Consider the following 72089-nt stretch of genomic DNA (forward strand, 5'->3'; position numbering starts at 1 on the left):
TTTGAAAAACACTACAAAGATGAGGTACCTCACTCATCTTAATGATATAAATGAGAAGCCCAAAGATGGAAGTTTCTAGAAAACATGGAATAAAAACTGTGTTCCTTTCAGTTTCCTATGACGTAAAACATGGGGCACCTGTTACAGAAGATCCTAATTGGAAGTTGTTAGATGACAGATGGTTGCCTGACTTCATAGATAAATTATAGATATATATAGGATGATACACAAAGTAAATAAAAGGCTAGCATAAAAACAGATAGCATCAGCTTCTGTTCCTTTGCATTTGGAAAATATTGTAGATGCTTGAGGGGTTGCAGTTATTTGAGAAAATGGCAATATTTTATGTTCAAGAAATATATCAATTTTTAAATAGCATGCATTTTTCCTTTTTGTGGTACTAGGGAATTGAACCTATGACCTTGTGCATGCTAACCCAGTGCTTATCCTTGAACTACATCCCCAGATAGTTCAGTTTTGTTTTTCATCTTCAGTAGAATTTCATAAGAGTCCCCCAATACTCTTGAACTAACTCTTAGCCCAGGGAGGCCTTGAACTGGTGATCCTAATACCGAAGCTTCTAGAGTAGTTGAGATTATAGGAAGTGCCACCAAAACCAACTAAAACAGAATAACTCTTTATATTCAGCTCCCTAGCACAACTATATCCACTTAACTACTAACAAAAAGAAACTAAAAATAACACTGCCATTTCAACTATACGCAAAAATAACTCCACATTCTATACCTCCCATTTCAAGTCACTCCCAAGCAGTAAAATAAATCCTAGTCAATGGTTTACTTTCCACATAAAGTTTATAATATTTTAACTTAAGCCACAAGCACCAGTTGTTGCTCCTCAAATCGCATAAAATCACAAAGTATTTCACTGGCCATGACACCACCAATTGGTGATGAGAAATCTGCTTGTGTGTTTGACATTTCTGTGTAAAACAACAGCTGCTTCACTCACTTGGAAGCTGCCTTTTCCCCCCACCGGGGATTCTTATCCCCAGTGGAGGTGGGTGGGCATTCTACTGGCAATGTTGCATACAAACAGTGATGCTTAGATACCCCATAGCTGACAGCTAAAATGAACTCATTCACTGAAGAACATGTTTTCTAGCAGAAGACGGCCAGACCTGCTTTCCCTCGGGGAATAAATGATGGCAGATACCATGGTCACATTCTCAGCCTTGTGAATCTAACACCTATAGTCACATGGAGCCAGCCTTGTATATGTTGGAAACCATAGTGTAATCCTGTGCATGCATCATAACTTCCAGAAAGAAGATACTGTATAAAAATGAGATAACAGAAACATACTATGTGAATGTGTGGCCTTCTGCCATAGTCATTAACATTTTCACTACCACCCACACCCCAGCCCTACATTATCATCTTTATAAGCTGATAAAACTTCAAATGTGTTTGTTTCTTTTTCCTCTGCCCCCCCTTCCAATTTCTCCACACACCTTAACCAGTATGTCAACGAACCTACCTGTGATAGTTAATAATACAATTTTCAACTTATCAGGCTCTAGAATCATATAGGAGCCAAGCCTCCAGGCACACCCATGACAGATTATCCAGGCTATGTTATATTCTGAGCTTGTCTTCATAGATCATCATGATTAAGTTACAGTGAAAAGACAAACTTAGTTGTGGGCAGCACCATTCTGTATGCTGGGGTCCAGAATGTAGAGTAAAGGAGAAAAAGAGCTGATAGAAGCATTCATCTCCCTCTACTTCCTGACTGGGAATGCAACATGACCTTCCGTTCCTGCCACGATGACTTCCCTCTGTGACTGACCACACCCTGGTACTATTAATCACAATAAACCCCTTCTTTACATTTCTTTTGTCAGGGATTCTGTGTCAACAGAAAGAAACTGATACCCTATGGATCCATCATATTCTTAAGATACAGACAGGAGACATTTCATTTGTATGCATATCATCAGAAACAGGGCTCTTGGCAGTTATCATTCCATAGTAATCATTTTGGGTCAGGTTATTGACTGTGATTTCACCACTACCAGAATGCTGTTGTCTTCCTTACCAATTGTATGACTGTGCATACAATTTCAGTACCAGGGGACTCACTCTACATGGTCTCAAAATGTTCTACAGGGTAATACTCAAGCAGAAGATAGAAGAATTCACTTTGTGGAATGAAGTATAGACCTATTCTGTGTGGTGTGTCTTCTGGGTTTTAACATTCCCTCCTGGGGATGGAGGGAGATTCACAAGATCCAGAAAGCATGTGAAAACTGAAATACTCTAGTGATGCCCTGCCTCAGGTTTTAAAAGCAGAAAAAAACAAACAAAAATGAGGGATTAGAGACTCTTTGGTGGAACTGCCTGAAAGTTGAGTTCCAGAGATGTCATTTTCATGAGTCCTCACTCATAGTTGGGTGAGCTTTTTGGTATGACCTAACTGACTAGGTAACCTACAATTTTGTGAATTTTCTATCTATCATCTGTGACCTTGTAAGTAATCCCAACAAACTCATTGGTTTACCAAAGCTGGGTAGAATCTTTTGTTTTGGCGTGTTGTTACTGCCCTATTTGTGATGAATATGTATCTGCTCAGGTGTCCCAATAAGAGGGCCTCCTAGAGACATATTAAAGATGAAGAGATGTGGTAACATGCAGAAGGACTTGTTTAAAGTTGTCTAGTTACATTAAGAGTAACTGAGTAAAAAGCACTGTGACTTCAAAGAGTTCCACTCCTCTCACAGCCACTTGCTATCTATGTGACATCATTTAATCGCTCTGATTATCATCATCTACAGAATAACTTGTAATATGTATATGTGTGCACATACAAGCATGTATAATGCAAATTGGAGTGAATGCATGCCTCAGAAGGATGGATAACTTTAATTATATATGGATATTCTTGTCATGATATGGCATGAATGTTTTCATTCCATTGCCTAAGTTTTTTTTTTTTATTGAATTTAAAAAAGGATCTACTCTTGAGCTTTAATACCATGCATTTTAGACTGAAGAAAAAATGTGTTTTTACAGCTTATTTTCCCTCTAGAAGTCAAGAATTCCCTCACCCTTCTTGGGTGTTCAGCAGTCCAGATTTACTAAATTGTGAATATTATTGTTCAAAAGTTTCTCTGCAAGCTTTATTTTACATTAATTCATCAACAATTGTTCATTTATTGAACATTCGGTAGAAACCTATGTGTAGCAGGTCCTCAGTTATATGCTTCAAATGGAAATACTATTTACTGTGGACTTTATCATCTGGTAAGATACACAATAACAAACACATTTCTAGGCATACTTACAGGACAGTTGCAGTGTGGAGTAATTATTTGTACAGTATTGTGGGTACGTAAAAGAGGATTAATTCGCTTTACCTAAGAAGATTGAGGAGACCAGGAAGAAGGTCTGCTCTTGTGGAAGGAGCTGCAATGCTCTCCCATTGCCCAGGGCACCCAAAGGCAAGGCATTGTTCTCCCACTGAGCTGCTGCTGTGGGTGATGCAGACACATAGTGGACATACCCACCTCTGCTAATAAATACACACCTATGCATACCTCCGAAAAGTAAGCCCATTCTCGGGTACAACTCAACTTTATTTAATGTTCAAACCATTTGATCCAAAAGGAACTGGGACTAAAAGGAGATCTGGGCTTCTTTCTTGACAGCTTCCAGGAAGTGCAACTTCAGAGCAATCAAGAAATATGGGCCCTCTCCTTCTATAGAGATTTGCTTTAATGATTCATCTGTGGCTGTGCTATAACTCATTCATAAAATCCCAAAGCATTCAAGGCTCCATCTTCATTATTGCCAGATGTCTTATAGGTGCCTTAGTCAACACTTCAAAGTGACTCCAAGTTTTCAAGAACGAGTGTACCTCAAGGACACCCAGAAATATGTTTACTGCTTCAAGGAGTCAGATTGTTGGAAGCTAGTAAACAAAACTCAAAGGACCTTTAACAATAAAATTGTGCTTCTCATTCTGCCACCTCCATTCTGTAGAATTTTAAATGACTCAAAGTACTTAATTTTAAAAAGATAGAATTAATCAATTTCTTCCAAATAACACAGCAACTGTAGAACATGAAATTCTCACCCCCTCCCCATTATATAGATGATGATAATGACAGACACACATATAATAGATAGATAAATAGATTATCATAGATAGATAGAGAAACAATGGATAGGTAGACAGCTAATAGATATAGAGAGGGAAGAGATAGCTGATGGAAGGATGAAAATGGGTGATAAATGATTAAATATATCATAGAAATAGAAGATAGATAGATAGATAGGTAGATAGATAGATAGATAGATAGATAGATAGATAGATAGATAGATGATACAGATAATTGATACAAAATGGACATATAGACAGGTAATGGATGTCTAGATAGAAGTGAATGATAGATAGATGATAATGAAGATAGATAGTTGGATAGGATATATTATTACTGTATGGAATGAAGGAAAGAAAGAAAATAACCTCCAGGAAATTGGTTTAGGTTAATTTCTATCAGTGAATAAAAGACAGAAGAATCTGATTTGATTGTCAATGGAGAAAATGAAATATATTTATTTCTTTATGAAATTAAAGTGTCACAAAGGGCCTGAGTTGAGTTCATGAATCCTGTGTGAGTGTGAGGCCAATAGGGTTCAAAAGAATTGCTTATGCCATTCCACTGGTCATAGGACAGCAGTTGGATAAGACAACAAGCTACCATGGATCTCAGTTACACAAAAATCCTGACAGATTCCTGCCATGGACTTTTTAATGCAAGTTGCTCCAAATGCCCCTGAATAAAATTCCTCTCTTTTACATCACATAAACTCTCCACTTAAGACTACTACAAATATTTTTGTCAAAAGATAAATAGCAGCTAAGAAAGCAGGAGTTAAAGCAGAGAAACAAATGCTTTTAGGCCACAAGTTCCCCACAGCTTGAGCTGCTACCACATGTACTCAATACTGACTATGGACCAGAGAGAATCCTGGCTCAGTGTCCTGACTCCACCTTGGTCCTAAAAGACACAGCACAATTAAACATTCCCAAACACAGATGTCTTCTCTTTTCAAGTCATTCTTCGGTTCCATGTCTTCAACTGTGGTGTGTTATACCTTCAAACCCCTGGATTCACACACAGTTTATTTTTCCTCAGCTGTAATCAGTTTTTGAATTCTGTTGTGTTTTTTTTTTTTTTTTACCCAAGTATGGTTCTCATGGTGTAGTAAATGACATTAGGCTTTTGTAAATTCTTGCAGAATATAACAGATCATTGGTTTTATAACACAGTCGCTGCTTTTGCATTCTGATGAGATTATTAGTAGCCTAGAATACAGCATCCTTGCATACTGTTAGTTAAAAAAAATAAAAGTTTACTAAATGGTCTCTTGTCAACTGTATCTGAAAATCATTATAGTTTCTCTCTTTCCTCGACATGAGGGGCTCTTCAGCAAGCTGGTGGGTTATGTCAACATGAGGCTACAAAATTATTATCCTGGCTCTGTTTCACTGGGCTTATGCCAGGCATTAATAGTCCCGTTGTAAAGCTCAGGGGTTACATGTTTGTACATCAGGTATAGAACAACTCTGTTCAATGAGAAGATGCTCAGACCCAGGTGCCTGGTGGCAGCTTTCTGTAGGAATAAATTCAGAGTGGGGAAAATGCCCCCAGGCTCTTCTGATGTCTCTCAATAACACGGATTAGCCTCTTTGGGAGCATTTTTGCAGTCTCCCATAGAAATTTAAAATCCACTGTTTTAATAAAATTAAGTGTTTTTTCCTCTTGGGCCCACAGTATGTAATGTAAATTAGTCTCCTGTGATATGTAAGGGGAAAATGGTCCTCCATGCACTTTGGCACTCTGGTGAGCCCGGGCATGGAACGGAAGTGGCCTACATAGACCAGGAAGTAGAACCTGCCCTCTTCTGCTCATCATAGATGACATTTGAAAATTGCCTACTGCACATGCATCTTCCTTTATTCTTTTCCATGCTCATCCCCCATGCACACCTGCTATCTGCATTAAGATCATGACATTCTAAGCTCCAAATTGATACAATGCCAAATAAAAAGCTATCCAGTGAGCCATAATGGGCCTGCAGAAGTCGCGGCATTCAACAGAGTCAATAATATAAGCTTTTAAATGCGTAAATGCATATGAAAATGAGAGATCTGATCTGCTTCAACAGTTCTGGCCTATCTCACACGTTAAATGGTGTTTTTAAAACCTGCTTGTCTCCAGTTTGCATTTTACCTGGAAACAGGAGTGATAGGAACAATGGAGTCTATAAAATGTCCAATGTCTTTTTTAACACAATTCCTTAAATGACAGTATCAAGAGCAAATCCAGATCGTTCTCTTATTTTGATTTTTTAACATTGTATTATTTTTTAATTAAAACACTATTGCATAATCTCCCCTTTTTCTCTCTCCAATCCCTCTCATGCCACTCCTTCGATACTTCTCAAAATTGTGGCATCTTTTTCTGTGATTGTTATTGTTACACACACACACACACACACACACACACACACACACACACACACACACACACACCTAAATATATAAATACAACCTCTGTCTATTTAGTGTTATTTTATGCATATGATTTCAGGGCTGACCACTTAATATTGGGTAACTAACTCCAAATACAGGGTTCATCCTTGGGGAGACCTATTTCTCCCATTCTTAGCACTCCCTAGTTGCCTGTAGTTCTTTGCCTACAGGTGAGGCCTGTGAGATTTCCTCCTTCCAAGTCAGCTTTTATTTTCATGTCCCATGTTTCCTGGGACACATTTCTTCTACTGATGACCCTAAAAATTGAGTAATACCTAAAATTAACATTATTCTCTTTGCAATTTTAAATGGACTCCTCAGGTACCTTTGCAACATGTTGTTCTTGTTAACATTTCCTCAACTTTGTTTAGGAATCAAACTTAAACACTACAATGTGGATTCTCCCTTATAACACATACTCTGAAATAACTGTACATAGTTTTGCTGAACTAGATTTTGTTAGAAGACTAAAACAACTTTCTAAAATTCCAAGGGTCATTGATCAGTACTGGATCTGACTTCTGTTTTCAAATGCAGAAACTATTGCGAAGACCAGACTCGGGAGAACAGTGTAAAGACCTGAGATGATGGTCCCCTAGCAGAGGGAGAGGGGAAGAGAGAGAGAGAGAGGTAACAAAGGAGGGAAGAGGGAAGGGGGTTGGGAAAAGAAATGAAGAAAGGGAAGGAGGAGGAATAAAGGAAAAAAAGGAAGGCTGATTATGTCATAATATATTTTATTATTTGCTGCATAGTAATTATTCACATAATAAATAACTTCTAGTGTCAGCAACCTCAAGAACACTATATTAGGCTGAGGAGATGATTTTGTCTGCAAAGCACATGCCATGCAAACATAAGGGCCTAAGAGCATCCCCAGAATCCATGTAGAACAACCACAGCCACGTGTGGCACTATGCACCTGTAATCCCTGTACTGGTGAGGCAGAGTGGCATGGGGGAGACCGGTGTCACTGGCCAGTCAGTGTACTCTGGCTCTGCAGGCATGCACACACACACACACACACACACACACACACACACACATATGCAGGCCCATGCACAAAGAGGAGCATGCACACTGTATATTTTTCCATCTCTCTAGTGGAAGGTAAGTCCTGTCCCCTTTGATTAAATCACCTTGTCTGTGGACAGAGAATGATGGAGTTGAGTGGTAAATCTAAATGGAGTAGAGTTTAAATCTTACTTTTCACATTTAATCTCTATGAACTCTGTGTCTGCTGTGAAAATAGAGCAGTCATTGAAGCTACTTCATATCTGTGCCATGGGTTTTGTGTCAGGGTGTGTAGTAGGACAATCTGATGCCTATTGTGTACCAAGTACTTACAAAGTGTATGCAGCATGGGCATTATTATGAGTCTCCTGGCTCATACACTTTACTATGTGACTCATGTAGGTTGGGTTCTAACCAGATCAGAGAGCAAGGATTTTTATTTCTTTGAAGGACATACTTCCTTCCCTCAACCTAAGCCTGTAAAGACAACATCCATGCTACCTCATTTCACTGTCTATACAGATCTGAAGAATGGGTCCATTTAGGCCAGTGTTTCTCAACCTGTGAGTTGTGACTCCTTTGGGGGTTGCACATCAGATATCCTGCATATCAGATATTTACATTACCATTAGTAACAGTAGCAAAATTACATGAAGCATCAGTGAAGTGATTTTATGGTTGGGGGTCACCATAACATGAGGAACTGTGTTAAAGGGTAGCAGCATTAGGCCTGCTTCCTGCCCTCCTCCTGCTTCTAAACTTAAGTTGCAAGTGATGGGATTGTATGCTTTGAACAGCAGAGTTCCATGTGTATGTATATGGAAGCAGGAGTTTGTCCCCTTACTGAGTGGGATGTAACCCAGTCACACCATGGCACTGCTTTGAAGATCCGTTGACCGTTCTACCCTGGAGCTGTGCTTCTCTTCTTTCTTCTGTGTCAATGAGTACATTGTGCTCCTTTTCTGGGTGCCAGTCAGTACACACTTGACTGATCTCCAGCAATTGCTAGGGTTATGAAAACCAAGCCTCTGATTTCAGATCTGCAGGTCTTGTGCATTGATTCTAGACTGGGACCTTGCATCTGACCTGACTTTCTGTAGGGCTGGTGTAAACCTTCCTGTCCCTTCTCCTGCCACCATTTAGAATCCATTCCATTTCACACACACACACACACACACACACACACACACACACACACACCATATACCCACTCCACTCCTTTCATTATAACTCAGTGGAGGGGTTGGAGAGGTGGCTCAGCAATTAAGAGCACTGACGGTACTTCCAGAGGACTCACATTCAATTTCCTTCAACCACATGGCAGCCCATAACTATCTGTAACCCAAGTTCTGGGACATCTGATGCTCTTACTTGGCCTCTATGGGCACCAGGCACTCATAGGGCACACACATGTATGCAGACAAAACACTTATACATGTAAAATAATATTTTTTAAAAAAAATCTCATTGTGTACATTCATTGAACAATTATATTCTTGGTAATTTCTGTGCCAGGCTTTATGCTAAGTGTCAGGAATGCAAATTAAACACATCCTTGGTTTTGAATACACTGATTATCTTAAACAATAAAGGATAGACTGTCAACAAGCAAATAACAGAATAAATAGCCAAAATATTTTTAGTATTTGATTGATGGTTAGAGGGAAACAAGCCAAGTCCCATACCAGAATGTAAGCGGAGAGTTTGATTTGCTGGTGTACCCCTAAAAAAGGCCTCTCCGAAAAAGAAAAAGGAAAAGGCAAGAGAGAGAGAGAGAGAGAGAGAGAGAGAGAGAGAGAGAGAGACAGAGACAGAGACAGAGACAGAGACAGGCAGAGACAGAGAGAGAAATGAAGAAAAGAAGAAAGGAAGGAAGGAAGGAAGGAAGGAAGGAAGGAAGGAAGGACAGAAGGCAGATTAAGAGAAGAAAGCTGGGCATGGTGTTATACATCTGCAATCCCAGCACTGTAGACACAAACATCTTGAGCTCTAAATCAGCTCAAGTTAGGAAAGAACCAAGAAAATGTTCAGAGTCCAGAGCTCCCTCCAGCAGAAGTGTTCTGAGGCCTCCCCTGTGTGTGTCAAGTAGCAGAGGGACACTGAAGAGTGGGATTTATAGGGACTTATGGGCTTGGGGAACCACATTTGAGTTGTATTCTTAATACAATAGAAAACCAACACAAGAGTTAAGAAGGAGTCTGCTCCAATTGACTCTTCATTTCCACAAGTTCTGAATCCGCAGATGCAGCCAATTGCAAATAGAATTTTGTTTAAATTGTAGATGTTATGTGTATAGATATTTTGCCTGCATGTATGGATGTACACAACAGACATTCTTCTTACCTGTGGAGACCAGAAGAGGGCATTGGAGCCCTCGAACTGGAGTTATAGATGGTTGTGAGCTGCCATATGGATGTTGGGACCTGAACCTGGATCTTCTGGAAGAGCATCCAGTGCCCCCAACTGCTGAGCCCTCTCTCCAGACTCCAGAAAATATTTTAATTGTGTCTGTATCAAACATATGTAATGATTTCCTTCTCATTATTTTGTAATAAAAATAGCATGTTGTGTATTTACAGTGTGGAAACATTATGAATAATGTAGAGTTGAGTGGCTAGGGGTGTTGATAACTGAGGGGTAAAGCATATGTTTGGCAATGTGAGGCCCTGCTTCCAATCCCAGATGCATAAATACACAAATACATGTTTATTTATAGGTTGAATGCAAACATTTTATGGAATTCAAAAGAAGGGACTTGAATATTTTCAAACTTTATCGTCAAGTCCTGGCACCAATTCCTTGTAGATACCAAGGGGTGGGTGTATACAATATAGAGGCAGCAGGGAGGGCACTGTGATGTCCCAGGAACTTTCCAGAACTGGGGTGTGGAGTGCAGCAGGAGGAGAAAGAGGTGGTACTAATTGAAGTGACTGAAGAAATACACAGTAGAAATGAACTTCCCGACTTCTGGAAGGAAGATGGAAGAGTTGGAGGACTCCCTGCTTATTCCAGGCTCCTTGAGTGAGTAACTGACTATGAAAAATACAACTCACTTAGGGCAGAACATGTCTCAAAGATCCTGATAATGAGGTTGTGAAATCGGAAGTCCCTATGTGTCATGTAAGTGGGATTGTCAAAACATGTGGCAGGAGAGTTCTGTGCATTCTACCTGTCTTCTCTGTGAAAAGTCAGAGCTGGTCATACTGGGATCTTCATTAAAGCTATTTGCCATCTTATCTTAGATGCAATTTGATATTCTGTGCAACATGAAAAATAAAAGTCCCAGACAGATATTAGGGTTCAAGTTTCAAGTTGATCAATTCAAGGGTGGCCTTGAACCCCGAGAGATCCATTTGCTTGTCTCCTGAGTCCTGGGATTAAAGGTGTGTACCACCAATGCCTAGCTTCTACAGCTAACTAGTGTGGCTGGCTTTGCTTTCTTCAGGCAATCCTTATTAAATCATAAACAATATATAACCACAATTCTGTGCATTTGATTTCTTTTTTATATTAGTAGAATATGAGTGTGGGGCAGTGAGCCCCAGAGATCCTCCTGTCTCTGTATACTCAGAGCTGGGATTACAAGTGTGTAACACCACACCCATTTTTACATGGGTTCTGGGGATCACATTTATGCCCTCATGCTTTCATAGCAAACACTCTACTGACTAAATTACTTCACAGTCCTGATGCAATTTTTTTTACGAGATTGCCCCTCATGATTAATGTCAACATGCAAATTTCACTTTATCAAATGGTTATCACAGAGCTCAAAATAAGGAAAGAAGGTTGGGTACGATGACTTTTGAAAAGGTTGTTAGTACCAAATCTTTGGATCAGCCAGGGGAATCATGATCTAGATGCTACAAATAACACACATCCCCACAGAAACATGGGTCCTGGAAAGATGCATCAGCAAACACCTACACTGTGCTGGTGGGCACACTACAATTGTCTCACCAGCTTCCATAAATATCAAAGTGAAGAAGATACCACTGCTAAAATCCAGATCAAACACTGCCTCAAAGGGGGAAACAGCATCGGAGGGAAGGAAGGATTGGAAAGAAAATTCCACAATCACAATCCCCTTTCTGAAGAGAAAAGAATGTGGCAACATGCAAATGTTATCAAAGAAAACTGTATAAAACATTGCAGTATCCTTCCTGTCAAATGAATATAAGATGCTAATTGGTGGTGTATGTAGTCCCAGAGATGCTTGACATGCAAAGAGTGAGTGAAGTACGACAAAGCATTTGTGTGGGCCATCTGGAAGGGCATACCACACTGCTGCATGTGATGAGAAAGAGCAATTAAAAAGACACTCCAGAAACCAAGTTGGAAATAGGCATGGCTCTGCATGCTAAAATCTTTCACACTGGTGGGGAAGCTTAGGAGGAACCCCTCCATGCACCTACACACTCTGCTGACCATATACAATAGAAGCTGCCCTCATCAGCATGGACAAGTGACTGTCAACCCTGCCAGAGCCTGGACATCTCCTCAGCTTTACCAAGCATGCACCCGCCGTCCATGCTTCCTTAGTGGCAGGTGTCTTGTGTCATTCAAAATTGAGTGTGTACAGTCTTTAGATTTCTAAGGGAAAGGTCCTTCCTTCCTGCATGTCTGCACACACACACACACACACACACACACACACACACACACACACACACACACATTCTATAATCACCAAGATAATTTGCAAAGTACAAATGTTGGTTTCAACTCTGTATCTGCATGAGAAAAAATGCAAATATTCACCAACAGTAACACATATAACATTTTTGTTCGTCTCAGTTTGTAAATTAATTAAACTTGGAGATAATGTATTCATGAAATAAAGGTTTTCCTAAGTTTTGTACGAATGAGTATCTCAGACAGTACAAAGAACCAGTGAATGTTTAAAACATCTCATAGTAGGGCAAGTAAGGTAGCTCGGCAATAAAGGTGCTTGCCTCCAAGCCAAACCGTGAGTTCAGTTCCCAGGTCCCACACAGTAGAAAGAAAAACAGCTTCTGCAAGTTGTCCTCCGACTCCATCTGTACACTGTCATACACATCTCCATACATACATAAATATAATTTGAAATTTAAATATTTGGTAATAAAGGACTGGCCTAATGCTTGAAATTGGCAATAAGACCTGATATTCTGATTTTGCCTGTATGCGGTTACACATACGTGCATGTGCTTGTGTATGTGTATGCTTTATATGCGTGTGTTCACGGTATTGCGTATGAATTTGTGTGTGCTTGTACATGAATATGTGTTCCTGTGTATATACATGTGTTTGTGTGCATTGTGTGTGTGTGTGTGTGTGTGTGTGTGTGTGTGTGTGTTTATGCTTAGTTATCATCAAGTGTCTTTATTGCTCTCTACCTTATTTTTTTGGGACAGATTCTCTCACTGGAGCTCCCTGGTGCAGTTAGACTGATTGCCTTCTGAGCCCAGGGGATCCTCCTGCCTCCATAGCTCCAGACTGTGTGCTGCATATTCAGCTTTTACATTGGTGCTGGAGATCTGAACTCAGGTCCTCCTGCTTGCCCATCAAGCCCTTTAACCACTAAGCCTTCTCCCCCGAAAGGTGTTCTAATCATTAATTGATGATTTTGTTCACAGTGAAGAAGTCATGTGTGTCCCCAGACAATTTTTCTTTGTCCAGTGTGGCTCAGAAAAGCCAAAAAGGCTGAACATATCTGCTACAAACAGCTTGAATCAATGAAAGAGACCTGAATAAAAAGTGCAATTCAGGATTCCAGAGACTTCCAAATTCTGGCTCTTGGGCCACTCGGCTCCGTGGTCTGCCCCTCAAGGCTCATGTTTTCTTCTGATCTCTTATCATTTGTATCATTGTTCTGAAGGAAAAGTTCAAGATTGATTTAGCCCACAGCTGGTTAAAAGACAAACGAACCCAAAGCACAAACACAGACACCTGGGAAATTGCATCTCAGCGATCAATCTACCTCTTCTTAAATACATTTTGTTTGTTTGCCTATCTGAGTATAAGCCCCAAGGCAAGAGCTGTGTCTTTCTAATGTCTGCTACAGCACCAACATATTGTAAAATCTGAGGCAGTGATAAACAATAATAATAATACCATCCAAAGGGAATGCAGATTGGAATGGCATGTGTTTAACCCTAATGGTTTACACACTTGGAGTTGGGAAAGACAGAGCACTAGAATAAATTTACATCAGCTAACTCTGCTTCAAAAATCTGAATCTTTCTCTTCTTTGCTAGGGTTATATATTTTAAGGACATGGTGATGAAAGCGGTATTTGAAACAAATCAAAAACAAGCAAACAAAGCCCTTCACACTATATCCAATGGTGGGGGGGGGGGCTTTCACTGAACATTTGCTGAACACCAACAGTATTTACTAAAGAAATAAAAAGTTAAAAATCTTGTTTTCTACTGTTTTGCGTGTTGGAACATGCAAGTAGGTCAGGAAAGAGTTAAGGGGGAACTTAGAGTGGTGTTTTTGTTTTTTGTTTTTTTGATACATTTGTGAAAACTTTTGCTGTGTAGATCAAAATGAAATGTACTCGTTTGAAATGGATGGTCTATTCTGAAGAATGTACCCATTTGGCTTAGGTCTTTGGAGGGAAAAATGCAAAGTTGATTATCTACACTTGAAGAGTATATACTGGCTAGGTCTCTGAGCACTATCTTTACCCACCAGGCACAAGCACTGTGGGGACATCCCTGTTACCTCACAGGTTCTCAAGGTAGCAGGCAATCTGAATAAATCCTTCAGTTTCTGGAAGAAGTTCCTCTAATGAATGTGCAGGAGGGGCTCTAGTTTAAAACACTTAATTTTCTACCTCCATGTTTATCTGAATTGCTGGTTAGACTATTACACTAGAAAGTCTTCCCAGTCAGGACTTAGAGGGTAGAGATGGGGGGTGCAGGTTTTGATGAGACCAATAATGAAAGGATCTGTCAGCTTCAGTGCATGGAATACTTGGGAGGACTATACTAAAACAAGGATGTACTTAGATGGAATTTAGAATGAGTTAGAGCTGTGGTTCTCAACCTTCCTAATACTACCACCCTTTAATACAGCTCATCTTGTAGTGAGCCCCAATCATGAAATCATTTTCATTGCTACTTCATATAGTAATTTTGCTACTGTTATGAATCATAACATAAATATCTGTGTTTTCTAATGGTCTTAGGCAATGCCTGTAAAAGGGTCATTTGACCCCCACAGGGGTAGTGACCCTCAGGTTGAGAACCACTGAGCTAGAGGGACAATTTGCCTTCTTGTGCAGATAATCAGTTCAAAACTTGAAATGTGACTTTGAGGAAGTTTAAGTGTAGGTCACCATTCTGAAACTAGGCTCAAGTAAGTTTTCTACAATGGATTTTATTCTGCCAGTCTTGCTCTTCTAACTAAACTCTCGACTACATTGTCTTCTGGTAATTTCTCATGGGTCAGAAAAATTTTAATAATTTAAAATAGATTCTTAGGAAACCAAAATGTAGTGTATATCATGAGGACCTTTTATCAATCCCAAATTATATACTGAATTAACCACCCCATTCTTATGTTGCGGTTACAGACTTCCATGCCATGTAATCTAAAACTATGGAAATAAATTTTTGTTACTTAAGCTATGTAAGCTGTTGTTATGGAAACCCCAGAGCAGATTGCAGCACTTCAGTGATGACCAAGTAGGAAAATTGCTCTCCTCAAAGGAAACAGCATGACTATGCCACTGGAGGAGGCAGAACAGCTCCAGTGAGAGCGAAGCAGTCATAAGGAATGGTTTTTCCCTAGCATCAAGGCAGGATGGAAAGGCAGAAGGGAACCTCTTTGTACTAGCATCTTTAGACCCTTCTCCCATAAACTGAGACCAGATCTTGATTTGCTGTAAAATCATCAAAAGTAGTTGAAATAGTTCTAGAATATTCTAATACACAAGAACTCTCTTTCCCTCAGCCCTGTGATAATCATTTTTTTTTAAACCACTGAGGCTGAAAACCTGACAAAGCAACTTGAGGAAGGAATGGTTTATTTTGGCTCATGTTTTTGATAAGGAAGGAGTGGCAACAAGCAGCTCTTGTGGGAATTTGTGGCAACTGACTGCTCACATGTCCACACTTCAAAAAGCAGAGAAGGGACAATAAATGGGGCCAGACTATAAACTGCAAGTCCCACCCCTACCAATACACTTCTTCCAGCTAGACCCCACCTCTGAAAGTTAAGTACCATGGTCTAGGAACCAAATATCTAATGAGCTTGTAAAGATAAAAACCAGCATAACACCTAATCACACCAAGGCTGATACTTACTAAAAAATCTAAGAATCTCAGTGGTGATTACTACAGCTATGGGCTGATTACAAATGACCAACCACAAAGCCATATGTGGTGGTTTGATTGATAATAGCTTCCATTGGCTCCTTTATTTGAATACCCGATTCCCTAGTTGGTAGAACTGTTTGGGAAGAATTAGAAAGCGTGGCTGTGTTGGAGGAGTTGTGTCACTGAGGGAAGGAGTTGAAGTTTCAAAAGACTCTTGCAATTCCTAGTTCTTCCTCCCTCACCCTCTCTCTCTCTCATTGATCAGGATCTGAGATCTCAGCTATTCCTTTGATTCGACACCATAGATTCTAATCCTCTGAAACTGTAATCCAAATTAAATGCTTTCTTTTGTAAATTACCTTGTGTTTTATCACAGCAATAGAAAAGTAACTAAGACATTACAAGTAAGCAAAAAATGATTTTCTTCATTATTGATGCTATCCACAACACAAAATAAACCAAAACCAACTGAGCAACACCAGAAATAGGAGATTCAAAAGTGAGGGGAAACTGCCTTACATAAACAGAAAAAAAGTTAATGTTTTACCTGTTTGGGGAGATAAGAGTATAAACCATGGCTAATCCATGGAGAAAACAAAGCTTCAAACTACTATTTTCTTGTTTGATTAGAACCCTCATTTTTGAAAAGAGATACCATAATAGAGGGAGTCATTATAGCTTTAAAGAGAAATCTGGCACTAGGGAAATGTCCAGAGATCTACAAGGTTGAACCCAACTAACAATCTAAACAATAGTCGAGAGGCTACCTTAAATGATCTTCTCTGATAATGACATTGATGACTACCTTATATGCTATCCTAGACTCTTCATCCAGTAGCTGATGGAAGCAGAAGCAGACACCCACAGCTAAACACTGAGCTGAACTCTGGAATCCAGTTGCAGAGAAGGAGGAGTGATGAGCAAAGGGGTCAAGACCAGGCTGGAGAAACCCACAGAAACAGCTGACCTGAACAAGGAGGAGCTTGTGGACCCCAGATTGATAGATGAGAAACCAGCATAGAACTGTTCCAGAACCCCTGAATGTGGATGTCAGTTTGGAGGTCTGGTCAATCTATGGGGCCTTTGATAGTAGATCAGTATTTATTCCTAGTACATGAATGGACTTCAGGAGCCCATTCCACATAGAGGGATATTCTCTCAGCCTAGACACATGGGGGAGGGTCTTGGCCCTGCTCCAAATGATATAACAGACTTTGAAGATTCCCCCATGGAAGGCCTCACCCTCCTTGGGGAGCAGAAAGGGGATGGCATAGGGGATTAGTGGGGGGCAGGGGAGGAGGGGAGGGAGAGGGAACTTGGATTGACATGTAAAACAAGCTTGTTTCTAATTTAAATTTTAAAAAAGGAGCCTTCATTTCTGTTCTTATTTGGCAGATACCTCAAAAATTCTGTGTGTCTTATTTCTCCTCTAGTTCCTGGACATTCAACCAGGATAATCTTAGGTATGTTCCATGTAAATATGACTAAGAGTTTGCCAAAAGGCTATGAGTAGAAGTGACATGAGCTACTATCCAATCTCACCTGGGAAGCTAATTTATTTTCCTTGTCCATTGACTACAATCAGAAAGATTCAAGTACCTAAATGAAGGTGAATCCCATAGGAAAGGCTTCAGTCATGGGCTTGCTGCATAGAAATGCAGCCTATCAACTCTCCAGACAGACTGGAATGATGTAGGTATGAAATAACTCTTCATTTATCAAGACATTTATATTCTGGAGTTATTAGTTTAAAAAGTAAAACCACTCTAACAATACTCATTAAAGTTAGAAACAGTACAGTTTTGATCTTGTATTGTCAATAGTTTTCAACAGCTTTATCTGGTGGAATAAGAGGTAAACACTTCATTCTCACCCTGTTCTTTCAGAAGCTGAGTCAAATCCCAGACAAGGCTAAAAGATAACTAAACAGTTTGTTTGATGGACTGCAAAGCAGGAGTTGGAGATCTTTCACCGTTGATGATGTCTTTCTCCAAAGACATGTATAGCTTACTAGCTTGCATGTATTCCATAAGTCATTCTTTCCTCGATGGGCCTTACTAGAGAGACTCTTTGGATAATTTCAGTTTTTGTAATAAGGGAGTTAGTGCACTTATAGTGAGAACTAACCAGTTATTTCTGATAATAATACAATCACACAGGTGTAAGTCTGTTAAGTTTATGAATGGTGGAAATAAAACTTACAAGTACCCTACATATGGCAACAGTCACAGAAAATGTCTAGTATGCTGATAATTCACTCAAGGTCAGTACTACAAAGAGTGTGGTTGATAAATTTCTTAACCATAACCTCATAATTCACAATCTACAAGAAGTGTGAGAGAAATAACTGAGTATTCTCTAACAATCGAGGTTTGGGTTTCACTATGTATGGAAGCTTCTTCAGGCCAAATTTTAATCACCTATGGTGAAGACTGTTTCAGCCAAACTTCATCATTTTCATCTTTTCCCAACCCCCCTCATATTCCTAACACATAATCCCTTCTTCTTGGGCAGAATACAACACCATGATCATTTCACTGATGATTAGCACAAAGGCTATGGTATTATAATGGTTACACAGATATTTATTAAACTGCTACAAGAATAAGTAATGAGACAGCAAAAATAAAGAAATGCAATGAGTCTATAGGTCATCAGAAACATCTGTGTCTAAACTATTTAGATGTTGGAACAATATTTTTCTTTAGATATGAGTTAGGTGGATGCTAGCATAATCCCCACAGGGTACAGAGCAGCCCTCCAACTGACACTCATCTCTTGCTGTTTTATAGCTGGTATACTATAATAATTAGTTTTGTCAAGTGAACACAATCTACAATTAACTAGAAAGAAAATTTCAATGAGGGATTATCTACATTGGTCTGTGTGCTTGTTTGTGGGAGATTGACTTATTGAGATCCAGCCCAATATAGGCGGCACATTTCCTAGGCAGAGGGTCCTAAATGGTATAAGAGGGTCCTAAATAGAGAAGTGGAGCTAAGCAAATGAGCACAAATGTGAGCATGTGTACATTCGTTTCTGTCTGCACTTGACTATGAATGTGATATGATTAGGTGTTTGACATTCCTGCCTTGACTTCTCAATGATAATTGACTGTAACCTAGAACTAATATAAACTTTCTCCCTTTAGTTGCTTTTTTCAGAGCATTTTATCACAGCAACAGAAAACAAACAAGAATATATACTTTCTTACTATCATAATACATGCCATTTCATCTGTGTGCTTACCTTGTTATCTCCAAGACTACAACTCACAAGTCTCCCCAAACAATTCCCTACTCCCTGCAATAGTGTGGCTTCCAGAACTTTGCACCTCTCTTATGCCACTGATGACTGTGACTACCCTTTTCTATTTCCTGTTCCCACTCCCCAGCCTGTCCTCTTATGATGTCCTCTATTTCTCCAGTGCAAATACCTTCTGTGAAGTTTAATCTCAGCCATCAGTGATAAACAACTACTCCCTCTTCTATGCCCCTAAAGTGACTTACACATATCATATAGTAATCTAGCCTGTGTGGCATTATACTGTAATCACCAGCACTTATTATAGTTTCTGATAATTCATAAGTGATCAAAAACGAAACTGCAATAAGTTTACCCTTTTGGACAAAGAATCACCTATCAACAATTTAATATAACCATAAGTATAAAGCCACATATTTAAAAATGCTGTAATAGTACAGCCTTGTTGGAGCCCTCTCAAACTTTCATCTCTATCTCACTAATAAACACCCCCATCTCTCATTCTGACTTCATTTTATAAACATGCAGGTTTTTTTTTAATCTGGGAAACAACAGCAAAGCAAACAGATGAGCACTCTAACATGAAATATGTAAAGCTCTGTGTTCCTGTTTAAAGAATTGCACTGATGGCCCTTAATCCGGTTACAAATTGCAGGAATTTACGGTGTTCATTGATGTCTGTGTTTGATTAAGACATGACTATATATTTAAGAGCTGGCAAGATTATTAAGGCAGGCTGTGATGACTTCAGTAATTACGCATCTTAACCCATATTAGTGTAAACAACTGTATAAAATCCATGTCAGTGTTAGAAACACAACTGATATGGTTCAATTAAAGTAATACAAGGTAGTTTCTTTTTAAGATGACTGAGGGAAAATTTTGGTCAGAAGGACTTGGAAGAATGGATTTCCCCACATAATAGTGTAACCTAACAGGTAAGTTTAAAGAAATTGTCTTTGAGACATTATAAAGGAAGGTGATGAAAGAAGCAGGAGATTCAGGGGCTAGAGTCCACCTCTAACCCTCTGCCCCGGTTTCTATACTATGTCCATAATGAAGATGATTAATTTCTTATTGGATCAGAGTTCACCATCACTCACAAAGGGAATGCAGCATCAGAAAGTAATTGATCTGGTTGCTCAAGCTACAACTAACCCTATCACCCTTCAAAAAACTTAAAAAGAGTAAGCAGTGCCTATGTGAGCAATGCCATCTATAAGGTAAGAAAGTAAAGACTGAAATAAATAACCTATTTTCAAATCTGTGCTCTGGTTGTTAGACAAAATATTTTTTCTTTCTTTCTTTTTATTTTTATAATTGTAATTAGACTAATTTTAAATTAGAAGCAAGCTTGTTTTACATACCAATCCCAGTTCCCTCTCCCTCCCCTCTTCCCCTTTCCCCCACTGACCCCCATACCATCCCTTTTCTGCTTCCCAGGGAGGGTGAGGCCTTCCCATGGGGATCTTCAAAGTCTGTTGTATCATTTGGAGCAGGGCCTAGACCCTCCCCCATGTGTCTAGGCTGAGAGAGTATCCCTCTACGTGGAGTGGGCTCCCAAAGTCCATTCATGTACTAGGGAAAAATACCAGAGGCCCCATAGATTGGCCAGACCTCCAAACTGACACCCACATGCAGGCAGTCTGGAACAGTCCTATTCTGGTTTCTCAGCCATCAGTCTGGAGTCCATGAGCAAGGCCTTGTTCAGGTCAGCTATTTCTGTGAGTTTCTCCAGCCTGGTCTTGACCCCTTTGCTCATCATTCCTCCCTCTCTGCACCTGGATTCCAGAGTTCAGCTCAGTGTTTAGCTGTGGGTGTCTGCTTCTGCTTCCATCAGCTACTGGATGAAGGCTCTAGGATGGAATATAAGTTAGTCATCAATCTCATTATAGGAGGAGAGCAAGAAAAGATATACCATTATAGGTTTAAAGAGAATTCTGGCACTAGGCAACTGTCCAGAGATCTACAAGTTTGACCCCAACTAACAATCTAAGTAATAGTCTAGAGGCTACCTATCATTTTCTCCTCTGTATAATGGGCATAATACCTCCTTCATAGACACTGTATGTATTAAGAATGAAGTTTCATATGCATACAATTTTATAGGGAAAATTAATTGTATTTCAACCATATAATACACACACACAGTGTTGCATAACCAAAACTGTGGTATGGTATCCAAACTGTCATGAGCATTATGAAAAAGAGACAAATATGATTGTCCCAAAATGCAGTCATCAGCTGTCTCCATAACCTTGCCTGGGGAAGCACCCTGACAGCTCACTAACAGGCTTTCAGTGCCTTCTAGGGTCAGAAGGAGAACTGAACAAGTAAATGGCAGCTCTACCAAGGCCAAGGCTGTTCTCAGACAGTGGGATGCTCTGGGTAAGTCCCTGCATTCATTGATGAGCCTAGAGGCAGAGACAATGTAACCCCACTATCTGTTGACTCAGAAGTATGTTGTGTGATCATTTGATCTAAACTAAGGGCTCCCAAGACCCAGAATTAGTTTTTTTTTTTTAAAGCGCTGTTTATAGCAGCTGTTGTTGGCTTTATTCTGCGAACTGCAGCCATAGTACTGCACTTGTTAATTGCAGGCTAGTGTAACCCTGCATTCCAGGGACAATGTTCCCTTTGTTCTACCCACTCCACTTCACCTGAATAATGGTACAACAATTATTAAAGCAGAGAAATGTCTGCATTTCTCTGGGGACGTTCAATAGTTTTCTAAACATAACACATGGACGAAGAAGAAAAGTGACAATCTATGTCATTATAAGTAAAGGACTCCCTAGAGGACATGCACCATTTTTAGCTTTATATAGCAGATCTCATATCAAACACAAACCACAGATCAAAACCTTAAATTGGGCCAGAAAGATGGCTCAGAGTGTAGAATCCCAGGAAGGCTTATAAGGACCAGACCCTAATCACCCTGAAAATTTTTCATGAGACAAGTATCCCGCTTCTACTAGGTTCGCATAATCTCCAAGCATTTTGGAATTGGAGAATCTGGACTGACAAGAATGATTACTGGATAGTTCTTGATGTGCAAGTACAAAGACCTGAGTTCAAATCCGAAATGGACTTTTGCTCAAATTTTGCTCCATAGAAAATGAGTTGTCTATGAGTCACTTTCATGGTGATAGAATACTGGAGAAAAGAACATTAAGTAAGTGCTTGTTTTGGCTCACTTTCACTTCATGATGAAGCCTGACTTCCTCAGGTTTGTAGCAGGACAAAGTATCTCAGCATGGTAGACATGGTGGAACAAAGCTGAAGGACACAAGGAGGAAGAGTCTGGGGATATGGAATGCCCTCAAAAGCTCATCTCCATTGCCATTTCCTCCAGTCAGGCCCACACCCTGAGAGTCATTTAACAATGAACACAGCCATGTGTTAATCCATTGATGGGAGCAGTACAGCCTTAAAGAATGAACACATCCATATGTTAATCCATTGATGGGGACTGTACAGCCCTGATGATGTAATCACTTCTCAGAAGCTTTTAAAAATGAGTCTTCAGTGAATGTGTTTTGGATACAAAGTTATGAACAGGTTTCTAAAGGCCCTCTTCTTCTAGGCACTTAGAATTCCATCTCAGTGCCCAAACTCATCCACTTCCAGCAGACTCCTGTCGTATATTTATATTCTAACTTCTCATGTCCCTGCTGCCTGCATGCTTCCCTTTCAGAACACATGGTAACATAACCAAGAAAGAATTTGGAGAGGTCCTGGCAGTCACGTCTCTGTCCCCACTGCTGTGTTGCTACATGGTGCCAAGAACTTCTGGAAAAGGCTCTTCCTGAGTCAATATCACATTCACACTATTGCAGGGGTCACACAACAGTAGGGGAAAGTTTCTTTCATAGGACTATATCTGAGTAATCTACGTAAGGACAAGCTAAATTCTTGAAACCTAGTTACTTTTCCCAAAAGAATAGTATTTCTCTAGCCTGTATCTTACTGGTCAATCCTTTCAATGTATAGCTTTCTTAATTATGGTTTAAAGCTTTATTAATTAATACACAGAAAAGTAACTACTAGCTTTGCAGAATCTCCAAGCTTTTTGGACTAGGGAGATGGATCTCAGGGTAAAGTGTTTGCTATGCAAGAACAAGGACCTGAGTTCAAATCCCCAGAATCTAGGTTAAATTTGGGGATGGCAGTACACACTTGTAATGTCAGTCCTGGAAGGTAGATAGAGGAATGTCCCAGGGGCTCACTGGTCTTTGAGAATTACCAATTAATGTGTTTCAAGTTCAATGAAAGACTTTTCCTCAAAAAAAACAAACTACCAATCAATAGAGAAAGATGTCTAATGTCAATTTCTGGCTTCCAAATGCATGTATACACACACATACACACACACACACACACACACACACACACACACACACACACACACACACACACGCATATGTACAACATAATGCAGAATCTCAACAAGAAACCATTTCTTTTTCAGGCAACTCCTAAGCACACTGGACTGAAGGAAGTTCTACTAGTTAAGGATAACCTGCTGCCAAGCTAGGGTCTTAGTCTCACTCTAAAAATGCCTGTCCAGGATACAAGATTAACTCAAAAAATCTGTAGCCCTTTTATATACCGATGACACATTGGTAGAGAAAGAAATCAGAGAAATATCACCCTTTACAATTGCCACAAACAACATAAAATACCTTGGTTTAACACAGACCAAAAATATGAAAGACCTGTAACATAAGAATTTTGAGTCTCTAAAGAAAGAAATTAAAGAAGATACCAGAAAATGGAAAGATCTCCCATGCTCTTGGATAGGTAGGATCAACCTAGTAAAAATGGCAATCTTGCCAAAAGCAATCTACAGATTCAATGCAATCCCCATCAAAATCCCAACACAATTCTTCACAGACCTTGAAAGAACAATTCTCAACTTTATATGGAGAAACAAAAGACCCAGGATAGCCAAAACATCCCTGTACAATAAAGGAACTTCTGGAAGCATCACCATCCCTGACTTCAAGCTCTATTACAGAGCTATAGTCCTAAAAAACAGCTTGGTATTGGCACAAAAATAGACAGGTAGACCAATGGAATAGAATTGAAAACCCTGATATTAACCCCCACACCTATTAACACCTGATTTTTGACAAACAATCCAAATTTATACGATGGAACAAAGAGAACATCTTCAACAAATGGTGCTGGCATAACTGGTTGCAGACATATACAAGACTGTAGTTAGATCCAAGCCTATCGCCATGCACAAAACTTAAGTCAAAATGGATCAAAGACCTCAACATAAATCCAGCCACACTAACCCTATTAGAAAACAAAGTGGGAAATACCCTTGGAATAATTGGTACAGGAGACTGCTTCCTGAACATAACACCAGTAGCACAAACTCTGAGATCAACAGTTGGTAAATGGGACCTCCTGAAACTGAGAAGCTTCTGTAAGGCAAAGGACACAGTCAGCAAGATAAAACGAAAGCCCACATACTGGGAAAAGATATTCACCAATCCCACATCTGACAGAGGGCTGATCTCCAAAATATACAAAGAACTCAAGAAGCTAGTCTCCAAAACACCAGACAATCCAATTAAAAAGTGGGGTACAGAACTAAATAGACAATTCTCAATAGAGGAATCTAAAATGGCTGAAAGACACATAAGAAAGTGTTCAACACCCTTAGCCATCAGGGAAACGCAAATCAAAACAACACTGAGATATCATCTTACTCCTGACAGAATGGCCAAAATCAAAAACACCAATGACAGTTTGTGCTGGAAAGGATATGGAGAAAGGGGGAACACTTCCCCACTGCTGGTGGGAGTGCCCACTTGTACAGCCCCATCAGTATGGGGACTCCTCAAGAAAATGGAAATGAGTCTACCACAAGATCCTTAGTCTACCACAAGCATATACCCAAAAGAATCACATTCATACAACAAGGACATCTGTTCAACGATTTTCATAGCAGCACTATTTGTAATAGCCAGAAACTGGAAGCAGCCTAGATGCCCCTCTACTGAAGAATGGATAGAGAAAATGTGGTACATTTACACAATGGAGTACTGCTCAGCAGGAAAAAACAATGGAATCTTGAAATTTGCAGGAAAATGGATGGAACTAGAAGAAATCATTCTGATCAAGGTAACCCAATCACAAAAAGACAAACATGATATGTACTCACTCATATGTGGATTTTAGACATAGAGTAAAGGATTAACATCCTACAATCCACACTGCCAGAGAAACAAATAAACAAGGAGGACCCTAAGAGAGACAATCATTTGTCCCCTGGAGAAGGGGAAAAGGTCACGATCCCCTGAGCAAACTGAGAGCATGGGAAGAGGGGGGAGGGAGCTAAGAGAATGAGAAGGGAAGAAGAGGAAGGATGCAGAGGTCATGAGGGAACAGAAATGTTGAGTCAGGGGAAGAATAGAAGAATGGATATGTGATAAGTAGGGTTTTAGTTGGGGGGGTGGTAGGGGGTAGGGGAGGACAGGAGGGAGAAGGGAACTGGGATTGTCATGTAAATCAATCTTGTTTCTAATTAAAATAAAACTGATAAAAAATTAAAAATAAATAAAAATACCTGTCCATAGCTGGATAAAGACATGTGCTCAGGCCATTGTCTTTACAAGAATCTTCTAGAGACTTTCTTGAAACTCAAGGCCAATGATTTGTATTTTTTTCCTTCTATAATAAGTTGTGTCTTGTATTCCATTCAGCAATTGTCCCTGGGAGCAGGATGGCACTGAATCAATGTGGGAGGGGTAGGAAGGAAATTTGGAAGAACCCCAGGGTAAAGCAAGATAATAACTTCTTCTGTTTTTTAACCCAAGAGCAACGGAACAATTTCCTATATGTGTACACATACTGCAAAGGTCCTGCTTCTACCAGCATGCAGATTATTCATCAGAGATCGAAGCATCCTTCCTGATGGGCATGGTGCTGCATGCCTGTCATCTTGGCATCCATGAGTCAGAGGCAGAGTACCAACTCAAGACAAGCCTAGCTACAAAGCGAGACCCTGTCCTAGAATATATAAGAGCAGCAAATCAGTGGCACATTTTTCCCTGCACCGTCTCCTATCTCTTTACCTTTCCCATATTTAAGATTTGAAAAATATTCCAATTACATACCAGCCATGACAAGCAAATGTCTTGTTCCTCCCAAAAGAATTAGAGCAAGCCCAGATTGGGCATAATCCCCACATACTGCTCTCTACTTCAGTCCTTAGCAAAGTTTTGAGGTAAGATTAAGGGATTTAGTACAAAAACAACAAGAAACCTTTTTAATGAATAGGAAGAAAAGAAACAAAGACCTGTTCTGATAACTATATTTCATGAAAAGTGACCAAGTAAGCATGTATTTTTTACAAGAGCAATCCACTTCTCCCTATAGCAAAACACCTTAAGGGGCCATTCTCTGAACCATTAAAGAGACAGAGAGAGCCCAGCATCCCTCTAGGAACTTGCTCCTTTCTGACACCTTGAAGATTCTCTGCAAAAATTCATTACGTGTTACAACAACTCTTTTTGTTAATTTTTAGTGAAAAATACTATGTGTTTATGGTTTTATATAGCACCTGTTTTGGATAAGGATTTAAGAGTCAATATGGCTCACACTTCCTACATCCCCTCTGAAAAACCCAAGGGCATTGCTGACTGCAAAAGCTAAGTGCCGGACTTCAGGTATGTGTCCTTGAACTAAAGCAAGCATATATCCTACTATGATTGTTTGCTTTTATTTTTCCCCTCAAAAGTCCCAGTGTAAACAACAAATTATGTGGTCACCCTTTCCAAAACTGATTACGGACACTCACAAGGTTTGCCTCTCCTAAAATGGTGCAAATACTGACAGTCAAGTTGCCCACTGTCATGCTGTCACCTAGACACCCAGCCTTGGCTATAGTGAACCTCATTGCTGCAAAGCAATCGCCACTGCTATACAGATACATGTAGTTGACCCAGTAAGCACCCCACTATTTTCTAGCTTTTAAAGAGTCCGAAAGCCTTCCTTTGAAATGCCTACTTTCCCTTTCAGTTGGGAGCAAAAGAAAGCATATTCCCTGGTAAACACATCTCCAGTTAGGAAGGCAAGTGAGAAATTGCCCCTGTTTTGCCCTCCCCCACCTAATTTTTGCACCCTTGCAGCATTTAGAAAACTCTGTCCAAGAACATTACTCTATGAAGAAAAAAAACATCATCTCAAAATTATTAAAATCTCTGTGGGAATTCATGATTAATTTTAAGGCCTGGCAGATTAAAATACATTATTATGTACACTCTGGTGCACCCTTTCAGATATTCTCAGAATCTGATTTTGCTCTCTTGATACACACCAATGACTCTACATGTATCTAGTAGATTGCAAGGAATAGATTAGCATTAAAGAGGCAGTATTGTGTTGTTAGGTTGTTATATGTAACTTGTGCTCATACATTAAGAAAAATGTACCTGGCATTCCCTGGGACATGACCAGGCCTCTTAAAAAAAAAGAGTGAATGAGAGAGATGATCATTAATAACTTGGTGACAATACAATGTGGCAGTTATTCTGAAATTCTGACCTTTGGAGGTTTCACTTGCATTTTGATTCAGTTCCCAGACAAAAGACAGATCACAAACCACCTGCTGGGAATGCAGGCACAGGTTTCAGGAGTGATCAGATCTCAACTTCCCAATCATAAGGCAAATGTCCTTTTGGCTTGTGCTAGGGAAGTCCCAATGGCAGCTGGAAGGTGGAACTGAAGCTCCCCTCTTTGTGTTAAGGATAGAAAGTAACCTCTGTGAAAACCAGGCCAACAGAATTCCCATGCACAACCCCTCGTGGCTCTCTCAGAGGTCATTCAAATATTCTGACAAGGAAATTGCTGGCCTCTTCTTCTGCTTCTTTTAGTGATGTTCCTTCTTGCACAGTCTCAAAAGATGGCATGATTCTTGGTGCCAAGAAGCAGGTATGTGTCACTCAAGTGTGAAGCTGTATGTCTACACTCAAGACATTCTGAGGTGGATTTCATTAGGGAAAACAGTACTTGGAGAAGCAGAAATACAAAGTTTTGACTCAGAAACTTCACAGAGCTTCAGGGCATAAAATAACAACAGATATGAATACTTTATGTCTAAGTCATAGATGTCAGTTAATCACGGTTCATGTTTACCTTATTAAACAGAATGATGTGATCAACAAGAATCTCTCCCTTGAAAGGTGTGCAATGTGGCCTCATGGCTCTCTTTTGCCTGTGCCACGTTCAGTCCCAAAAAACTTATCAGTTGATTTCCTTCTCCACTTATAAAATGTTCAAGAATACCTCATGTGTAGGTTTACTCTCAACATTCTGCTACTCAGTGCTGTCACTGCTTCTATGTGGCTGTTCGTCCCTCCACCAGCCTTGAGCATCTCCTACCTGCTCTAGACTGCTCGCCCTCCTCCACCCATTCCATGACATTTGCCTACTTTCAATTATAGTCTTGCTCAAATTTTGTCATCTCTCTCTCTCTTCTCACTCTGTCCTTCTTAGCTAAATTAAAGAAAGCCACAAGAAGAAAGGAATTATTCTCCCCCAGAAGGAAAGACTCTGCATTGGCTGTGTTTCCTACTGACTGCACCAGAGCACTCCTTATAAGAGATTTGTGGGAATGCATGTATGGCTACAGACCTACTGCACTGTTCCAGGCTCCTGCAACCAACTGTGGACATTCTGCTTTTGAAATATCTTTGTACATACATGTACATTCACACTTGCCATTCACACGAACATTGTTGCTTACTACTCTAATACACATGCTAGCATTTTGGAAACATTGTTTGGAATAAGGTGCAGCAGCAGGAGTGACCCCTAATTTATTTTCTACATTCTAACATCATGCTTTATCTCCTGAGGTCAGGCTTCTGGGTCACAATTTGGTCCTAAGAGACTTAAAACATCTCCTGGATTTTTACCTTTCCAAAATTTCACATTTGGATACAATTCCTCTAAAAGGCATGCTAATGTATTTTCCAAGTAAATATTAAATAATGTTTCAAGGCTCATTCCATAAAATGCTTGCTACAAAAGCATGAAGAACTAACTTTTATCCCAATATCCCACCTTAACAAGTTGGAAGTGATGGCACATCGTTAGAATCCTGGTGCTAAAGAGGTAGGGTCAGACAGAACCCCAGGCCTTCCTGGCCAACCAGCCTAGCCTACTAAGTTAGGTCCAGGTCCAATGAGGCTCTTTCTGAAAAACTGAGGTGAACATCTCTGACCTCCATAGGTACATGCAGGCACACACACACACACACACACACACACACACACACACACACACACACACAAATACACAATCACTTATGGCTCAACTGTTTAGTCTCAACCCAACCAAGGTGCCCATTTAACATGTCACAGCAGACCTGGCCTCCAGGTTATCCCGGAATCCCTCAGTCCCTACCTATTACAGGGTATGGCTGGCATACCTCATCTACCCCAAATCTCCAGCCCAGGGGATGAGCTGTCCTTCCCTCAGAGGCTCTTCCCTATATAATTCAGAATTTTGGTTACCTGCCCCTTTTGTACCTTTGGCCTCCTGGCTGCTGCACTTTGCTGCCATCTCTTTTCTCCTCTCTCCCTGCCCATATATGGCTAAGCTTAACCTGGTCATGTCCACTCTGAACTCTCCCAGATGTCTCTGACTCTGGTTATACTTCCCCTTTTATCTACAGTAAACTGCCCCCTCCACCATACCTAGGAGCATTTCTTTCCTTTATATTTCTTTTTTAAACTCATCAACCATACGTATAAGAAAAGATGTCACCTAAGTTAATGAAAGTAGGAAAGTGCCCCAGAGAACAGGATATCATGGCAACATTGGACAGAGAGCTCTTTGGATAAGCACATAGGCTTTCAAGTCTCTCAAAACAGTGAGGAAATTGGCAGAAGTAGCCGATATCAGAGAGGGCTTTTATATTCATCAGTTCAGTTCTGCCATGCAGGTCAAGAGAGACTAAGGCCATCTTCCATCTCTAAAGCAGGACTTCAGCAAGAAGCTCAAGAGGCAATGAGGCATAGACTCTCACAGTGCTATGCACTGTCCTGTCTTGCGACCTGGTCTGAGCAGGTAAACTCCTACAGAAACACTGCTCACTCCTAGGACAGCCCATGCTTGGATGACAGTCCAGAAAACATGAGTAAAGAGGATTTTGCCAAACAACCAAACAATCAATCTGCTGAAAGTTGATAATTTATCCTAGGCAAGGAGATCCCAATATCTGTCACAATGACAAAAGTGAAGAGGAATGTATATTCCTCTTCTAAAGGTGATGAGGATGAACATCCTCATCAATTTCTTCTAAAGTAAATTCCTAATAAAAATTAGATTGTATCTAATATATATATATATATATATATATATATATATATGTATATATATGGGATGCATACATGTATACATAGAAGAGAATTGTACATGCATGTAAGTATATACATGGGAGGGAACTGTGCATTTTTGAGGTATATGTGAGAAACAGATAAAAGGAAAAGGGCCAAAGAATGGGAGAAATTTCTCAACACATAATAGTATCTTTCACTCCTTTTCATCTCATTCATGATCTTCACTTCCAAAACAATCATATGCCAAGTATCTAAAGTTACAATAAAATCAGTTCCAAATGCCTCATGTTATCTTTCATTTGTGATTACTAGCTACTGATCCTCAGATGTGAACACACACCGTAGGGCAACCACAGAAACCAGGAAAGTATAAGGGATCATAGGTGTCAGGGGTGCTAAGGAGGAACCACTGGGATGCAAGAATATAAAGTTGAAAATACAATAATGGGAAGAGGGCTCCAACTGGACAAGAAGGAAAAACAGTATAGAGGGAGATGAAGAGACAAATAAGGCCAAGGTTGTTTGATAAAGCCTCAATGGATCATATTGTTTTATATTTACCTAAATCACACACAATATATACAAGTATACAGAAACACACACACAATATCTTAAAGGAAGTTAAGTCACATGGCCTGACAATGTTCCCCAGAAGAACCATAGACTAACGAAACCTAATAACAGACACAAGAAATCTCCTTTCAAAGGGTTGTTGAGGGTAGTCCAAGTGACTCCCACAACAGTATGGACTATCAATGTAGCCCTTGGCTGCCTCTCAGCTTGAGGGTGAGTCCTTATTACTGAAGAGATCGTGCATTTAGGACACATGACTCTGGTCACTGGAGCTGGATCTGACCTGAAAGCCTCTTTCCTGGAGTCTAGCCTTCATGGTTCTGGAAAATACTATGCAAACTGCCAAGGGAGGGAAGCAATCAAATAGCCCCACCCAGCTGGAACACCTATGAACCATGACAATTACTAGCATGGCAAGATATGCAAAAAGGTTCAAAGAGTACTCACATGTATTTCACAACCAACAGCTATCTAATTGGACTTAAGCCCACTCAACAGGATAGAAGTCATGTCTGGTACTAGAAACCTACTCAGCTTCCTGGGACTAGTGAAGTCATGGATCTTAGGAAAGAATATACTACTGCTACTTTGCTAGGCCAGCATAATTCCTTACTACATTTTCTAAATTGTATCCTCGGATACACAGATAGGTATATCTATCACTCCTCATCGAAGACATGTTGTGGAATATTACTTTATACTGTGTGAAGATGTGTCACTGTGATCAGGCTAATAAAGAGCTGAATGGCCATTAGCTAGGCAGGAAGAACTTAGGCAGGACTTCTGGAGACAGAGAGAGCTCTGGGAAGAAGAAACGTAGTCACCAGCCATATGGAGAGGAAGCAGGATGGGCAGAACAGAGTAAAGGTAACCAAGCCACATAAAAGGATGTAGATTAAAAGACATGGGTTAATTTAAGTTATAAGAACAAGTTAGGACTAAGCCTAAGCTAAGGCTGGGCTTTTATAATTAATTATTAGTATCTGTTGTTTTTAGGTGAGGTGGTGGACCAAAGAAAAATCCAACTACAAATGGTACACAACGTCCAGCCACATATATCTACATAATACCTGAGAAAGCTAAATAAAAGTTCAGACCATGGAGTCAAACATGACTTCCCGGCATGGCTTCCTGGTGACCATGGTCTCCTAGTAGGCTCTGCATACAGAGACTGACTGCTGGGTGGAGCCAGCCACTAAAGCCATTCAGGAGCACCATGCTCTAAACTTAGCCACACCGGTGGCCAACATAACAGTTTAAGATTTGTCTCACTCAGTCAGAAAACGCTGTAGATGCTTAGTAAAGCCAGGTCCAGACACAGAAAATCTCAAAGAAGGTATAATTTGTTTAAAAAAAATGTGCTTAGATGCTGAAGAAAGAAAAGAAAATGGGTAAAGGCAGTCGTAGAAAAAAATAATAGTTTAAGGATAATAAAGCAAAGTCTTAAGAATGAAAATAAAATAATATAGTAAAAAGCCATGTAAAGATGGGACATATAGACAACATCTGGATCCTACATGGTGCTTTATTGACTTTAATTGTTTTGAATGCTAAGAAACAGAGAATGACAGCTGCTGAGAGAATTGGATTGTGAAAGAGGCTGCTAAATTAAACCAGCCTAGATACTTTAGGAATGCCTTAACTTGAAAATGAATTCAGAAAGTATATTGCTTTTGGGAAGAGGTTGTTTTTGTTTCCACAGAAAATGAAAGGCTGTGGATTCATTCAAGGTTAAAAAGGATCAGGTTTGATCAAGGGAGACCCCCTGAAAATTCTGGCTACAGACATAAGGAAATAAACCTAGAGAAACTACAAGACAGGTACCATATATTTTACCTGCTCAAACATAAAACAAAAAATCATCTTTGGATGGCTTGTGTACAATGCAGTTCATACTTGTGTTAATACAGATATATATGCTACCTTTGAAAGTTTGTGTGTTTTCACAGGGGACTAGACACCAATGAAAATAAGTGGCCTAGGAGATCCAGCCTCTGAGTACCTCTTTTTCAGTTTCCTCAGAGTTCTACATCCAGAACAGCTTCATGATGACTGGCTGAGATGATCCAGCCTCACAGATTACTTCAGCATGGCTTCAGATAAGCCCTACATTTTCCCATTACACCAAGACTAGACAACAGCTATTCTCCAATGACTTGACCATTATCTTAATTTTCTCAAGATCCCCTAAAGATGTAGTCACTCTCAGACAACAGGAAGCAGTCTAGAGAACACAATGCCCACATTCCCAAGAGGTGGGCTGGATGTTTTTTGGTCATTCAGTGGGTAGGTTATGTATGTTTGTCAACATTTAGGGAGTTGGTTACAGGTTGATATTGATAATGATCAGAAAAAAAAAAAGCCTAAACAAAGGAGATCAGATTTAAGGGTCTCTTTCTGAAGAGAGAAAGGAGGATATAAATAGAAATGAAGTGGGGAAATGGTGCATTGTTAAGTCTACTTTTGAACAACCACTAGTCTCAAATATTTTATATTGATACTGATTTTTATATATTGATTCAAATTTAAGGTTATTTTTGTTATACTTATAAATGTTTCTATTTCTTTTTTAAGGTATTATAGATATGCAGCTCATTTTAAAATGTAATATAATGTTTTGGTCCATGAAATCAATTTAGGATAATAAAGAAATACAGGTTAGTAGTTAGTCACCTATAACCATCAAACTTATAGTTATGTTAGGTATATTTTCAAAGTCAATAGGGATGTATTTTAAATAGATAGATGATCTTCAAAAACTTCAAAGACCTACAGAATATGGCATTTAAAATGTTTTAATAACATAAGGTTTTTCATAACAGTGAGACCTGACTGCTCCAGGAAGAACCAATTTACTTCAAAAAAGGATGATGGACCCTCCATATGGATGGAGTTTGCTTCCTCTGTGGTAAAAGCTAACCATTGGGCAAAGAAACTGACCTTGCCTCAACTACTAATAGTATAATGTCCAAACTGGGCAAGCAGGACACAAAGAAAAACATCTGACAAACTTTGCCAAGATGAGGTAGGACAGTGTTTCAAAATTCCTGCTTCCCAGAAGAGTCTATGAGACATTCTAAGCTTGTAGGTTGAAGATGGATGCTGCAATATTACAGAGGAAGCTTGGGTGGCTATTCAGGCAGCCAGTTGATTCTATAATATCTATAGTTTTTTAAGTTGTTTGCTCTGCACTTCCTTTTTATTCAAGGAATATTTATTCTTCTTAGATCTCTGATAGAGATTGAAGACTAAATAGTTATAGTTTTACAATTTTCCTTGTTAACAAATTCAGAAAAGAACCTTACAAAGAGATGTAAAGTTTGTAGTGTTGAGAGACATAAGTTTAAATCATCTGTCTAAGAAAATGTTTTGAGGTCTAAAAAGATATTTTTAGGATGCTAATACAAGTTATGATAGAAAATGCTTTAGATATAAAACTTTAAATTCATCAAGATAAGATAAATAGTAGAGTATTTTCTCTGAATGTGCTGAATACAAATGGACTGGACATTATGGATATAATTCTTACCTGATAATCATTGTTTATAGTTTTATTATGTTAGAGTTAAAACCTTTCCTTTCTACTTAGACAAAAAGGGGGAGACGTTGTAGAATATTCCTTTATACTTTGTGAAGTTGTATCATTGTGATTGGTTTAATAAAGAACTAAATGACCATTACCTAGACAGAAAGTTGTTGGGGGGAGACTTCTAGGGACAGAGTGAGAGCTCTGGGAAGAAAACCGGAAGAGTCTCCAGCCAGATGGAGAGGAAAAGCAGGATGGGCAGAACAGAGGAAAAGTAATTAAGCCACATAAAAGAACAAAGATATGGGTTAATTTAAGTTATAAGAACTATTGGGACAAGCCTACTCTTTTATAATTAATAAGTCTCCCTGTCATTTTTATGAGCTGGCAGCCCAAAGAAGAATCCATCTACAAAGATGTATCTGTCTAGAAGAGACAGTCAAAGAAAATCATAACTGAACGCAATGCAGGGATCGATGAGGCACCATAAGCCCAAGCCCAGTGGACAATCTACATCCCAGCTCCTGCATCTATTATTCAGGGACCATCACAAAAGATGTGGTGGAAAGATTGTAAGAAGTCTACCAGGAAGTCTGCTATTAAACAAGTGACTGCATAAACAAGACTTGAAAAGTGACAATATCAACGGGCATCATAACATGGAAAGGGAAGATTCTCCTGAGGTCTCACCCCTAGACCAAGAACTACAGGCAATTACTGACTGCTGGGAGAAGAAGAATTAGTCTTTTCATGGACAAGACCCCTTATTGGTTGTCCAGTACCGACTGGTCAGTCATGAAACTATGTACATACAAACAATAAAAATTAACTCACAGTTTCTATTTATGTACACATGCCTATGTAACAAATATGATCAAAGAAAGAGGCTATCAACCTGAGAGTAAAAAGCCATGGGAGACTGGAAGGAGGAAAGAGAGGGTGTAATAACTGCAATTCTATTTCATAAGAAACATTTACAAATAAGCTAGGTGGAAGGCAGAGGCAGGCAGATATCTAAGTTCAAGGTCAGCCTCGTCCACAAAGTGAGTTCCAGGACAGCCAGGGCTACACAGAGAAACCTTGTCTCAAAAATCAAAACCAAACAAACAAGCAAGACATCAAATAAATAAAATTTTTAAATAGTCTATAAATTTAAATTTTTGTAGCTAAACTTAATATTTATTTTTAAAAAGAAAGATGCAACATAGTCCAATAGAAAAACAACACAGTTTTGAAACTTAAACTCTAAATTTTTTTGCCCCAATTCCAGAAATTGCCTTCTTGACCTTGATAAACTACTTGGCCTTTTTCACATCTAGTGTCTACTCCAGTAAGAAATTATAAAATAAGTACACCTGCAGGACTACCCTGAAGCTCAAACACATACACAGGACCTCTGGGTACCATGTTGATGTATATCTTGGTAGCCTGAGTTTTCTGTCTGCATTGATACCATAAAGCACAAAAAGGAACCTTTGGTAGAAAAGAATGAAAAGAATGAAAGCTAAGACTCCAACTGAGGAGCTGAGGGGCTGGTTCAAGTGTTTACAGATGTAGGATGAAACATAATAGAAAATCAGCTCTGTAAAGCCAAGAGGCTAGCCTGATCTAATTTCATAGTCCTTTTATCCCAGTCACTGAGAAGTCAAGGAGAAAGATTGAGAGATCAGGACCTACCAGTGCTACAAAGCAACCAGTACATTTAAAAGGCCTGTCTTGAAATAAAGGTTTGGACTGTTCAGTTAGTAAAATTCTTGCTTTGTAAGTTTGAGGACATGAGTTTGACATCCAGAACTCATGCTGAAATGCCAGGTGTTATGTAATCCCAGCCCTAGGGAGGTAGAGAGGGCCATGTAGATAACTGAAATGAGTTATCCAACCAAGCTAGTCATTGAGAGACTGTGTCTCAAAAACAAAGAGATGGACATCACTTAAAGAGTGACATACATGTCCACCTGTACACACATGCACACATTCCTACATACTAATAAATAATAAATGCACAATTAAAAAAAAACTGAAGGCATAAGGCATAAGGTCAATGCTAGAGTGTTTGCCTTGCATATGCAAGATTCAACCTAGAGCCTACATTCAATCCCCAGCAACTGAGAGAAGTAGACTGAAGGCCTAACTCAATGGGGGAGCATTTGTCTTGTCATGTGTGAACCCCTAGGTTTAATCCCCACTACCAAAACTAATTCTTAGAAACAATAGAGTTCCACTATTCATAAACTAGAATTAGGCTAAGATCCTCGGTATTCAAGTCAGATGTGACTGAGGAAGTTTTCGTGGTTGTATCCCAGAAAGTAGGAACAAAAGCCTCTTGGCAACTTTGACTCTAGATAATGTATATTGATCTCATGACCTACAAACACTGTGGAAATAGTTTCTGAAGCTGTGGGCCTATCACAGAGGAATCCCCTTTTGGTTTTTACTTGGTTGAGTTGCTCTGCTCCTCAATCAATGGGAGATGGAAGTAAATATCAAGAACTGGCCTGTATTGCACAAGGAGAAGAAGTCTCAGCCTGAGTGTGGGTGTCCCTGCAATTGTCATGGCAGGCAGGATGAGATGAGGTGAGAATGAAAGCTCAGTTCAGTCCAACTTAGTCAGATTGGCTTAAACTTCAAGAGTCTGATGCCAGGAGGTTTGTTGCCGGCGTACTTAAACTCAGTTTAATTAGGAAAAAGGTTTCCAGGTGTAATACAATCCCTGGTGTATAAGGAGACATAATTACATTGAAACTCAACTCAAAGTATGTGTCATTTCTTCCAAGAATATGAGTTCTAGAGATGGGCTACATATATTAGCTTAAGGGTCTAGGAAAGTATCAGGAATGGCCTCAGACATACATATAGCACAGAGGTCATTTGGGCTATTAGCCACCTCTGTTCCTGGCTGGGGGAGCTTGGGGGAGCCCCTAGTTACACATATAATGTAGGGTCTATTTAGATTACTAGCCACCTCTGGTCCTGGTTGTGAGAGCTTGATATGGCCTGGTCCAACAGATAACACAGATACCAGAATGTTAATCACCTCCAGTTTCCAGCCTTCTGGGTGGAAGAACAGGTTTTTACATCCTTTCTTTTGAGAGTACAATCTTCCTGATTCCCCTGGAGATCTGTGGGTGCAAGGAGCTTCATGGGAAAGGGAAAGAGCAGAATTTTCGGAGGCTTGGAAAAGAGCTAAAGGACCTCTATAGTAGTGTGCTCTATAATATGTAATTTTACAGTATGTCTGTTCTGTGGAATGCTCCTGGCCATCCTCAAGACCCTTTAGTGACAAAAATGATAGCATGATTACAACCACCTCTTACATGTTTACTACACACACACACACACACACACACACACACACACACACACACACACGATATATATCACTTTCTCAGTCAGCTGAGGTGCTGGAGTTCAAAGCCAAGCAGCCTAGTTCCAGAATCCATGCTCTTTGTGAATGCCTTTGAGTTCCTGAGTACTGTTTGTTCATGTCTGATGAGACAATGTGTGAAGAAGAAAGAAAGAGTCCCAGGGTATCTAAGCAGGGAATAGCACTACTCATAGAGGGCTACACACTGGTGTAGAATGCCTCTTACATTCCCCACTCCATCTTCTCAGTAACCAACATAGTAGCCTCCATGACTAAGAGTTTTTCAAGGAGACAGGTTGAGCACCAAAGATTGAACAGATTTTCAGTGTCACTTCTGAATTCTTTCATATCCGTGGACTTGAGTTGTTTCAGTTCCTGACTCCAAGTAGATTGCATTTTGGTGGCAGACTTATTATCTTGGAAACCCACAAAAGACGGGTAAAACTGAGAGGGAACAAAAATTCACTGGCGGAATTTCTCTTCTGTTAGTAGGTTCAATTACCAGAAGCTCCTCAAACCATAGTAATAAGTGCCTGTTATGCTATACTATACCACAAAGGACTGTACCCCTGGCCTAACCTAAGGACATCCCTGAACATGGACACACACACACACACACACACACACACACACACACACACACACACACAGAGAGAGAGAGAGAGAGAGAGAGAGAGAGAGAGAGAGAGACTCACACTCACTCACCACCTTTAATTGACCTGTTCTCCTACTTAAAGCTTGTATTATACTTTAGGGCTAATAGGAAAAGTAAAAATGTGGGTCCCTGATTGCTCTAAACTTTCATCTTTCACAGTAGTGTTACCTAACACTTCACATAGTCAGCTAGGACTAGGATGAGCTAAGTTCCATTGTGTTCAGATTCCAGCTTACACAGTCAGAGATAAAAGCCTACCTTGGTTTCCTAAAGCATCACAGTGGAGTGCTCACTGAATCCCAAATGTTCTACAGTATTAATTCCCCTTTGTATTGGGGACAGCTTAGCCAGCAGCTCTGGGCAAATCTGTGAGTAGGAAAAAGAAGCAGGGAGAGGGAGAAGGGGTGGGTAATCAGTGGGGTGTAGATTGAGGGAAGTCAGCCATTCATAAAAGGATTCCATAGTCAACATATAAAAGGGTTTCTTTGTAAATTTGTCACTCAGTATTTTCTCTTCTCTGGGCATAAGATTTTTAAAACAGTGACAAAGCTACTTTCAAACTGAAATTGAAGAAGGAAGTAGTAGGTTTGTCTATCATCAAAACTACTGTAAGTGAAGTATCTATAGCCTGACAGCCTATGCCAGAGCATGTGTTTATTTGTTACGTTATTCACAAATACTAAGTGGGCACAAAGATAAGAATGGGTGTTATAATGTAAACAAAAAGAGACAATGCTTTTGCTTTTATGGAGTTTGTATTCTACTACTAGAGAAAGCCAACAAACTAATACATGTTCAAATATACTTATATTCATAAATATGAAAGAAAGTAGCAGAGATGGGAATAATACCTTGAGACTATATTAAATTGAGTACCTGGAGTAGAAAACAGATATAGAAAATCATATAAAAGAGCAGATTTTCCTATGCAATTAAGCCTTTTTTTCTTTTTCTTTTTCACCAGGCATCTGCATTGTGAATGGATGGCTATACCCCTGGGTTTGATTGCTACACTACCTAGATAGGGGGAAAGCAGAAAAAGACAAAACACAACCTTCAATACCCTGAAATGGCTATTCTATGGTAGACAAAAGGATGAATGGGCTGGGCAGAAGCATTGGAAAAGTCTTCAGCAAAGAGAAATGCTGATTTGAGTTGGATGGATGAATAAAAACTCAACTAAATAATAATGAACCTGGAAAGAATGTTGGGATAATGCAAAGAAGAGAGGAGACCCTCATGTATTCTGAGATCACATTAAGCTAAAGACTTAATTAAGGCAGGAGATCTATCTCATCCATATATGAGAAAAGCCATCTTGGCATAAATGCAGGAGAGAGGTAGGAGATGAAGGAGTTCAGTCTCAAGGGAGATGTTCTTTAGGCTGTGTCTTGCCTCACTAGTTACTCCAATGGGAACTACTGGGGAACATTGGCTAAAGTCAGTCCCACACTGCTGAAGAGCCCTGGTTCAGAACTGGGAGCTACTCTGACCTCTGCTGGTGAACCATCTCTAGAGAAAGGCTAGAAAAAAGCATGCTGAGGAAAGCGGGGATGGGGGTAGTCCCTTCCCCAAATAACCTAACTCACATCCCCAAATCACTGTGTGACTCCACCCTGTTCGAGCATAAGAGGAGTCTGCAGCCCAGTAAGTGCTTTATCAATCATCTAATGAATGAAAAAATACATTTACAGTTGCAATGCTCTCCAGACACCTCACCATGAAGACCCTCCTTTCCATGGGTAAGTAGTTAGTTCCTGAAATTAAATTTTGGTATGGCCAGATAACCCTAATATAATTAGCCACACCTGAATAACAAATAAATGTGGCATCAAGGGTAAGGGTTATGCAGATCCCCTTCATCACCCTTCAATAACAACAGCCCGTGTGATGACAAAGACATTTTTATTATTATTATTATTATTACTATTATTATTATTGTCACCATCATCATCATCATCATCATCATCATCATCATCATCATCATTTCTTCTGCAAGAATTGCTGTTTTTAAACTTGCAACTGTCCTTAGGCTGGTTTTGTGTCACTTCCTATTTGAAAACTTAAGGTGTCACTTTCAACCATTACTGTTCTTGTCCATTGCCCTATCACCAATAATAAGGCACACTGAGGTATCAAGTAGGGTTTTGCAACAAGATGCCATATTGGCCAGTATCCGGTAGAAAGAAGATGCATTTTAATAGGTAAAGATGACATGACTAATAAAATCAAGGTCATCCAAAGGCAGTGATGGAACAAAATTCACTCACTTGTGTTTATTCCCATGACTGATCTTTTCCTCTTTGATATAAAGGTATCCTCTTTGTAGTTCAAACTCACCTCTACTCCCTACACACACACACACACACACACACACACAGAGTCCCCAGTTTCAAAAACCTCATCTTATCTTGTGGTAAGAAGCTTGCATTGTCACTCAGAAATGAAGGGAAATGCCCTTCTGCTGTGAATATTGAAAGGTTCAGACATTATGCTGGCCTGCCCCTGTTACCTGGTAGAACAGGCAGTACCTTGATCGGCCCAAGGTTCCATGGGAACTAAGTCTACACGCAGATACAGAGGACCCCTTTAAAAGATAGGCCCCTGCCCATTTACTCTCTCTGTTCCCTCTCTCTGTTCCCTCTCTCTGTTTCCCTGCTCTGTTTCCTCTCAGCTTTCTTTCTACTCTCTCTCTCTTACCTATGTGCTCTCTCTATGGCGACCGGCCATGGCAGTCGGCCATTTACCCCTATTCCTCTTCTTAGTCTCCCCATTCTGCCGGGCCTTATAATAAACTTATAGTCTTATGTCTCATGTCTCAGCATTTCTCTTTTCTTCTTTTTAAACAAAAGAATAACAAATATATGTTACTCTTATTGGTTGATGAATAAAGCTATTTCAGCCAATGGACAGGCAGGATTTAGCCAGAAGGGAAATCCAAACAGGGATAGAGAAAGGTAATAGGCAGAGTCAGGGAGATGCCATGTAGCTGGCCAGGAACAAAAGACATTGGCATCACCAGTAAGTCAAGACCACGTGGAGATACACAGATTAATAGAAATAAGTTAATAATTAAGAGAGAGCTAGCCAGTAAGAAGCCTGAGCAATGGGCCAGACAGTTTATAATTAATATAAGCCTCTGGATGTTCATTTAGGACTAAATAGCTGCAGGACCAGACAGGACAGAAACTTCTGTCAACATAGAAAAACAACTTCACCGATTACAAAAGCTGAGAACAAAAGTTTTTCTGTGCCCTCTGAGGCAACCACCTGCTCTTAACTATGGCAGTGGACAGGACCCCCGCGTTGGGAAGAACATTTCCCTGGCCTGTCCTATGCTCTGAGGCTGTCATACTTTCCTCTGAAACATGAACTGTGGTTTTCCCCTCATGTAATTATTTTTTCTTAATAGTTTTTCTACTTTCTAGTTCTACGCTTGCTCTTACCTCCACTTCAGAAAAAATGTTCCCAGATTCAACTCACATGAGTAAGAAATTGTCTCAGCCACTAACCTCCAGTCAGGGAGAAGATGGAGTGAGAGAAGGGTAGAAATGAGGTACCTCTGTCATTTTGAAGGGGGAGCATTGGATGAAAGATTCAGACACCCAGTTCCCAGAGTCATCAGGGAGGCACTCCAGTTTACCCATCTTCAGAGTTGATGAACCCAAGGGCAAGGAAAAACAAGTAATAACGCAATCTTGTCATGCAGCTCAAGATTTTTAAAACGCATTAACTATAATTTTTAGATAGTCACAATCCAGTGAACCATTAAAAGTGACCCGGCTCACTGAACCAAGCTGAACTGAACAGATGGAATTCCACCCTTCCCATGCTTGAATGACTGCTCCAACAATGCAGAGGCTTCTTCTAATTCCATCCTTCCCAGGCCTGCCTCACTCAGACAAACATGGGGATATGGCTGTCATTTTTACATTTGACCATACCATGGGAACCTAAAACTGGAAGGTGACACCCACCAACAGTGCTTTGCAGTCTGAAGAAGTTTGTCCCTGCTTTTTTTTTTTTTTTCTTCCAGGGCCTGCATCAGATTACACTGGTCCCTTCCTAGTCTCCCAATAGTATTACAACATAAGAGGTACATAAGAGCATACTTTTAGGGACCTGTCTCCACTGTAAATGATCTTCCAGGCACATCTAATTACGGTTACTTTGAAAATTAAACATCTCTTCCTCAATCTTTTATGAAAAAAGATGAAGCTGATAGTTGATTTCTCATGAATCACAAATTGGCCTCCCACTGTGCCAGAGTTCTCAAGTAACTGTGGTCATCATTCTTCTGCAATTTTAAAATCCCAAATATTCCAGAGAACAACAGTACAGAATGATTAGAAAATGGAAACTAAAGACCTCTCAGAGCCCCCAGGCAGGGAGGAATCAGTGAGAATATCTCACTGAAAGAAATACATAAAAGGTTAAAATTGAGGCAAAATAAGAATAAAACCCAGAGACCAAAACAGAGCCATCTGTATCTACACAGACTTTAGAAAAATAGAGATTAGAGGGGTTTCATTATACTGAGGGTCACGTGACCAGGGAAGCTGTAAAACAAACTGTTCCGGCCTCCGGATGCAGTCTTGGAAGTGGAACCAGAATGGGTGCTCGTTTGTTTGTTTTAGTCTGTAGCAGCTTTAAGTGTTAATTAACACAATGGGCTGTGTTATCTCAGTGCCTATGAGACAGAGAGATGACCCTCCATGTCTCCACCCCAGCCCCGACATAGCTTCCCGGAGACAATTCTGTTTGGCCTTCTGGCTTTCACACAGGGTAGCAAAATATAAACTTTAGGAGCAAAGCAGACCTTGGCTCTGATTTTGGGGGAAAGACCAGTCTAACCTCTATATCTAGGCTCAGCCACTGCAGGCAACAGGGAGGAAGGGGGTGCAGGGTGAATGATGGGATGGAATGCTGACTGATCTTTTCATTTTGATCCTGAGGTAGATTGCTGCTCAGCTCTGATCAGAAACTAAATCAACAACTATTATGCAAAGTTGGATGCCCAAGATTTTCTTAGCTATGTTTCTCACCTTTACCAATCTCCAGCTCTCTTCTTCTCTGCCATGTCCCCTCTGTGAAGAACAAGAACGTGGATAAGAATGAATGCACATGCTCTGTTATTATTGTTTTGCATGTGCATGTATGTGTGTGAAGGTTCATATGAATGTACAGTTAATGTTGAGAGTTTCCTGTAATTAGTCTCCCTATTATTTTGGGAACAGTACATCCAACTAAACCTGGAGCTCACAGAATGATCCAGCCAGCTCTGGACCTGTCTCTGCCTCTTCGTCCTGGGACTGTATATTCCCAAAACTGTGCCTGGGGTTTGCATAGGTTCTGGAATCAGATCTCAGGCCTTCATGCTTAAAAAGTAGTGATCTGCTAACTGAGCCATCCACAGCCCAACTCCAACCTTTTCTGCTCACCATTCTACCAATGTAGCTGGAAAGCCTGGGGCAGAATTGCAGTTCTCATTTATTTGTTAGATTTTATATACATGTAACAGATCTTTCTCTGACTAACATTGAAGTAGCTGAGTAATGTTCAATTAATTCATTAATTCATCAATTATGATAGGCTGCATCTACTATGCTGTCTGTGGAGTCTATGAGACTAAGGAGACAAGATAATTAATCAGGCAATTCTTGCCTTAGAAAATTTCCAGGGGTGAGCAAGCACATGGAACTAACAACAGTGCAGTGGGTGTCTTCACTGGCCTGCACTGCTTGGTTTCTGTTCATTTCCAGACAAACCAGGATATGAACTGCTCTTGCCAAACAGCTGAAATTATACCAGAAGCAATTTTGTACATGTCTCTATTGTCTACCATGACCAAGGAAACCCCCTTCAGTGAGAAGTCTTCAGAATTGGATGGGCAAATGTTTCTTTTTCTAATTATCTTTGCATCTTTGTCTCAAAATGGAGAAATGGTCACAACTGCAGCATTTAGATGTCATGTGGAATTTCTTCATCATTCTCCAGCTCCGGGATGAGAGTGAGGAGCCATAGTGTGCACTTTCCTCAGCCGAGTTGAAGGTTTCAGCAGGGATTCCACCATCTCCAGATGCCACGTTGTTTTTCATCTGCTTGATGGTTTTCCTCACCTCATAAAGACTTGGAGGGATTTTAACATTGCCACTGATTTTGAGTTGTCGGATGGAGTTGAAAGCGCTCCCACTGACAAAATAACTCCCACAAAAGACCTTGGAATGCTCTTTTCTTTGTGTGTTGGCATTTTCTTTTCTCATTGAGCAGTTTTCCAGGACTCTTAGGATCTTGATAGCTCACCTGAAGCTTCAAGACTACCAAACCTAGTCCAGGTGAGTGCTGAATTGACTTTGCCATGGTGACATCTTACCACCAGCCCTGAGTGTTGAAGGAGTCTGTAAATCTCTACCATTACTTATAAATGAAGGGTCTCTTTTGTTGAGGATCAAAGACAATGACAAGAGATTTTAAAAAAAGGCAAGAATATCATGGCAGATTTATATGGTTACTTATATGTCAACTTGACACAGCTATAGTTATCAGAGAAGAGAGAGCCTCAATTAAGAAAATGCCTCCATAAAATCAGCCTGTAGACAAGCCTTTGCTTCGTTTTCTTGATTAGCGCATTGTGGGTGGTGCCTTCTCTGGGCTACTGTCCTGGATTCTGTACAGAAGCAGGCTGAGCAAGCCATGAGTACCAAGCCAGTAAGCAGCACCCTTCCACGGCCTCTACATCAGCTCCTGCATCCAGGTTCCAATCCTTTTTGAGTTCCCATCCTGACTTTCTTTGATAATGAACAGTGCTGTGGAAGTATCAGTTAGGGTTTCTGTTGCTGTGAAGAGACACTATGATCATGGCAACTCTTATAAGGAAAACATTTAATTGCTGGTGGCTTACCTTTTCAGAATGCCAGCCCATAATCATACTGGCAGCAAGAATGGCAGTGAGCATGATGCCATGCAGGCAAACATGGTGCTGGCGAGGTAGCTGAGCATCCTACACCTTGCAGGCAACAGGAAATGATCTGAAAGTCACACTGGGGGAAGCAAAAGAGTCCTCAATGCCTGCCCCCATATAGTCATACTTCCTCCAACAAGGCTATACTCACTTCAACAAGGTCATACCTCCTATTAGTACCATTCTCTATCAGCTTACAGAGGCCAATTACATTCAAACTACCATACCTCCCAACTTGGGTTTTGGTCATGGTGTTTTATCCTAGCAATAGAAGCCCTCACTAAGGCAAAGATCATTATAAAATGAATCATTTGCATTTATTAAATATATTTAAAATAGTCACTGGCCTTGAAGGGTGAACTAGCAAAATGAAGCCTCGTGTTGAATGCTGTGAAATTTGTTCACATAGGAATCCACTGTTTAGATTTAAAGGCCTGTTCTTACAGCAAATTGAGTCCAGGATGTTCTAATAATACAGAAAACCATTTTTTATAAATTGTCTTTCCTTTTCTCTCAGTAGATGTTCTTTTCCTATTTGTAGGGATTTGTTCAGATTATAGCTGCAGACTTTCTTAGGAGAATGGCAAGGTCCATGTTGTCTGGATGCTCTTATCTTGTGCTCACTGAGCTTGTCATAGGATGTCAGTAGTGAGTGATCTTGTAAGCATGCTTTCTGACCCCTTTTAATGTCCAGAAATAATCACATAAACTATCCTCTAATTAATAATACCTTCACCATCCAATATTAAAACTTGTAAATTTCTGTCATTCTCCTTTTACTGGCAAAAAGCTAAAACCCAGAGATATGAAATGATTTAACCCTAATATGGTGGTGTAGACACTGTTCTAAAGCATCACTTCTAACTATAGTGTTCTTTATCTTGGCAATGGAGATGGTTGGTGTTGTCAAATCAATAGCATATGGTAGGAGAATCTTATGTTGTTGTTTTCCACTCTTTCTACTTCCTCTATCCTTGGTTACTGGCCCCATGTCATTCCTGTCTACCTGTTTCTGACTTCCCATCTCTTGTTCTCCTACTGATCCTCCTGATTCTTATAAAGAACCTTTTGATTACACAGGATCATTTGTATAAAACAGAATATTATCTTCCTTTCAGATGCATAATTTAATCACATCTGCAATCTCTGTTGCCACGTGACATAAAATATCCATAGTTTCTAAGGACTGGACATGTGACATTTAGGCTAACAGGTTTAGAAACAGTCTACTAAAAGCATGTGGAGATATGTAAGGAACCTGACTGATTTCATGATTAGCTGGCTGTGCACAGGGAAATAGACATCCAATAAGATTTGTTTATTTGTCAGTTTGATGTTTGTTTTGACAGTCTTATAACCCAGGAATAGCTTCAGGTTCTCAAAACTCACCCCTAGCCTCTCAAGTACTAAGACTACACTTGGTCAATGGTTAGAGTGGTGTTAATATGTAAGACAGAGGCAACAAGAGCAGCAGAGGTTGGGGAGGGAGAATCACAGGGGGTGTTTTTGACATTAATTCTGAGATGCCCATGAGAAGTCCAAGTCAAGGATGGCCGTGTGGCGGGTGAATGATTACACATCTCTCCACTCAGGAAAAGAATTAGAAGCTAAGCAGCCTCTTTTTGGAATTCATGAGGTTAAAAAAAAAAAATTCCAGCAACTGAAACAGATGAAATCTCGGGAAGGAAATGTGAAATGAAAAGAGATAAATGTTAGTAAAAAGGGAATGCCAACATTTAAGGTGTGTCAAGGCCTTGAAAATACAGGCAGAAACTGTGATTAATACATTCTTTTCTGTTACCCTTCTAAATTTATTTTCTTCTTTCTCCTCCATGTTATCATTTTAATTCTTGTGTTAACTACTCAGCCTTTCTATAATGTTTAAGCCAGCATTGATTCTGTGTGACTCCCCCACACACACCATGTTTGCCTGCATGGCATCATGCTCACTGCCATTCTTGCTGCCAGTATGATTATGGGCTGGCATTCTGAAAAGGTAAGCCACCAGCAATTAAATGTTTTCCTTATAAGAGTTGCCATGATCAATTGCTACCCCCCCCCCACACACACACATACACACAGTCCTCTTGAGACATTAATCAGCATCTCCAAAGAATGAGAAAGAAGGGAGCCAAACCAAGAAATATTCAAAAACCAGTGTTTAATTTTCAATCCTGATATTAATGGAAGGAATCAATGCATGAGGCTGTTACTGAGTCAACGGCCTATGTTTCTGCTAGTTTTACTGCTGTTGCTGTTTGCTCATATGTCATGAGGGACCAACATTCTCTTGTATACTTACCACCACCTTTGAGAGTATCTTACCTTTCCCAGCCTTCTGCATTAAAACATGAAGAAGAACAGGGCAGCACTCTAGTGAAATGAGCTGTGAAGTGAGGCCCTTTGGAATCAGGGCTGAATCTTCCTCTCCATCATGCAAGATGTCACAGAGCTGGCACAGGTAAGGCTGAAGTTGGCTTTGTATATTGGAAAAGGGGTTCTTTTGAAATATCACTCCATCTTCTGACAAGGTTCAGATTGTTCAGGGATGAGAGCTAGAGTGTCCAGTGTCCTAGGAGTACCCTGGGAGCACACTACCTGTGAGGCAGGAAGTGAGAAAGCACAGGCATCCCCATGCACTTCTATGCACCAAAAGACACTCTTGGGTACTCCTAAGGTTTCAGCATACTGAAAACTGACATCAGATTCAAGCCACAGTTCACATTCAACAGCATCCCTCCAAATATATTACAGCATGAAGGAGCAAAGAACATGCAGGGTTTCTACTCATCATTTCTCTTACCTCTATACCAGAATAGCAAGGATTGCTGCATAGTGGTAAGGTGAAGAAATAGTAGTTAGAAGGACTTCTGCCACCTGGAATAACTTTCCACCCTGCTAGATTCAATGCACTCCTCAGCCCTAAGTATACCTTAGAAACACCACTGAAGCTTTAAAACAAAACCCTGATGTTGTAAACCTTGGGATGCCCTCTGATTTAAGACACTGACATTGATTTACCCTTTCTTTGTAGAGTGATGCAAAGAGTCATTGCAAGGACTATTCCTGAGTCAAAGGCTCATGTTTTCCTGTTAATGTTGCTGTTTGCTGCTACAGCACTAGGGTACAACCGTTTCTTGGATGCTTAACATCTCTGTTCAGCACATAAGATGTAATTCTATCTATCCAGTTATCATCACAGCTGTATTGGCTCAGCACTCCCTAGGTCAACCCTGAAAAGACTTAGGTCCATGAGTTTACCTGGTGTGGGTGATGACTGAATCGTGGAATTCTTTGCCTCTCCAGTGGCATTTGGACATGGGCTGAGGAGACTGGGATGCCTTCAGATAGCAGCTAAGGGCTCCTCAGTGTGAAAGATTCCAGCCTTCTGAGATGCTGTCTTTCAACTCCCTGCAATCAGCAGCCCATGCTGCTTCACAAAATGGTGAAGATGATCCATCTCTTGCCTCTGTAATCCCTCTGTGTTTCCTCACTGATCCTGAAGAGCTTTGTGATGCAAAAATACACACTATAAAATGATTGGGGGAAGAACACTGCTTTACACTCACCTGAGAGTTTCTTTCCATCTAGCCTCCCTTCCCAACTTTATGCAGAAGAGAAAAGAAAGATTCCAGGAAGGCCCATGAAGCTTTGTGCTCCCTCAGGTTAGAATTAGGCAGAGCACCTGTTAGGCCAGACCTCTACATAGGGGCATTGGTCATGAATCTCCAGGTGTAGCTTGGGGAGTCACCCCTTACAGAGCAGGGCGACTTTAGTTCAGCATGATTCTGATTCATTTGCACTTACCTCATCAAGATACCTTTGTGTGTGAGCTGTTTGATATCCAAACCACCTTGTGTGTCTTTTTTTACAAGTCTTGGAATTGTGGCTAGTCAAGAACAAACAATTCAGAGGGTTCATGTGCCAAGTGTTGAACCCCTTACTGAGGCACAAACCAAACTGTCTGCCCTTTTCAGAGCTTTGTTGGGTTAATACGTAAAAGACTCAAAGATGTGTAAGACAAACAAAACCCAGCACTGATTTGAAAACACTTTCCTTCATTCGGGGCGGATGGCTGTCATTTGGTTGACATTAATTAGCAGGAAGAAAATCTATCATCCTTTGGCTCCAGCCTGCTTGTGAAAGCTCTGAGCCTGAGACTGCCTTGAGGAGAGCTTCAGCAATAAGCACATTCCATTTTGTTGTTTTCTGAGCTGCGGTTCTTAGTCAGATGGATGAACTTGTTTGTACTAGTTAACTTCGCCAGAGTTTAGGAGTTGTATTTAAAACAGATTTTATCCTACAGTGATATTAATTTGATAGGATCCCTGATCTGTAAACCATTGGTTATCTTGGTCTCTCCTGATAAGGGAAAAAAGTGCTGAGGATTTCCGGTTGGTGAGCACATTTGGGCAGAATCTTTCACACGTCACAAATTGCAGATGGGAGGCAGTGATCTCGAACATGCAGTCACATTGCGTGACCATCTGACACCTTCCATTTAGAAAAATAATACTTTCCTCCCAGCATACGCTCCCTGCTGCAACCAGCACCAAAAATTATGCCTGGGAGAGCCGTTCCTCCTAGACCAGGCTCTTAAATATGTCTTGGGTGGTTTTTAAAAGATTCACACTGCAGCAATACCTAGCCCACACCCTAGTCACCCAGAGAAAAATCCCCCAAAAAAAGGACTTCTGGCTGCTGCTGCTGCCGTTCAAAAAAAAAAAAAAAAACCGCCACAAAGAACAAAAGGGCTGGGGGTGGGGGAACTGGAAGAAGACAGGAAAATTACACTAGACACATTTGTAAGGTGATTTATTCTTGTCTTCTGTGTGATTCAAGCATATTCACGTTAAAGTCGATGGACTTCTTTGTCGGCTCATTTCTGAGCCGCTTCACGGTGGCATAGAATTTAGCAGTCCCCAGGAGGGGACTGGAGTCCCTGAGATTGTATATAACTTGTTCGTCTGCCAGCATTCTGAGCTAACCCTTGCTCATTTGAGACAGGGAAGAGCATCCATGTCTTGCCTCTTTCCCTGTACATTTAATGACCTCTGACAATAGCAATGGCAGGGATTTCCAACAGACATCTTCAAGCAGAGAGCTTTTTAACCAGAAATTCAGAATTCTCACAGCAAATCCAAAGGGACACAGTTTATTTCCTGATTAAGGGCGGTCATGGAAATTCACTATCCAGTCTCTTTACGTGTGTGTGTGTGTGTGTGTGTGTGTGTGTGTGTGTGTGTGTGTGTGTGTGTGTGCCTGTGTGTGTGTGTATACAATACTCATGTACACAGAGATTACATGATTCTATGGACATAGCCACACATACATCTACAAAGCATGGCTGACTTCTGCAGAATAAAAATAAACACACTTTTCCAACCTTCTAGGCTAATATCCACCTTGTAAGAACTATGAAGCCTGAGGAGTTGCCTGTCCCAAGAGAACCGACCTGAAATGACTCCTTCAGAATGGTCTGGGGCAATAGGGTGGAAGAAAGAGGCATTTCCTCTTTAATCTTAGAACAAAGCTGACCGAAACAGCCATCCACCTGCTTTAGAAAAAAATTACTTTCTTCCCATTTTCACGCTGCCCTGGGTTTCAGGGGAATTCCCCAATAGTAGCAAGTGAATTGTTTGAGGTTGTCTATATGTCAGGATCCCACTATAAGTTTAAAAAAGAGAAATATAGTTAAATTGAAGGGGTACTTTAGGATTAGCATCCCACTCCTTAATAAAAAGGAGCATAACTGTGCTACACATAATATCACCCTTCCTTTTCTGAAGGAAAGGACCTAAGGAGTTGCGAAACCCAGGAAGTAGGTTAACAAGGTTTGTTCTCAAGAAAGCCTTAGCTTCAATGCAGAAGGAACTGGCTGGCTTTTCTGGAGCTTTTTAGCAAGCATGGGAGCAATACCCATTTGCAAAGGTATGTATAATCAGCTTCATCCAAAGAACAAGAACAGAAACTTTAAATAGAAGCAATGAGCCAGGCACAACGGTATCTGGAATCCCAGTGTTCTGCAGGCTGAGGCAGGTGGATGTGCGGGTGGTTCAAGGCCAGCCATAGCTACTTGGAGAGAACCTGTCTCAAAACAAACAAGAAAACCATCACCATTGTGTCCAGGGTTGCCTCTAAAATAGTTTTTACAGTATTAAAAATCTTCTAGAGATATTTGTGCAATTGTAGTCTGTTATACCTTGAATAATACTTTTGTCATCTCTCTTTTTCTATCTCTCCTTCTCTCCTTCCCCCATCTCACTTCTACTCTCCCATGAATTACCCACCATATACATATATATTTGTGCACATACAAGGAACTTAATCAGTAAGTACCAAACAACATGCAACTTCATCCAGAGTGTCTGTCCATGGCTACACACACATGAGAGCTGAACAGAGCTCCACCACCTGATGGCTTCACTAAACAGCATTTGTTAGTGTAACTCCAGCCTATGTTGCCCCTAAATTTCTGTTAATCTTTATACTGAAACATTGACCTCATCATTAGCTTGATAATAAGACATATTATTGCCCATATCAGCTAAATAAATAAAATGTTTGACGCCCCAAACCTCCAGATCCTTAAAGAACTAGCCCAAAAGAAACCATCTGTGCCTCCACCATTGTCTACACTGTTCCTATAATGCCACTGAACTTAGATCGTTTATCATAACTGGGGACAGATTCATTGAGTATTTGTCACATACCAGTCAGAGCCTTTAGAACTATAGATGTGTTTCTCATTATTTGTGCGTATGCGTGCACATGTATGGTGTATATGTACAAGTGTGTAAGGGCACCTGTGCACATGCACATGCATAGATGCTAGAGGAAGACAGTGGCTGTCCTGATCTAGCCTTCTCTGCCTCATTCCTTTGAGGCAAGGTCTCTCATTGAACCTGGATCAACACTGGTAGCCATAATCCACCTGTTTCTGAAATCCTGGCCACTGTGTGTTACAGAAACACTCAATTACACATTAATTTTTGCATAGTTACTGGGGATTGGAACTTACTTTCTCCTGTTGTTTACAACAAGCACTGTTATCCCCTACACCACATCCCTAGCCCTACAAATGCATTAGAGATACATCCAGAAGTGGTTTCTTCCATGCTCAAGGTCTTCACTTATGGTTTGAGCAGGGGATTGTGGATTAAAAGTTAAGTTTATGGGTGCTAGAGAGGTGGCTTAGTATTTTATAGTGCTTGCTGCTCTTCTAAAAGGAACCAAGTTTGGTTCCAGAAACCACATCAGGTGGCTTACAACCAACTAAAACCCAAGCTCCAGAGGAACCAATCCATCTTTTATGAATAGGAAAGCTAAAATGCAAAGAAATAAAACAATTGTTCAAGACAGCATGGTTAAGTGAAAGGCCCGTGTTTGAGAACTGGCAGGCAGACTCCAAGTCTAATGCTCTCCAGGCCTCTGTAAACTCCCCCACTGAGGCTTCTTCTCTAAGAATATTCGATTGTTAGCATGGGGTGGGTCATTGATCCAGTACAATTCCAACTAGGAGAAAGACATACAGTACAGAGAAATTTCCTACCCAACTCCTAGTAACTTACTGACTCAAACCTGAAAGTTTGCATTCTCTTTGCCTTAGGACATACTAAGTATCCTTAATTATCTATGTGGACTATTTTTGTCAAGTCATGCTATCAAACTATTAAATTCGAAGTTGTATATAACTCACTGAAAAAGTATAGATAGACAGACAGACAGACAGACAGACAGATAGATAGATAGATTATTGATAGGTATATATATTTGATCAATTTGATATTTGTATATTGTCCATATTGAAATATGTTAATATTTCTGCCAAAAATCTATGAAGCTATCATGATATATGCCTTGGTAGAAAGAAGCTGTGCAAAGATTTTAACCATAACAAGAAAAAGATTAAATATTAAATGGTTATTAATAGGAACATTTTCAATTATAAAGGCAAGTGTTGTACTCCATTCAGTTCTGATGTGAATCTTAAACCACACACAAAAAAAATGGTTTTTATACCATTTGCATAATAGTTACTATTGGGCAGGTCCCAAATCTGAAATGAAATATCTTAGTCAGTTTGTAATGTCATTCTTAAAAGACAAAAAAGCTGATGGTAATGAAATAGACTAATTACTTGTCAAATTTTGTTTTTATTTGAAGCCATTCTTTGTAGCTTTTATGAGTGCTTCATACAGTGTTCCATATTCTCTCTATGTTCATAGATAACCTGCCAAAACCACTTTTTCTCTGAAGACTAGGTAATTAAATATGCTGAGTGGTTGTTTTGCTATGTTAGATCTCATTCATAGACTCCACATGATGTAGACTCTTGTTCAACATTTAAGATGTTTACATTTATTGCATATTTAGATATATAAAAACACACCTCCATAGGAATATTAAATATGTTTAATATTCAGCAACAAGTGTATGTAATCATTTTTATATGTCTAAAAGAACATGTGTGTGTATATACATAGAAGGATATATATATATATATATATATTATATATATATATAAAATCAGCTATGACTGTATAAAATAAACATTATAAACCACAAATCTATGTAGAGAAAAAGCACCAAAGAGTAAAATGTGTATATGGGCACTAGAAGTCACTATCTTTTATTTTCAACTATGGGCTTTTACAGGTTAAGAAGAACAGGAATTAAAAACAAAGGACACACCAAATAAGTCAGTTCAGCTTTATCATTCTATTTAAAAGAGTAACTACAATGCCATGTCCCCTCATTTTTCTGTAATAGACTCTGACTGCTACACAAACTGGCTTTGGAAAATATGAAATTTATCAAACATTTTAGAATTAAATCCTAACTCTGCCAGTTGCTAGCTGTGTACCCTCTGGCAAAATATTTAACCCTGTGTGCTACACTTTTCTTTTCCTCGAAATCAGAGAAATAGCAACAACCTCACGGACTGATGGGAAAATTATATAACAGCATTATGTAAGGCACATGGCATGTGCCTGAACTAGAATAGAGAAATGCCAGCAAAGATGCTTTCTTCCTTAGAGCTGGCTAAGTTTTCATGTGCATTCTTATCTTCCAAGAACTGATTTCAAGTTCAGTGTATAAATCAGTACTAAGAAGTGTTTGCTGGGTGGCTGCATAAAAGGCTCCATTTGAGAATGTTAAGTAATTCTATAGTATGTCTTATTTTCTTCTGTCTAGCAGTAATTAATTAGGCTTATTTTCCTTCACTTAATATCTTGGATATAAGTGGCATGTCTTCTTCAATTTTATACCCCTCTTAAAAGAGGAAGTAGCTACAAATGTTTGAAGAAGGCTGATAAATCTTAATTATCCTAACTTCCCTTTGTAAGAAAACTGACTAGCCAATCAAAATTCAAACAAAGTTTATTCCTTTGATTACACTTAGGTCCTCCATGTTTGTCTGCAGAATTCAAGTGTCCTGAGTTAAGGACCAGTCACCTTACTCTATTCTCTTTTCTTAATTCAGAATCTTAGCAATCTCTGGGCAAACAAAACCATGGGTGCACAAGCTGATCCGGAAGCACTTAAATGCAGTGCCATGTTGCTGTGCAATCTCTTACATAATTATCCACTTATATTCCTGGAGCTGAAGGATTTTTGTTTGACACCTAATTGGCTTGTTAGTAAGACTGCAGGTTACAGAACACTAAACTATTTCAAACTTTGTTTAGTTATGTTTGGTATTTTTGTTGCTTCCTACAGCAAACAAAGAATAGATGAGGATTTCAAAAGACCTATACTGTTGTAGCCCTGTGCTTCAAACACATCTTTTATTTCTGATTTTTATCCTCAGTCTGAGATTGTTCTTCACATACCATGTAAGAGGACTGGCCACCTTGAAACACATACAGTATAGCATGGTACTGTTCCCTTTTCACAATTCTACATTGCTTTGCAATTTGAAATTATCTTGTGCAGGCGTGTGTGTGTGTGTGTGTGTGTGTGTGTGTGTGTGTGTGTGTGTGTGTGTGTGTGTGTGTGTAAACATGTGAATTTCCATGGGAGGGGACATGTACACATGTCTACAAGTGTGTGTATAAGGGTCAAAGGTCACCATTGGTGTCTTTCTCGATTGCTTCTCCACTTTCCTTTTTAAAGATGTGTTTCTCATTGAGCCTGGAATTTACCAATTTAACTGCCATCAAACCCTAGTAATCTGCTTGCTTCCGTTTCCCCAGTACTGAGACCACAGGTTCACTTTGCTTGGTTTGATTTTAACATGGGTACCAGAATCCCAACCCAGGTTCTCCTGTGTATGCAACAAACATACTACTCTCAGAGTCATTTCCAACCTCTAAATTTTTCTATAGAATCTTTTAAAAAATCTTGTACATGCTTTAATGTTTTCTTTATCCAAAAATCCATTGACATGAGGATAATTTTATGAAATGCAATAGGATCTTGCCCTACCCTCTAGTCCTTGTTGGTTTTGTTTGTCTGTTTTTGGTTTTTGTTTGTTTGTTTGTTTGTTTTTTTGGTTTTTTTTTTTTTTTTGGTTTTTTGAGACAGGGTTTCTCTGTATTGTTTTGAAGCCTGTCCTAGAACTTGCTCTATAGACCAGACTGGCCTTGAACTCTCAGAGATCTGCCTGCCTCTGCCTCCCAAGTGCTGGGATTAAAGGCATGCACCACCAATGCCCAGCTTTTAGTCCTCATTGTTAAGAGCAATGGTTTCCTTGGACTGCATCTTGGAATTCCCCTGTATATAATAAGTAATTTGCTCAGACCTGAAGATGAAGTTTCTGTTCCACATGGTCCCACAGATGTTTAGTCCCAAATGAACACACAGAGGCTTATATTAATAATAAACTGTTTGGCCTATGGTTCAGGCTTCTTACCGGCTAGCTCTCTTTTAATTATTAACTCATTTCTATTAATCTATGTGTTTCTGTGTCATCCTGGCTTACCAGAGAATATCCTGGTATTCTACATTACCGGTGGCTACATGGTGTCTCTCTGGCCACTATTCCTCTGTCTTCCTCTTCCCAGCATTCCTAATGTGGTAGCCTGTCTATACTTCCTGCCTGGCTACTTGGCAAACAGCACTCATTCACCAACCAACTAGAGAAACATATATTCCGAGCATACAGAAAGACATCCCCCATCACAGACCATTATGCTTTTATCTATCACTCTTAACTTTTTGATGCCTACTTCTCATTCTCATATACTTAAGATGGAAGTTAGTCAAATAAAAATATTCAGTGTTTACATTGCTATTCACTTTAATATCAAACAATCACTAGGTTCACATTTCCTGTCCTGCATTCACCCCTTTTTGGAATTTTACTATTTCTTACTCATTTTACTTGAGTAGCTGGTTGTTGTTGATTAGAAACAGAAAGTCATAACGTTTTCTAAGGTTCTTTAAGGTCATCATTTATTTAAACGGTCATTTCTATTTTTTATTGTTAAGGCAAAGTTAACTAATATTCATATTAATTCTTTCTCCCCGTGCCCAAAAATTTTTCTGAACCTTTTTTGTTCATAGGTCTTGAATTTTTCTTCTTATTTTAGGACTGGCTTCTGAAACCTATTGTGTAGACAGTATCCAGGACTTCCTTCCCACATGCATGTGAAATATATGCTTTTGTCTTATCTCTGTGTCTCCTTTGAACTACATTTTACACTTTATTCTGCCAAAGCATGAATATATATGCATATATATGTGTGTATATACATAGATATGTATATGTGTACATATACATATTATAATAATAAATAAGCATGGGAGACACAGCTAGAAGATGTTTGTTCCATATTCAAGGTCTTTACTGATGGCTTGAACAGATTATTCAGGCTTAAAAATTGTGTTTATTCAAAGAATTTGAAGGCTTTTTGTCCTTAGGGTATTGGCCTTCCTAAGAGTCCCAGATGCATTTATTTTGTTTATACCACTGTACATCTAGAACCTACAATCTTGTGCTCTTCATGATGAACAAATAATATTTGACTTAATAAAGTCTTCCATTTGGCTTTCTTCAAAGCTCTTCTTTCTTTGGAATGATTCTATATATTTATTTCTGTATCTTTTCTTAATTCCCCACTCCTGTTATCATTCTTTTGAAAATTTTGTGTTTGGGATTTTATCCATTAACTTCTTTTTTGTTTCTCTTATGGTTTCATTATCTTCAATGTCTAATAAAATTATTAGTTGGTTCCTTGTGTTTGGGCTCGGGTTTGTTTGTTTTTCAAATATAGGTTATAATGTAACCAATTTGATGGTGGTTTGATGGATTGGTTGGTTGGCATTTAAGTATCGTCTTTTCTTTCTAGTATTAACCCTGTTTAACGTTTATTTTTTTAATTTCTCTATCTTTATACCATCATCAAAGTGGTCTTTATGTTGATATCCATATGAGTATTCTTAAGAATCAATTAGTAAATATTATTAGATGCTACTATTCATTAATAAGCATTGTCTTTGAATCCTAACGGTTGTCCTCCCAGTTTGATTTGCTTACATCTATCTATCTATCTATCTATCTATCTATCTATCTATCTATCTGTCTATATGCATGAGATGAGTGGCAGTATTCCAGCACCATAGCAGTATATGTGGAGGTCAAAGGACAACATTCAGGGGTCATTTCTCTCTTTCTAACATGAGGGTCCTAGGGATTGACCTCAGGTTACTCCTCTTGGGGCCAGCTGCTGAGCCATCTTACAGGCCATGTACTTCCAGGTTATGCAAAGAAAACCTTACAGTCTTCTACTTGAAGTAACAGAAGAATCTAACTTTAATGAGAAAGGAGAATTTTTAGTAGTATACTGCTATCCTTTCCCGAACTCTTCTGATAATGCCAAGCCCTGAGCTTGGTGTTAGAAACCAACTCACTCAGCTACTATTTAGCATTACAAGACCTTTAGATTTCAATGTTCTCCAGGCTCATGAGCACAAATGCCTTTTTCAAAATATTTTAAAAATCTCTCATCTACATCTATCTCTTTTCATTCTGTCTTTGGCCAGATATGGATCAGAAGGAAAAAAAGAAATAATACATTCATATAATCTTTCACTTGTATCCATAATTTTGATGTTTTAATTTCAAAAATTATTTCTAATAACTTCCTCATTGACAAGTAACAAATCTGAGAATATATCACTTCGATTTGGTTTCCAATGAAATAATGTCTGATGGGGCAGTTATCCATAAACGTTATTTGCTGGTAGTGAACATAATAAAAATAGCATGCAATTATTTAATGATGGTAGTATAGGATATTGATTGGTCAGTTAATGAATTAGAGTTAAAGTCCAGTGACTTAGTTTGGGTTGTTATTGCTATGAAGAGACACCATGACGATGGCAACTCTTTTTTTTTGAGACAGGGTTTCTTTTTTTTTTTTTTTTTGAGACAGGGTTTCTCAGTGTAGCTTTGGAGCCTATCCTGGCACTCGCTCTGGATACCAGGCTGGCCTCGAACTCACAGAGATCTGCCTGCCTCTGCCTCCCGAGTGTTGGGATTAAAAGTGTGCGCCACCAACGCCCAGCAGATGGCAACTCTTATAAAGAAAACATATAACTGGGTTGGCTCCCTTACAATTTTAGAGGTTCAGTCCATTATCATCATGACATGGAGCATATTGGCATGCAGGCAAATGTGATGCTGTTATTGCTGGGAGTTCTACATCTTGCAGGCAACAGAAAGCCCACTGACTGTCACACTGAGTGACCCTTGAGAAAAGAGACCACCCCCCACCCTGCTTCCACAGTGACACACTTCTTCAAACATGACCATGTCTACTCCAACAAGGCCACACTTCCTCATAGTGCTACTCCCATGGGGGGCTATTTTCTTTCAAACCACCATATTCCACTCCCTGGTCCCCAAAGTCTTGTAACCATTTCATAATGCAAAAATGCATTCAGTCCAACTTCAGAAGTTCCCATAGTCTATACCAGTCCCAAACTTGCTTCAAAGTCCAAAGCCTCTTCTGAGTTTCTTGCAATCTCTTAACTATAATACCCTGCAAAATTAAATTAGAAAAGCAGATCATATACTTCCAATGTATAATGGCACAGGTTATATATTACATTCCAAAACACAGGGAAGGGAGCAGAAAGAGGAAATACTGAACCAAAACAAGATTGAAAAACAGCCAGGCAAGCTCTAAACTCTGCATCTTCATGTCTAATGCCAAAGTGCTCTTCAGGTCCCCAAATCCTGTCAGCTTCATTGAGTACAACACACTCCTTTCTCGTGGGCTGGTTTCATTCCCTCAGCAGCTGTCCTTGGGAGATATCCGATGACTCTAGCATCTTTAACAACCTAAGGTCTCCAAGACAATCCAGGCTTCAGCTTCGCAGCTTCACACAATGGTTTCTCTATTAGACCTCCATTCAGGGACACCACTGACACATGCCTGGTCTTGTTACGATAAATCTTTCCACCATAAGCCACCCGAGCCCCACCACTACATGTGCGCTTTATGCCAGCTGCCCACCTGAGTTAGGGCCCAAATGAATACATAGAAACTTGTATTAGGTTCAAAGCTGCTTAGCCAATGACTAGGACTTCTCATCTGCTAGCTCAGTCTTAATTATCATAAATCTATATATGTTATAAGACTTATCTTTATAGAGGATGCCTTTTGCTGGCACCCTCTCTTGCTGGTGGCTCACATCCTGCCGCTGGAGGAGGCAAAGGAGAAAAAGGGACACTTCCTCTTTCTGCTTGCTTAGATATGAGTCTCCTTGCTATGTCACTTCCTACCTGGAACACCATTTCTCTACTACATTTCCCAGAATCCTCTTTGACTCCTAGTCCTGTCTAACTTGCTGTTTCATTGACCAAACAGAACTTTATTTAGCAATCAATAAGATAAACATACACAGAAGTACTTTCCCCATCATGGTCTCAGTGGCTTTATTCCATAACTCCTTTCTTCTATCCTTAACTCTAAAGTTGGAACCACGAGGCTGAAGCTGCCAAGTTCTGCTGCTTGCTGGGGCTACAACATACCCTCCTTGTTCGATTACATTTTCACCAGCCCTCTATCTTTCACAACTTGGCTGTCCTGAAACATGCTCTGTAGACCACGTTGGCCAAAAAACTCAGAGATCTGCCTGCCTCTGCCTTCCCATTACTGGGATTAAAGGTGTTCCCCACCACACCCAGCTCTAATCTTTTCTTTAGTTCCTTTTCACAAATTAGAAATTTAGCAGGGTGGGATCTTGCCCTGAGATTACCATTCCCTATATTCCATTTCTCAATCCATGTATCACCTTGAACATAGGATGGATTTCCATTCTACTTCCTGGTACTCTTTTTCTCCTCAAAATTTACATTTTGTAATTTATCCTGCTCAGCTTGATTCTTTTCATTATAAATCTTCATTAGCATTACCACTAATAACCACACAACAGTGTCTACACATGTCTATTATGAGATTTCTTTTGCCAATGGAATTAATCCAAAACTCTTCACTTTAGCCTCAGGCAGATTCTTTGGACAAGGGCAAAAGGTACCCATTCTCTTTACCAAAATATCACAAGAATGACATCTAGGCAGTATACTAAAGTTCTCTGAAAACTCTTGAGCCAGCTGCCAACATTTCAAATAACTATCAGAAACATTAATTTCCATGCTCCCACCAGTATGACCCATTAAGAAGTGCTAAAAGCATTCCACTGGTTTCCTAAGCCAAAGTACCAAAGACCACATTACTCCAAACAAAAACATGGTCAGGCCCATCACAACAATACCCCAGTGCCTGGTACTAACTTCTGTCTTAGTTAGGGTTTTTATTGATGTGAAGACACACCATGACCAAAAAAGCAACTCTTTTTTGTTGTTTTTTTCTAGACAGGGTTTCTCTGTGTAGCTTTGGAGACTGTCCTGGCACTCGATCTGTAGACCAGGCTGGCCTCGAACTTACAAGACGTCTGCCTACCTCTGCCTCTGCTTCCCGAGTGCTGGGATTAAAGGTATGCCGCCACCAACGCCCAGCTCATAACAACTCTTATAAAGAAAACATTTGTTTGGGGTGGTTTGCCTACAGTTTCAGAGATTCAGTCCATCATAATCATGAAGGGGAGCATGGCAGCATGCAGGCAGATGTAGTGCTGAAGCTGAGAGGGCTACATCTTGCAGGCAACCGGAAGCCAACTGACTGTCACACTGAGAGAAAAGAAGCTTCAAACTCCACCCCCACAGTGACACACTTCTTCCAGTACGGCCACACCTCCTAATAGTCCCCCCCCCTTTGGGGACCATTTTCTTTCAAACCACCACACCCAAAATTAGGGAAATGCTTTGCTTTGAAAGAAGCTTTCTACTCATTTTGTAGAGCAATCAATATTGGTTTTGTTTTGTTTTATTTTTTTTCTATGGGAGATAGCTGTCAGTCAGGTGTTGCTTTTATTTATTTTTATTTTTATGTGTGTGTGTATTTATGTGTATGAGTGTTTTGCCTGTATGTATTGCCCACAAGGGCCAGAAGAGGGCATTGAGTCTGCTGGAACTGGAGTTGCAGCAGGTGATTGCTAGCATCCATTTGGATGCTGGGAACCAAATCTAAGTCTTCCAGAAAGGCAGCAAATTCTCTTAAGTGCTCCCTCCAACCCTTCACTCAGTTTGTAAGCTTCATAAAAATCAATTATCTTACACCTAAAAATCTATGTTAACATTATTGAAATAAACACCATGATAGAATCTGTCAGCTCTGAGTTTTATTGACATTCATTAATTACATATACTACTGGGTTTTGCTATGGCATCCTCGTAGATGTATTTTGATTATATTCATCCCCTACCACCCTGCTCATCTCTTTCATCATCCCAGCTATCCTCCTTGCCATTTTCACCTTTTTTTTTCCTTTATTTTTTTCTGGTGACTCATTGTGTTTCACTAGGGTTTCTTACAGGATCCTGGATGAGGGATTATTTGTGAGAGCACAGAATCTTTACCAATGGTCGCACTTCCCTCAGTGACATTAATGTCTATAAATACTCAGGTCAAAGTTGAATCTCAAAGGTCCTCAACCCAGGCACCATTATCTGCCTATACATCCCTAGGAAGTGGTAAGGCTTCATGGGGCCTTCTGCCAGCCATGACAGGGTATTGTCAGGGCTGATTTTGTGGAAGACTTGTGGAGTGTGTGAGATCAAGAAGCAACACTAGCATATTCCAAAGGCAGCCTTCCATTTCACTCCACTCGATCCTCCTGCTCTTAAATCATTTCTGCTCTCTATTATATGATGTGCCCTAAGCCATTGCAGGGGTGATATAGATGCCCCGCTTATGGCTAAGAGTTCAAGAGTCTCCTGTCCTCAATATATCAATCAGTTGTGAGTTGGCAGTCACCACTGCTCACTGTGAAAATCAGCTTCTTTGAGGAAAGCTTTGGCAACACTAGCATATGGGGATAAACATAGTTATTCAGAAGATGATTTAATGGGAACAACATGTCTGTTTAACAAAGCAACAGTTGTAGCTTCCCTACCAGAGCTTATGACCTCCATTTCCTAGACTTTTGACTAGGCTTACAATACAAAATGTGGATTCCCACTGTGGAGACAACATCAATTCAATCAGAAAATAGTTGGTTGTCTCTATTACTAACTCACCACTATTGTATCAGTAAGCACATCTTGACATTCTAGTCAGTAACACACAAGGTCCGTGGCCGGCCGAGTAATACTGTTGATAGCAGTTCCTCCTAGCAGCACTCCTTAAAACTTCCAGTATTATGTCCAATGTCCATCAGGGGGAAGTTTCAATCTCAGTTCCAGCTTGATTTCTCTGTGTTTTGAGATCAAAGCAAGTGATCATGATGTAGCACTAGGATCTTACCTCTAATTTCGATGAGCAACAGTTGTGGCAAGTGCCTGCATTGTTTGTGGCGGGAGGAGGTACTCAGTGGTCACCCTGACCAACAACTTGTAGGGAAGTAGTCTAGTCCTGGCATTGGGATTTTCATTTAATGACCAATGGCTTCTGGGAGCACACATAACCACATAAATGCTCATAAACTAAAATGAACTGTTCAGAGTTTTCTTCCTGAAAAATTCCATTGACAGTCGCCACCATATTACACAGCAGGAGCAATGGGCCTACATGTTGATCTTGGTCAGAAAAGCCCATATACACTCAAATTCAAGGCTTGAAATATAAAGATCTTACCACCAAAAGAGACACTGGTCTGGATAGTTTTTTTCCTGGCTGACCACAGATTGCTGTTGTTGCTTTTTGCTTTTTTTTTTTTTTCCTGGCAAATTGTAAGTGTCCTTTGATGTGTGATTAAGCAGGATAAGTCATAACAGTGACAAGTTGCCTTGATAAATTTCAGAAGCTAAATCACAGTGTTGGCCCCTGGGAATGAATTCACTGGAGGAAATTACACTCCTATTGAGAAGTCGCTGGAGATTTCTGAAGTGCTTCCTACACTGAAGAAAACTTCTGGAAAAAAAAAATAGAAGAACAAAGGCAAAAACTTACTAGCAGAATTTTGTTTGCATCAGAAAAGACATTTTAAGAAATAATCCATGTGGAACAAAATTGGGCCAATTAAAGAGTATAATTTGTTGCTTTTTAAAGTAGATTCCAAGTGGAATCCACTACCTTCTCTCTGCCTTTGGGACCTCTTCTCACCTCAAAAGAAAACGCCTCACCCATTAGTGCTCACCCTCCTTTCTTCACCTCAGCCTCAGAAAACCCTGAATCTATGCCTGGCAGTCAGTAGATTTGCCTATTGTACTCGTTTTATGGAAATACCCTTAAAGAGAGCATCACTTAGGAGGTTGGTGAGTTTCAGGGCAGCCTGGGATACACAGTGAGTTTCAAGCTACCCTGGCCTGTAGATTCTGTCTCAGAACATCAAAAGAAGACAAGAGGAGGAAAAGGGAGAAGGGGGAGAGAAAAATGAGAGAAAATACACAAAAAAATATAGAGTCTTTTTTCTTTTCTGACTGACTTCTTTCACTTGTATCACATCAGTCCTTCATTCACTTTTGCTGCCCAGTGACACTTCCCACGGCTTACATCTCACTTGGGTTTTCTGTTCACAGGCTTTGGACAGTTGAGTTACGTCAACTTTTCTCTATTTTGAGTTTCCAGGTACAGATTCTCTGTTGTTGGCACAGTTCTCACTTCTCTAATGTGTAGTCCAAGGAGCAGAAAGGCCACTCCAACATTTCAACTTTTGAAGAAATACAAAACTTTTTTTTTTCTCTCTCAAATGGATGCGGTGTTTTACAGTCCAGGCATTGTACCAAGGGCCAAGATTTCTCCACAGCTTCCCCAGCACTTTCATTGTCTTTTTACAGCTCACTGTGGTTAATTGGTTTTAGTTTTATTTCTGCTTTGACTATTCTAATGAATATGAGGCAGCAATGAACAATAGTGTTTGTCACTGAAGGTCTTTTCATGTGCTCGTTGGTCATTTTATGAATCAATATCTAGAAAAATGTTCTTAAACAAGGCTTGATTATGAACACAATTCCCCTTTTATGTTGTTGTTGTGGTGGTGGTGGTGGTAGCAGCAGTGGTAGTTATAGTGATGGTGGTGATAGTGATGGTGGTGATTGTGAGGTGGTGGGTGTATATCTGTGTCCATATGCACACACAGGTGTGAGAGCATGTTTATGTGTATGCGACTCTGAGGATCAAATCCAGGACCTCTTTCATGCTAAGCAAAAGCTTTAACACTGCACTGCATCCTCACACCCACATATATATAGTAAGTTCTAGAATTAAGAAGTATGAGTGTTGAGGCCCTTGACCAACACTCATACTTCTTATGAGGTGTGTGTCACCAGACACCACTATAATGAGCAAACATGTGGTGAAGAGAGGGGAGAGAAAGAAAGGAGGAGAGGTTTGTGTGCTATGAAGAAAAGCAGAACTGGAGACTTGATGGTGGTGAGAAACAGACTTATGTGAGAGGCCTCAGCTACTACCTGAGGCCATGATGCTGTCCAGTCAGTACTACAACCAAGAGGTATGTGTGAGTCCCTGGTCTGGGGTGCTGTCTGAAGCCACCTTGATGTCTGAGAGCCATGCAGAGGTGACCCTTCCCTTTACCAGCCACACAGGTGGGAGAGTTGGCCCTGGTTACTTAGAGAGCTTAGAGGCTGACCAACTTATCTACTACCCAAGCCCATGTCCAGGGCTTTGACTTGGCTCACTCTAATATGTACCCCACATATAAGCTACTGGAGCATATGAAGGGACCAGTCCTATGGAACCATAGCCACAGGACTTCCATGAGATGGCCAGGTAAGCAATGGTGATTTCTGAACAATCCTAGCCACTTGAGTAAATCCCCAGAATCCACACAGAGATGAAAAGAGAGAAAAAGAGAACCAACTGCACAAAAATTTGCCTCCTTAATCTGCTGCACCAGACCCCCCCATACACACACACACACACACACACACACACACACACACACACACACACACAATTAATTTTGTAAAAGAAGTGGTTCTATGGCTTTCTTCTGAGTCTGTTTTTAAATTGTTTTAAATGTGTAGATAAATTCCTATGAGTCTTGCTGTACTAATGGTATTAAATACTTCAATTCATAAATATGAACTGTCTTTCTGTGAATTGAGGTCCTCCTTCATCTCCTCACTAATATTGTCTAGGTATCTTTGGCCAGACTGAAGATAGTCCTTTCTATCCATAGTTTACTATTTTTGTCTTGAGGGAGTATTGGATTTTACCAAAGTTTTCTCTTACATCTGACATAATTGACCATGTGGTTTTTCTCTGTTTCCTATGCATATGGTGCACTATACAAATTGGCTTCCAGATGCTAATCTGGCTTGGCATCTCTGGGACCAATCTCTCTTCATCACAATGCATAATCCTTTTGCTACCACTTTGACTTTAGCTGTGACCAAATATTCTGCAACATGGGGACTTGATGTGTGAACAGTGCAATAGCAGTAATGCGTGTCTGCATGTTTTTTTTTTTTCAGCTATTGATTTATTTACTCTTAACATTGGGGACTGAAAATCTAAAATCACCTGACTTTCACAGAGTATGAATCCTGTTCTAGAAATTCTATGTAACTTGCATAAGCTCGTAAGCTGCTGAGTGGAAGTGTCAGGATACTGAGCGAGGCAACCCAACTCCATGCCCTGTTTATCTTATATATTCTATTCTGTCAATTCCTGTTGACTTACTGGTCCTTTTCACCCAAAACTGCCTCTTCTCTTTCTGCTTTGACTCTGACCTGTGTGTAGATCCTGCTTTTTGACCACTAAAGACGAATATAGTTGTTTTTTTGGATGGAAGTAGAAGTTTGCTCAATTTAGATTCAGGCTGACACTCTGTATGCCACGATCCATAAAACTAGCTACAAATGGGATGACTGAAAACAGGTCACCAATACAAATTGGATTTACAGAGAAAATGCCCAATTTCTTTCCCTACAGTACAGAATCACTAGCTCACTACCTCTAATGTTTGTATAATTCCTGTTTCCCCATGTTTGGGAAGATTCCCTCACCTGTCTCCCCTGATCTGCTGCTGGCCCTCAAGCAATGGCTGCATCAAGAAGGAGAGTATACAAAGGGAAGGGTCTTAAGGAGGCTACCATCAAAATGGAATTAGCAGTGCTGTATCTGCAAAACACTCTTCCTTTTCCAAAATGTCTTCACATATGATTATATTGTCTCTTAATTCAAGGAAGAAGCAGTAGAAATATTGAACATGCCATTTAGAAGCCTAGTTGAAGGAAAGCAGCCATTGAAATGACAATCTTTTCCAATATTTTGTTTTCCTTCTAATTTTTCTCTATTTTGTAGCAACTATTTTCCAGGGTCACTTAAATTTATCATGCATTATTCTAAAATTTTTTCAGGTAAAAGTATTTTAAAAATATCACCAAGCAAAGAAAGCTTTGAAAATATCTATACTAAAAAAATGGGGGACAAAACAAAACTATGTTCTACAAAAGCACTGCCATTCCAATTAAATCTGAGTTAAAATGAATTAAACCCCTCAGTTGTTTCTAATACATCCCTTCATTCTTACCAGTCACTAGTTGGTTTTGTCTGAATATTTAGGCATCCAAAACCCACCCCAGTGAAGCATGTCAGAACTCCAAATCTGAAAAACAGTAGCTAATCTTTCACGAGTCAGGCCACCAGTTCTACAAACATGCATAGAATTTCCGAGGAAAGCTTTCCTCAGTGAAAAAAGTTGGAAGAAAGGAGCCTGGTTCAACTCTCCTTGCCCTAAATTCCTGTGCTTCCTGCTCTGCTTTGTGACCGGGTAAGACAGTGACAAGTAGAAGCCCCATGCCTCTCCCCCACTGCCCTTCTGCAGCACTGCATGGCTTTGCATTGCTTAAGGATAAACAGGTTGGAGCTGCATATGGTGAACATTTCTTGTTTGAGCTGGTACAGGAAGAGGTTGCTGAGCATCTGCAGGTCTCACATGGTGTCACGGGCAGTAAAGGAGTGACTGGAGTCGTTGCAGACAGCATGGAGCCTACATTCTTCTCTTTGCCTAAGAAATCATGGATAATTAAATTAACATGGATTGAATGCAAAGCATGAAAACAGACATTAGAACAGAAACCCCCATCTCCACATGGGATCACCATATTTACCTATATTTCAGGAGGCAATAAAAACCAGAGGAGAAAAGGTAATAAAAAGAAAACAGTAATAAAAACTTATATTTGCATAATTTCTTCCTGCCCCCAGGATTCCAAAGCATATATTTAATATCATATAGGAAATTCTGGGATGGGACATGGGACATGTAGCTAGTGGAGTGCATTAGTATGACAGAGTGCCCAGAGGAGCAAAAGACACTTGGGCAAGATGGGATTTAAAAAGCCCAAATGTCCCTTTAGAATGGCAGACTCACTCTTGTTACCCTAAGAACTGTAAATCAGAATGGTCGATTTTGAATCTACTCCCACTATAATTTGAAAGTGGTGAGACACATTAAAAGAGCATTGATTGGCTGCTTTGCATTAATATGAAAGTAAGAAATTCATGCTGACTTCGAAAACTGCCAAATAAACACTGGGCCCCCTTTTAGTCCCTCCCCTTGCCAGTCCTTATCACAGAGAAGAAGGACAAGGCCTTTGTCTTATGGCCCCCAAATCATTAGGTTTCCCAGGCAACTCTCTGATACCCAGGGTGAAATGCATACTGTGGGTATGAAATAAGGCTGCCTTTTGTTATGACTTTGGAAGATGAGTACGGAACAGATGTTAGCTCCAGCTGTTTTCAGCAATAATCTGCAGGCTAAGGTGGTTCCGAGTAGGTTACACTCTTACTCAAAGACATTAGAGTGAATCCTGCTACTACTCACACCAAAGCAAATTCAAAGGATAAACTTCTCTTGAAGCAAACAAGATTTGTAAAGATTAGACTGACAGAGAATGGCCATTTCAACAAAACATGGCCTCTGTGACAAATCTATTACCTTTCGACTCAATAGAATCTTGTGTATGTATAGGCAGATGGTTGCTATTGTACTAATGGCATAGCTTCAACAGTCCTTACTTATCGACAAAGAATATGCTACAAGAACTTCAGAGGAAACAAGAAACTACAGACAGTCCCTAATCCTATGTGTACTTTGCGTTTCCCTAGCAATGCATACACGTGATCAAGTTTCACCCTTTGAAAGGAAGGGCTCTGGGGATTTCCTTTGCCCTATACAGTTCACCAGTCTCTACTTCTAAAGGGGGGCCCTCTGTTGAATAAAATATGGATTCTGAAATCACACACTGGTATCTGGTGGTGGTTACTTTGGTAACTAAGGTGACAACTAAGTGATTGACAGGTAGGTAGCATATACAGTGTGGATATCCTGGATGGTATAAAATTTTACCGGTCTACTCAAGAATGACATGCAGTTCAGAACATGTGTTATTTTTGGAACTTTTCATTTAATATTTCCTGAATACTTTTGACCTCAGTTACCTTGAACTTATGAAAAACAAAACTAGGGTTAGGGACAGACTAATCTTCTCATAATAATCTTGGTGAATGCACATACATGTGTCCCTTGTAAAACTTTTAGAAATATTACCTGACATCAGTCTCAGCAACTTAATAGGGAGGTCCTACTTCCATTCCCATTTCCAAATAGCAAAGGCAAATTCTGGACTGATTATTGGTTGATGGCACCATCACTAACAAAGTGACAGCGCTTCTGAAGTGATGTCACAATGAACCCACTCATTAGCTCTTTTTCTTGGAGCCTTACCTCCAGATAGAAACTCTCAGAATCAATAGAGAGAAAAACATCTTCAACCCTTAATTTCATTGAAAGAAAGAAGAGAGACCATCTTGAAAGTAGAAAAGAGAAAACACAAAATCAGTCCCATGCTGGAGAGGCTGTTGTCTCTATTTGTATCAGGTTGCCTTTTTTAAAAAAAAAAAAAAAAAAGAAAAGTATACATTTTCTCCTTAGTGGAAGTCAAGATTTAACCATCTTAATACCAGAGTGTTTCTGTCCTGTTTAATATTACTTCATGAGATATGCTGTAATAAATAATATCTTCTACATGTATGCCAGCCACTCTGCCTACTCTGTACCTCATTTTCTCCTCTAAAATCCTCCCACTTCTGCATTTCTTAAGTCCCTGGTTTTTGAAAGCATGCTTGTTCTTTTGAGTTCCAGGATGTGGTTATTATGTTACAAAGATGTCTGAAATAGTGGTACATTGTTGGGTGTCCATGATTCCAACTTGCCTTCTGAATCACTAACTTTGTGTTTTTAAAAGTACCCTGTGATCTTCTTGTCCTAATTTCCTCATCTGTAAACTGAATGTTTTAATTGTGAACTAAAAAATAGTCAAATAAAATGAAATATCAAATAATAAAACACATATAAAAATGCCTGATATATACTCCAGATGCAGTGATCACTCACCAGTTACTCATTAGTTGTATTTTCCTGTTTTCTTGCAATTGACTTAGAATTCTGTGCTGCTCATCCTTGTCCATTAAATAATTCAAGATGATGAAAAAATACATCATAGTCCCATCTACAACATCAGATTTACCTTAACATGAGATAAGCAAATTGTATACTATTTAATAATCTGCAACTTCTATCCTCATCATTACTAACATTAGAAATTAATCAAAAAATTATCTTGATAGACTTTAAAGTAATACAACCCCTTCATATACTTTTTTCTTTTAATGCATTTCAGTGAAAAAAAAAAGTACGACCACATCTCAAGCATAAGATAAAGTCATGCCCAAGAATTGTTCTTTTTGCTAAAAGGAGACACACATTGCCTCACTCTCTGCCTGTGAGTGGCAATGGCTTCCTCTTCTATTGCAGCTGGTACTTTCAGAAGTATGATCAGATTGAGTTTAGACAGACTTGAATGAAATCTGGAGCCTAGAGATGATCCTGAAAGGGCCAATATTCATGTGTGGAGCCCAAGGAGGGCAAGCAGGTAGAGTTGAAGCTCTCAGGGCTTGTAGCAAGCACCTTCATCTTCATAGCCATCTTGATGGCTCACAGGTTAATTTTAAAGAAATAACATATTTTTCAACACAGAGATGAGCGAATGACATGAATAAACCGACAATAACACAGGCACACATGCATACAAAGACCAGACAACATTTTACGTTCAGTTTTCTCTGGTATTCGATGAGAACCAACAATTTTTTAACCTGTGTTAAAAGGAAATTTATATCATTATGCTGCATGAAGTTTTGGGGAAATGTGTATTTTGCACATCCTGTGCAAGCTCTAGCTCAGTAAATCATCTTCTACAAATCTCCTCTTAGGAAATGATTACAGATTTGCCAATGATTTACCACCATTCTTTGTTGTATGTTTGCTTAAAATAGCCAGAAACATGACCATAACCTCAAGCCTTGTGGTCAGGATCCTAATAAATAAAGTTTATACATACATATATATCCACATCCAGGGAAATTATGAAGCCATTGCCAGTGATGTTGAAGATAATATCTAGAAAATTAGAAATATATTTGTAAGGCCCCAAGAAATTCCTTTTCCCAGTGTCTGGCATTTAGACAAAAGCCAGAATTCCTTCAGGAACTCCTCAACCGCACCTTGAAGTGATCATTTCACTTATTTTCTACATCTGGTGTGGAAACCTCTACTTTATACAATATCCACATTAAACTGTAGGCAAATGTCACAAAACAGTTACAAAGTGTAATTTATTATTGTGATACTTATGAATGAGACTATAAATGGGAATAAATTGTGTTCCAAGCCATGGCCATAATCCTTTCTAGTTGAAGGTATTACCATAGTTTTTATTTTCTCTTCACCTCTTGTCTAATTGTATAAATCAATTATAATGAACATCAATCATTATCATAAAAGATTATTATTTTTAAATATTAAGGCTAAAGATGAGTAATTAGGTAATCAACTAATTAAGTAATGAATTTTGATTTGGACATAAGAAAGTTGGCTAGAGGTAGGTGAGGTGGTGTATTCAGGGCATTTAAATCCTAACATGCGAATAAAAGAAGTGGTTATATAAACAAA

The sequence above is a fragment of the Cricetulus griseus genome, chromosome 2 (genome assembly GCF_003668045.3).
Source record: "Cricetulus griseus strain 17A/GY chromosome 2, alternate assembly CriGri-PICRH-1.0, whole genome shotgun sequence".
Taxonomy (NCBI): domain Eukaryota; kingdom Metazoa; phylum Chordata; class Mammalia; order Rodentia; family Cricetidae; genus Cricetulus; species Cricetulus griseus.